General features: G+C 42.8%; 3 protein-coding genes across 4 annotated transcripts; 1 reads left to right on the top strand and 2 right to left on the bottom strand.

Moving 5' to 3' along the window:
- Positions 1–28,944: 28,944 nt before the first annotated feature.
- On the bottom strand, positions 28,945–31,450 carry LOC143500372 (delayed-rectifier potassium channel regulatory subunit KCNS2-like). The gene is made up of 2 exons (XM_076994486.1): positions 31,172–31,450; positions 28,945–30,852 (listed from the first exon to the last, which is right to left on the bottom strand). The coding sequence occupies exon 2, from the start codon at positions 30,811–30,813 to the stop codon at positions 29,380–29,382; it is 1,434 nt and encodes a 477-aa protein (XP_076850601.1). The 5' UTR covers positions 30,814–30,852; positions 31,172–31,450; the 3' UTR covers positions 28,945–29,379.
- Positions 31,451–34,465: 3,015 nt separating this feature from the next.
- Positions 34,466–43,387, top strand: LOC143500378 (NIPA-like protein 2). 2 transcript variants are annotated; one of them, XM_076994497.1, is made up of 12 exons: positions 34,466–34,600; positions 35,799–35,891; positions 38,132–38,200; positions 38,292–38,460; positions 38,813–38,872; positions 39,024–39,145; positions 39,535–39,631; positions 40,499–40,637; positions 40,752–40,840; positions 42,467–42,530; positions 42,663–42,757; positions 42,844–43,387. In XM_076994497.1, the coding sequence occupies exons 2-12, from the start codon at positions 35,886–35,888 to the stop codon at positions 42,948–42,950; spliced, it is 1,017 nt and encodes a 338-aa protein (XP_076850612.1). In that variant the 5' UTR covers positions 34,466–34,600; positions 35,799–35,885; the 3' UTR covers positions 42,951–43,387. The 2 variants fall into 2 exon arrangements, with proteins under 2 accessions (XP_076850612.1, XP_076850613.1); XM_076994498.1 differs by having other exon boundaries at positions 34,498–34,563.
- Positions 43,388–47,158: 3,771 nt separating this feature from the next.
- Positions 47,159–57,646, bottom strand: LOC143500371 (ribonucleases P/MRP protein subunit POP1-like). Its single transcript, XM_076994485.1, has 16 exons — positions 57,529–57,646; positions 56,900–57,005; positions 56,570–56,656; positions 56,142–56,317; positions 55,543–55,803; positions 55,307–55,394; positions 54,953–55,131; positions 54,371–54,828; positions 54,178–54,271; positions 53,785–53,893; positions 53,425–53,544; positions 52,822–52,943; positions 52,059–52,247; positions 51,107–51,261; positions 50,535–50,753; positions 47,159–49,043 (listed from the first exon to the last, which is right to left on the bottom strand). Exons 2-16 carry the CDS (start codon positions 57,003–57,005, stop codon positions 48,317–48,319), a joined length of 3,090 nt encoding a protein of 1,029 aa, XP_076850600.1. The 5' UTR covers positions 57,529–57,646; the 3' UTR covers positions 47,159–48,316.
- Positions 57,647–72,089: the final 14,443 nt, after the last annotated feature.

Here is a 72,089-nt window from a genome sequence, read left to right as displayed (position 1 = left end):
CAACCACAAACCAAACGGCAGTAAAAGCTGCTTTGTTGTGGCTAAAGAAATCGCCGCGCTTAAGTCTTTTTCAGAAGGGGCATTTTTGAAGCACAATCACAATAATTTGATATTTCAAGTTTTGAACAAAGTAAATGTGATATATTTGATCAATTTTTCTTTATTCACTTGGATAGTTTGATCGTTGATTGATGGAGTAATGTGGGTTTACAAATTTAAAGGATTTATGTTATAATACCAGTGTCACGTATGGCCTCGCCCCCTCCCTTAGCTGTCACTCCTGGTTCCCTCATGTCTGTGCTCCGTGCCCGTTCGTCCCGCCCTGCTCGTTTGTCTCCGTGATTCCCCGTTTGTTGCCACGCCCCTGTATCATCATCCACACCTGTTCCTTGTTTCGGTCCCCTGTTTATAATCCCCTGAGTCTCCCTTGTCCTTTGTCTGGTATTTTGACTGTTTCTATGTTTATCGTTACCTGGCCGTTATTTGTTTCTGTCGTTTGGTTTCCTGCCTGCTACTTGTGTTCCCCTGTTTTGTAATGCCTGTGTATGCATGTTTTACGGACTGCCCTCCCGTTATGGACCCGGACTGGCTAAGTGACGATGATTATGGTATGCCCTTGAATAAATCTCGCTCTTCTCAGTGACGATGAATATGGTATACCCTTGAATAAATCTCGCTCTTCTCAGTGACGATGAATATGGTATACCCTTGAATAAATCTCGCTCTTCTCAGTGACGATGAATATGGTATACCCTTGAATAAATCTCGCTCTTCTCAGTGACGATGAATATGGTATACCCTTGAATAAATCTCGCTCTTCTCAGTGACGATGACTATGGTATACCCTTGAATAAATCTCGCTCTTCTCAGTGACGATGAATATGGTATACCCTTGAATAAATCTCGCTCTTCTCAGCGATTGTGTCCGTCCTCTTGCTCCGCTGCGCGAGCAACGTTACAAAAAGCATCAAGCAAACATTTTTTTTACATTTACGCAAATATATCTGTAATATTTGTAACTTGAATAAGTAATAAATTCAGAAGTATTTAACATTAACACTAGAAGTCCCAGAGAAGGGTCTTTCAACACTTCTACCATCGGAACCCAGAGAAGGGTCGAGAGAACTGAAGGATTTTAGATAACACCCTATTATCAGCTGCGAGCAGGCACTTTTGTTCTGTAAATAAGGCCATTACTGGCGCACCACAGGAGGGGGCATGCTTCAGCTCACAACTAATTGTTGTTTTTCATTGAGTTTAGCCATTTAGTTAGTTCTATTCAGTTTATTGTATTTTATAATATAAAGGTTATATATATTGTATATAGTTTAGTTTTATCTGAGCAACAAAGCACAAACAATAAATTATTTTTTTATATTTTAAATAGAAAATTAGAAATTTTATAGCCAGGTACATGTGAGTAATGACCAGAAGCATTTGTGTCTAAGTCAGGAGGACTGAAATTTCAGCATGAGAAACATACAAAAGAACAACTGTTATGTTTCCATGCTTTTTTATGTTCCATGCTTTTTATTATTGCCATAAAATTATACAAAAAATACAAGGAATAAAACAATTCCACACATATTTACAATAGGCTGCAGTGCAGGGCTGTGTGTGTGTGTGTGTGTGTGTGTGTGTGTGTGTGTGTGTGTGTGTGTGTGTGTGTGTGTGTGAGTGGTATGTCCTTCTTGTGTGACTAGCACTTCAGCAGTCTGTCAGAACATGCCTGGCACTGCCAGGGTATCTCCCTGGTACATTTGCCACACGTGTATCTGTAGCAGTCGACACATCTCACATTTGCACAATTGTTCATGAGTGTTCTCATCAGAGCATTCACATACAACTATCTACCCAGTCTGCCAGTCCCTCATTTGGGGAGAAAGCTACAGTACTGTGGCTATTCCCACTTTAGTGACCCCATTTTGTTTCTCTTTCACTCAGACAATAAAATATTCCAATACAGTGAGGACATGCACCTAAGACAAAAATTTCAGACCCCTCCATGATTAAAAAATTGTCTGGGGCATAGCCACAATAGTGTAGCTTTCTCCCCAAATGAGGGAGTGGCAGACTGAGTGGATAATTGTATGTGAGTGCTCTGTTGAGAACATTTCAACTTTATTGTATATATTTCTAAACTTACATCATGTCCTCTGTAGCTGCTGCTCACAGCCAGGCCCTCTGACTGCCTCTCTCACCTTATGCATGTCCCCTGCACAACAATGCAGCTGGGGGATGGGCAGACACACTCAGGACCAGCTTACACACTTTTGCATGACCTTTTTTGAGGTGGATCAACACAATTAATTTGGTAATTTTTTTCAAAAATTGTTATTTTGAACCCACTTATCTTTTTTAGAAGAAAAACATTACTAACATTACTACATTTCTACCTGAGCCTGCCAAAAGCCAGTGCTGAGGTATTTTGGATCATGAGGCCATCCTTTGTTATGCAGCCACTTCTAGGTAGACGGGGGGATGGGTGATAGTGTGAGCTATGTTGATCCATTGACTCAGACGGAGAAGAAAATACCCTTTCAGAGAAATCTGAACTTTAGCTATTTTGACCAATAATCATGTCACCTTTTGCAGTGAGAAAAAAATCCAAAATTAGTACAAAGGAGGCAGACTTGAGATGTTTTGGAATTATAGTTCAAATAATGTCTGTGTCAGTTTTATAATAAAGAGAAAGATGACTGTAGCCACCTACATGTGGATGAAAATTCATGTCACCACACATTTCACTTACTCTGTTGACTGAGAAGCAAGGATAGCAAAGGTTTCCAGTACACAGCAGGCTTTGGACATGATCCTGGAGGGGCCGTGGGCGGGTGGGGTTCCCTGGTCTTTCTCTGCCTGCCTCTGGCCTCTGGGGCCTTGCTAATAAGTACATTCTGTACATTTATCCTATGTTGCATTTACATAAACACACACACTCACACACACATACATCAGTCATTTGTGCTGTATGTCTTACTTTCTGCTCTTCATTTAGTAGCAGCAGTTGGTGAATCATTTGAGCTGTTTTTTCTGCTCTTCTGTCTTTTCCCTTTTTACTTTCTCTCCCCCTCTTTTCTCTCCTGTCCTGTATGGTTCACCTAACTCCAATTGTTTTTATCACTATTGTACTGTATTATACAGAATTGTTTTCTTTTGATCCTTACATGAAAACAAAGTTGTCCTCCAAAGGTGAAAGGTTGGAGGTGGGCCAAAAAAAAAGTTTGAAAAGCCCATATGAAGCAATTTTCAAGACTAGGGTCACAAATGTCACACACAACACATTGTTAGTTTTCAGAGAGTAGTGAAAATCTGTAGTAGTGATATCTCTTTTGGTAAGATTTCCTAAATTTCCTATTTTTGTTTGCTGGTTATGGCTGTATTTGGAAGAGACACACTGCAAAATCTTGATCTTGATAAGTTAAAATTGCTCAATAATATTATTCTATTTCAAGTAGCTGAGGGTTTTTTGTATACATTTATGTAAAAACATTTTTACCTATTAGCAGTTTTTCAAAAGACAAAACTACTTAAAATAAGGTTAAAAATATCAGAGCCATTTTGATTAATCAATATGCCACCTATATGCCATTATAATTCAAATATTATGTTTGTGTCAATTTCACATTATTTCAACCTTTCACAAATCAAATCTCAAACATATGGTTCTGTAGATGAGGAGACTTCTTGCAAGAGATCTTGCACAGTCTCATATGGCAGCCAAGGAGGTGCAAGCTTTCAGCAGGAACCACCCATACCTGACACACGCCTCATTTACATAACACTGGAGGCAAGTTCAGCTCTTCTCCCCCCTGCTGATTCCTCAGGCAATGGGCACTTTTGCAAATGAATGGATGTTAATTGGAGCCACCAGAGGTGTCAGTTTGGACTAAGGTTCTTTGGACCCTCTTTTGGGACTTCAGGGGGGTGGTTGAAATTTCAGGGACTTCTAGTGTTAAGGAGTAGGTACATTTATAAGTTACATATGGCCCTCCGTGGGTAACGATTATGCTGATGTGGCCCGCGGTGAAAATGAGTTTGCACGCCGAGGCATAATCACTGGCACGCAACACGCTGGACCAGCATCAGCAAAAAAAATTATTAATAAAAAATCTCAGACAGAGAGCACGATCCTCCAATCGAAATCGCTCCTCAACACTCTGCACTCGGCTCCCGCCACAGACCTATGTTTAAATTTATAAACGGCCGCACGGCGCTGTGTGTGACTTAATCCCTGAGCCGCGTCAAGGCTGGATAATTTATTATGCATTATACTTTCGCGAGTGACCGTAGCGCGCGACTCCGCACACCTCGTGCGAACTCGCGTGAATGGTGGAGGCATTTATACTTTATACCGCATCACATTCTTTGCAGTGTTGTCCGAAACGATATGTGGCAGTATAAAGAAACACCCCTCAAAAACTGGGGAAGGAACATTTACCTGACGAAAATTAATGTTTCATGCATTGTGTTTCCGGTTTGAAAAGTGCTGGAATTTAGGCTAAAGTGAGGGCAGCCTCACTTTCTTAATCTATTCTTAATCAGAATGTAGACAGCATGACTGTCAGTATGCAACATGCAACACCCCCCCCCCCCCCCCTCAAATTTTATTTGTTGATGGTGGCACACTAATTGACTAGAAATGTTAAAGTTGGCACTCCATGTCTCAAAGGTTGCCGACCCTTCCTTATAGGATATCAGAAGAATTTTAAATTCAATGCGATATTTAATTGGATACCAGTGGAATGCCGCGAGAGTGGGACTAATATGATAGAATTTCCTAGCCTTAGTTAAAAAGTTGTAGCTTCTTTATGGACTGTTTAGAGCAGGGGTCGGCAACCTATGGCACAATCACTGGCACGCGACACGCTGGACCAGCATCAGCAAAAAAACCTGCACGAGCGGCGGAGGCGTTTATACTTGGCGATCGATCGTGATATAATACTTAATTTGTGTCCATTTACACCTCCCCTCCCCTAACAATTTATACTCACCATCCCCCGCTCGCTCCAATTTTATTTGTTGATAATGGTACACTAATTGACTAGACACGTTAAAGTTGGCACTCCATGTCCCAAAGGTTGCCGACCCCTGATTTAGAGCATCCAATTAGAAGACTATTACAGTAGTCCAATCTTGACGAGACAAAAGCATGGACCAGTTTCTCTGCATCAGCTAATGAAAGTAAGTATATCAGCTTGGCGATATTACGTAAATGGAAAAAGGCAGCCTTAGTGACATTGTATATATGTGTGTCAAATGAAAGATCAGAATCAATAGTGACACCTAAACTTTTTGCAGTAGATTTAGGTGTTACTGAAAAACCATCTAGGGTAAAGGGAATATCAGCCCAATTGCTTCTAGCAGCTTTAGACTCAAGACTCAACACCTCCGTCTTATCGGAATTAAGTTGAAAAAAATTAGACGCCATCCAGTATTTAATGTCCTGGACGCAGTTCTCAATCTTGAGAGTTGTAGTGATATTATCCGGATTAGAAGATATATACAACTGAGTATCATCTGCGTGCCAATGGAAGCTAATACCATGCCTACGAATGATGCCCAGTGGTAGCATATATAATGAGAATGCCCAGTGGTAGCATATATAATGAGAATGCCCAGTGGTAGCATATATAATGAGAATAATATGGGGCCCAGTACAGATCCTTGTGGGACACCATACTTTACCTTAGAATGCTCTGAGCATTCGTTATTTACTAGTACAAATTGGTAACAATCTGTCAGGTAGGACCTGAACCAGGAGAGTGCTTGACCTCTTATGCCAATGAGTGTCTCCAGCCTATTAAGTAGAATATTATGATCAATGGTGTCAAAAGCAGCACTGAGGTCTAGCAGTATGAGAAAAGAAATGTGTCCTTTATCAGAGGATATTAAGAGATCGTTCAGTACTTTAGTCAGTGCCGTTTTACTGCTGTGATGGGGTCTAAATCCAGACTGAAATAACTCTAATACATGTTCTGTCTGTAAGAACGAAGAGAGTTGTGAAGAAACTACTTTCTCTAAAATTTTGGATATGAATGACAGATTAGAAATTGGCCTATAGTTGGACAGTTCCTGGGGGTTAAGACCAGGTTTTTTAATTAGCGGCTTTGACTGCAAGTTTGAATGAACTGGGAATGTAGCCCAGGCTCAGAGAATACTTACAGTTGTGATCAAATTTATTCAACCCCCAATGCTGCGAAGGGTTTTATGGAATTCAGTGCACATTTGTAATTGTGTTCATAATGAAATCTTACAAGGACTTGTTAAAGAACTAAATGCAACTAAGATAGCATCAATTTTTTTTGTCATAAAGTATTAAATGGCCTTTTTGTGATTTCTTCATTGACACAATTATTCAACCCCTTTACGACTACCACTCCTAAGAACAGAGGTTCATTCCAGTGTTTTCCATCAGGTATTGAAAACATCTGTGGATGTCAACGAGCAGCAATCAAGCATGATAAGCACCAATTAGGCAGATTTAAAAGGACTGTGATACTCAGCTCCTTCTAGACATCTACTGGTGTGTTTCCAAGCATGGTGAAGGCAAGAGAATGGTCCCAGAAGACAAGAGAAGAGGTTATTGCTCTTCACAAGAATGGCAATGGATATAAAAAGATTGCGAAGTTGTTAAATATTCCAAGAGACACTATCGGAAGTATCATTCGCAAGTTCAAGTTAAAGGGCACAGTGGAAACGTTACCTGGTCGTGGCAGAAAGAAGATCCTGACCGCGACTGCTGTGCGCTACCTGAAGCGTAATGTGGAGAAAAATCCCCGCGTGACTGCTAAGGAACTGAAAAAAGACCTGTCAGATGTGGGCACTGAAGTTTCAGCTCAGACAATAAGGCGCGCACTGCATAACGAAGACCTCCATGCCAGAACGCCCAGACGCACCCCCTTGCTGACTCCAAAGAACAAGAAAAGTCGACTGCAGTATGCCAAAAGTCATGTGGACAAGCCACAAAGGTTTTGGAACAGTGTACTGTGGTCAGATGAAACTAAATTAGAACTGTTTGGGCCAATGGACCAGTGCTATGTTTGGAGGAGGAAGAACCAGGCTTATGAACAAAAGAACACCTTGTCTACTGTGAAGCACGGCAGGGGGTCAATTATGCTTTGGGGCTGTTTTGCTTCTAATGGTACAGGAAAGCTTCAACGTGTGCAGGGTACCATGAATTCCCTTCAGTACCAGGAGATCTTGGAGGAAAATGTGATGGAGTCAGTCACAAACCTGCGGCTTGGGAGACGTTGGACCTTCCAACAGGACAATGATCCGAAGCACACATCCAAGTCCACTAGAGCATGGTTGAACATGAAAGGCTGGAACATTCTAGAGTGGCCATCGCAATCACCAGACTTAAATCCAATTGAGAACCTCTGGTGGGACCTAAAGAAGGCAGTTGCAGTGCGCAAGCCTAAGAATGTGACTGAACTGGAGGCTTTTGCCCATGAAGAATGGGCTAAGATACCCATAGGTCGCTGCAAGACACTTGTGTCAAGCTATGCTTCACGCTTGAAAGCTGTCATAACTGGAAAAGGATGTTGTACTAAGTACTAAAAAATAATGTCACTAGGGGGTTGAATAAAACTGATAATGATGTGAGCACAGTAAAGACATTTGTGGTTATTCCATCATAAATATTATGTTATGTTTGTCTAATTTACAAGTGCCTCTTTGATATAATTGTAAATAAGATGACTGAAATGATCAAAATCAATGTCAAACTGGCCAAAACACTTTATTTCAGTGGGGGTTGAATAAATTTGATCACAACTGTAATTATAGTAAGCAAAGGTTCTACATTGCTATGTCAGTAAGCACACTTACCCAGTGCTCTTCCTTTTTCTTAAAGTAAGTGTTAACTACCGCCATCTTTATCCTTTTAGCAAAATCTACCACCATTTGTCCTTCCGTATTCCTTTCTTTAACACCATATCTACCCAACACCTCCTCAACACCACTGTTCCCTCCACCAACATGTCCATTTAAATCTGCTCCAATAACCACTCTCTTCATTAGGAACCTGCAAAACAATTTCATCTCTCCCCATCAATCTCTAACTTTACACAGATCACCCTGTCACTTACCTGCTTTACCTCCACTACACTCTTACTAAACTCATCCTTCAGGATTACCCCTACTCCATTCCTCTTCCTGTCTACACCATGATAGAAGAGTTTGAAGCCACCACCAATGCTCCTGGCCTTGCTCCCCTTCCACTTGGTCTCCTGTACACACAGTATATCTATCTTCCTCCTCTCCATTGCATCAGCTAGCTCTCTCACTTTACCTGTCATAGAGCCCACATTCAACGTACCAACTCTAACCTCCACCTTCCTGCTCTGCCTCCTCTCCTTCATCTTCAGAACCCTCTTCCCCCCCTCCTCCTCTTCCTTGTCCCAACAGTAGTCCAATTTCCACTAATGCCCTGTTGGACAACAGTACCAGTGGCGGTCGTTGTTAACCCGGGCCTCGACCGATCCGGTATGGAATTTCTATTTTTGATCTGCATCATTTGATTTGGTGCAGTTTTTACACCGGATGCCCTTCCTGACGCAACCCTCCCTATTTATCCGGGCTTGGGACTGGCACTAAAATACACTGGTGTGTGAACCCTAGTGGCACTCTGCCCTCTTACTGACTCTAATACCATCTTCACCACCCACTGCTATGATCTCACCACTGCCCTCTCACTGACCACAATCCTAATCCCCAATATTGGCTATTTTCTAAATCCTGACTCCTAGTTGAAATGGGTCAGTCGAAGCTGCAGCTACAGTTACAAGCTACAGCTGCCATGGGAGCTTCATAATATGTATTTTCTGGCATTGAAAAATGAAATGCTGCATTCCTTATTGACTCAGTAAAGAAGATAATTTCTTTTAAAATATCCTTTAAAGAAAATCTGTCACAAACATCAAGAGACTTTGAAAATAGAAGAGGGAATTCTGGCAGGTCAGGTCTTAATTAATACAGAGAAAATAAAACTGTCAGCTGTTGGAGCGCATTTCTGGTCCCCCATGTTGGGCTATCTAACCTTAACACATCTGGGAATAACCAAGCATGATCAACTGAAGAGTAGAAGAGTAAGGAAGAAGGTAATTAATCCATTTTCCTTCAGACTCCTCCTGAGCTAGGTATGGTGAGGAGGTGGTGCTATTCATTTGAACTACTGTATCATTGAGGACTTTCATGAACATCACTTGAGTAGAACAATCACTAGAGTAGAAATTTACATTGTTCAGTGTAATTAATGAATCCTCCTGGTAACACCTGGTGTTTTGACTCGTATATAACTGTTAAGCACATCCTGAGCTATGATAGCACATACAGTGTGCACAAGGCAAGCCAGAATATTCTGCAAGACTGAATAATTGCCAAGAAAATGTCTTCTTCTTCTCAAGGCTAAAAGCAGAGGCATTGGTAAAATATGTCCTCACACTGAAGGCAGAGGGAAATGGAAAAAAAAGACATTTGAAAACCCTCATTTTCTGTTCAAACTAATGCTTCTGCTGAGAGAAAGGGAAAATGCATTGTTCACATCCAAAAGTACAGCGATGAACAAAATAGCTGATTTAATTGATAATCCCAATGAGTGAATTGCATGTACATCATAGACTCATAAAGTGGTTTTGAGTCAAGTGTAAGCTGTCAACTCTGATAGAACTCACCGTTTTGAATCTAAAGCAAAAAAGTTTACTCAGTTACTGCCTTTCCACAATACATAAAACAGCCAAAGTAATCTTAGATGTTACAGCAAGAATGTCATTCTGAAAGTATATAGCTACTTCTACACATCAGCTAAGAGAATCACTGAAAGAGTATATGAGTTCTCTAACAAACTTTATGAACACATCATAAAAATGAAGCTAGAGGATTTCTCTCCAACTAGTGCAGACATGGAAAATTCCCAGAATTCATCAACAAAAAGGTGTACAGAAAGGTCTTGGATTGGCTGAACAGTAATTGGCTTTATTGTCGCTTACCATTATGGTAAGCTCACATTGGAAAGGTCTGAAAAGATCATTCTCACACGCAGGCTGGCGGCGTATGTGTGATGTGCTTATAAGAGTCCAATGTAAGCAGTGAGAAAGCTCCTTTAGGAGGACCAACAGGACAGAACACACATGGCCTGCTATGTGGATGCCTGTGTTTCTTTTTCTCTATATGCTCTGCAGAGCTTATGGGGTGGAGGTCCTGATCTCACTCAACCTAAACCTGTCCTGTGACAGTGCTCCTCCCCAGGCACTTTGAAGGACAAACCAATGCTGCCAAGAGTGATACAGATAGAGTCAGGCTGACTTAACTACTGACTGACAGACACACACTCACACACACACACACACACACACACACACACACACACACACACACAAATGAATGCCATCTTCTTAATATTAAAAAATTGTCAATCGTATCACAGAGGTAATTAAGTCTGTTTGTGTGATTTAAATAAAGTAGCAAAATGACAGAGAAAATTAGATTTTAAAATGTCTTTCTCAGTTGAGGGACAAACCCAGCCAAGCGGTGATATTGGAAGAAGTGTTTCCTAGGGAACGAAGCACACTGTCATATCGCATCTACCACAGGGTTTTGTAAAATCTGCTTTGCCAGTCTTCTAAATGGAGACACAGTTAATAAATGATGCATGTCGTGGAGGCTGTGGTCTATTCATTCTCATGGAACTGTGTACAGAGACATATAGTTTGCATTCCCACTATTACATCCTTTCAAACTTACAGAGCACTGAATGATAATATAAAAATAAGGTTTGCCTCATTGATCTGATGCTTATGTTTATGGTGAATTTTCTCAGACAAACATGGCCACAGTTGTGAGGTAATGTTCTTCTTTTCACCCTTTTCTTATTCATCTTTTTTTCCCCAGGTGCAGAAATTGACATGGAAGGTTGCAAATAGTTTTAGAGTTTACTGCAACACGAAGGCTGCTACGCAGACAACACTGTAACGTCAGGTGCGTGGGAAAGGACGAGAAACGAAGTCCAACGCAATTCCAACGTCACTTTAATTTGTGGTTTACAAATAGCGCAGATAGCGCACATAGAACATTTAAACACTCACATGTGTGACTCTGACAAAGACGAGCACGGGACACTGCGCGAGCCCACATTAAATAGACAGACCACATAAACCCCGAGTGATGACGAGACGAGCCACAGGTGAGACTGATGAACACACTCAGACACAACCACATCCACGAAGATCCACAGACACAGACAAGACAACATAAACACACGCCCAAAGGGGAGGGGTCAGGGGCTGTAGCGTGACAAATACCAAAAATTAGTGGGGCTTAGTGAGATTTGGTTGGTCTTAGTGTGGATAATTTACTTAAACCAGATTGTCCCCTTTAACTTGGTAATTAATATTTCAGGATTTCTTTATTTAAAAGATTGTCTTTTGTAATAATCTTTCAAAGATATTAACTTTTTTAGCTATCTCTATAATGCCTTCTGAATTTGTGCGTGTGTGTGTGTGTGTGTGTGTGTGTTGTAATGTTTCCAGAGAAACAGGACATTTTGTACAAAGGTCTTTCATCAGCTACAAGCAAAATGCTTCTGAATTAGGAATTAGTACGAGGTTGAACCTGTTTATAGGCCTACACGAAATATGCACTCTCTGACGTCTCACGAGCAAAAACACCATGATTTCCTTAGGAAAACCACAGTTTTGAAAAGGTTCACACATTTCAATACTTATATACTATATACTACTATAGTATATACTACTACTATACTATCTTTTAATGTGTAATAATACTGTTAAACTGTAGCATAGGTGGTGTTGTGTTGTACAAGCTGTCCATACCTGTGGCCCTAGACGCTGCCTGAAGAGATACACAAGTAGAATCCACGAGGATAAACATGTTCTCCCATGAACCATCCACAGTGTATTCTAGGTGGTAATAGCATAAGGACAGACCCACCAAAGCTGGAGAAGTATATGAGAGAAGGAGGCATCACACAACAACAATGTCCAGTAGCTGTTGAACCTGAGATCAAACCACAATAAACTCTCTGAACAGTATCCAGCAACCATGATGCTAGCAGACATCTCAAAACCAATCAATCAATAAAAATGTTTTTATATAGCACTTTTTACAACAGTTGATTTCACGATGCAGCTTAACAAGTGTTCGAGTCCAAGCCCCCAGTGAACAAGCCAAGGGCGACCAGTGCCCAGTGGTAACATATATAATGAGAATAATATGGGGCCCAGTACAGATCCTTGTGGGACACCATACTTTATATTTTGCTCTGAGCATTCGTATTTACTAGTACAAATTGTTAACGATCTGTCAGGTAGGACCTGAACCAGGAGAGTGCTTGACCTCTTATGCCAATGAGTGTCTCTAGCCTATTAAGTAGAATATTATGATCAATGGTGTCAAAAGCAGCACTGAGGTCTAGCAGTATGAGAAAATACTGCCATGACAGCAGTCATTAAAGAGACACATAAACAAATAAGTGATGGGAATGATGAATAGTTCTCATCTTTATGTGGATTTATATAGACTTACGTGTTCTCTATGTAATTCTTATTCTTAAAAGTCCTAGTCGTCTTGATAGTCAGTAATAGTAGTCCAGGGCAATGGAGATACAGCCATAGCAGAGGAAAATTCAGGGTGGTGAGAGGGGCCAGGGCAGTGGGTTGATGCTTCATCCATAGCTGGTTAGGCAGGAGATAGCAGGACCAGGGTGGATAGCAGGAAAGGCTCATTTGTCCTTGTTTCAGTATTTCTCGGGTAGGAGGGCAGCCTTTTGGAAAAAGAAAAGAGGGAAAATTAGCTCTGTATTGGAATAATAGTTGGGACGGAGGAAATTTTAACATTTCTGGAGTGTAGCAGCACCTCCAGCATAAAAAAATTACAGCCTAGCTAAAAGGGCAGAACCAGAAGGTAACATAGACTTGGGAGCATTCTGAGACATTGGCATCCAGCCACTACACCAGGGTTATTCAATTATTCAACTACGCCCCCCTCTCCTAGATGTCATGTAGGACTACGCCCCCCTCTCCTAGCTGTCACGTAGGACTACGCCCCCCTCTCCTAGCTGTCACGTAGGACTCCGCCCCCCTCTCCTAGCTGTCACGTAGGACTACGCCCCCCTCTCCTAGCTGTCACGTAGGACTACGCCCCCCTCTCCTAGCTGTCACGTAGGACTACGCCCCCCTCTCCTAGCTGTCACGTAGGACTACGCCCCCCTCTCCTAGCTGTCACGTAGGACTACGCCCCCCTCTCCTAGCTGTCACGTAGGACTACGCCCCCCTCTCCTAGCTGTCACGTAGGACTACGCCCCCCTCTCCTAGCTGTCACGTAGGACTACGCCCCCCTCTCCTAGCTGTCACGTAGGACTACGCCTCCCTCTCCTAGCTGTCACGTAGGACTACGCCCCCCTCTCCTAGCTGTCACGTAGGACTACGCCCCCCTCTCCTAGCTGTCACGTAGGACTACGCCCCCCTCTCCTAGCTGTCACGTAGGACTACGCCCCCCCCTCCTAGCTGTCACGTAGGACTACGCCCCCCTCTCCTAGCTGTCACGTAGGACTACGCCCCCCTCTCCTAGCTGTCACGTAGGACTACGCCCCCCTCTCCTAGCTGTCACTCTGGTTTTTCTGCTCCTCGTATCTGTGTTGTTCCTTGCTCATTGATCCCGTCTTGTTGTCTGTTTCTATGGTTTCCTCCCCGTCTGCCCGTGTCGTCAGTGTCTCCAGCTGTGTCTAGTTTAATCTTTATTTATATCCCTGTGTTTCCCTAGCCCGTTGTCGGTTGTTTTGTTCTAATTGTGATCTGTGTTTTGTCATCGTTGTTCTCTCTCTGTTCTTGTTACCCTGCCTGCTTTTGTTATCGTTCTGTGTCGGTCCTGCCCCTGTATTTGTCTAACATGTATGGCTGTCCTGATGACTCCTGCCTGCCCTTTTGACCACGATTATGGAATTCCCGTTATTAAATCTCGCTCTCATCAGCATTTGTGTCAGCCTCCTCACTCCGCAGTGCCAGCTACGTTACACCTGTGATCTTACTGGACGTGGGGGTTCATAATAGATGATAAGCTCTTGGAGGTAGTAAGGAGCAAGCCCGTCCAGTGCTTAAGTGCTTAAAACTTAAGTAGTTCCAGCCCATGACATGGTCAAGGCCAACTGCCTAAAGAAGCTAACTGCACTCCACGATCGTCTTATGAACCAACTGCTAATGAATGTTTAAAAAGGCAGGGCAGTCCTGATCATGAAAGACCCCAGAAAGGGCCAGTTCTATAACCCGCCACTACACAGCCTGTCTCTAAACAGACACCAACATGTGCACCACGTGTGTGTGTGTGTGTGTGTGTGTGTGTGTGTGTGTGTGTGTGTGTGTGTTTGTTTTGTAGTCATACTTAGATCAACACATTTGGATATTATTTAAAGGACTGACTTAATAATTCTTTATAAATGTTAATTCAAGAAATATCTGGAAAGCATAAATATCCATTCACAAGAACTTTATCTCATTTTATACATTGCTAAAAAAAAGCGCTACCTCTTCTGGTCAATCTACGAATAGTACATATTAGCTCCCGTACAATTGCAGCTTCTTCATTAATGAATGTAATAAAATGCTCTTGTGATTTGTGACACACCCTGTGCTCACACACATCCAGCTGCATTGGGTGTGTTATCCTCAGCCATGCTTAGCTGCATTCTCTTGTCTCTTTGCCATGGCAACAGAGCAGCACAGTGCAGTGGGTGAATGGAGATGAGCTGATGATGGGGGGGGGGGTTTGGAAGGGGGGTAGGGTTGGGGTGAGCCACACATCTTCTGTATTATCTGTCTCTCTGAGCAGGACTCTCACACAAACATGCACAAACACACTCCTCATAGTCAAGAGAGAAAGGCAAATCGAAGGAAGCAGCTTAACTGGACCGAGCCCATGGTGCCCTGGCATGAGAGAACCCATTAGAAGAGCCTCAGCACCACACCAGATCTTCAGAGGAACACTTAGAAAAAAACATCAGCTGGTAACTATAGCAATGAAGTCACAATTATGTCCTTATTACTTAGCTGGTATAATTTGCCATGCTAAAAGTCTTCCACATTGGACTAAGTATTAAATTGAAAATTGTATTACAGCTCAGCAAATATGTTGTGTATGTGTGTGTGTTTGTGCATGTGGATGTGACATACAGAAATGGGGCAAAATTGTGTTTTGCAAGAGGCCTTTGTTTATGAGCTAAACAAACTGGGGAATGTGAAAATGTGGACGTGTTCATCAAAGTAATCCCAGATTAACACCTCAAACAGATTTACATAACTCATCTTCAGGTCATATAAGGACATGTGTGTATGTGTGAACAATCTCATTTCCTTTGCTGCTGGGAATCAAATCTTTAGACTTAGATTTGGTGCGGTATGGTAATTCGGTCACAGCTGTGCACACACCCTCACTAAACCCCTGTATTTCTCTCCCTAGCCCTGTGCTTACAGTCTGGCTCTCGCTAGTTCTGTCCTTCAGCGCCTGTCTGTCTCCCTACCTCTGTCACCCTTGTATTGGCTCATTACAGTGGACTGGACTATTGATTTCTGTGCTTCAGACATCCTGTCTGTAGAGTGATATCATACACCAACAGATGAAGATGAGACTGTAAACACATATGTAAACATGCACACACTCATCCTGTATTTTCAGTTAGCTTCTGCTATAAAACTGAAATATTGTTCATCCTTCATGTCTGACGAGTTGCGATGAGGACTCTATTTTATGTGACATAAATTGTCCTGCTGCCTACAGGGGGGTCTTTCAAGGATACGGTAAGAGCTTATAACTGCCATCTCATTTCAGTGAAACAGATTGTACGTGATAAACATCTCACTATCTCAGGAAGGTCAAGCAGAACGATCTTCAATCTAATTCAAACTGTTTCCTCTGAATTCTTTCTGCATGTAATCAAATTGGTTCTTTATTTCCTCAGTCTTAGAATAAAAACAGACTCGGTCTGTGACCTGCTGTACACTGCCCTCGAGGTGCCTACTGCAAACTGAATTAGCTGTTCTTTGGATTGCAATACTGTCTCTGAGAATTAAAAACATCTCTTCTGTTTTGACTGGGTGTGACTGCAGGAGTGAGCTTTTGCACTTTTGTGTTTTTCACTTAAAACCACAACAATTCTGACAATAAACGTATCTATTTGTTCCAGGTTGTATGACTAGAGTGTTGTGTCACCCTTAGTGTAACATGCAAGTGGGAGTTTGCTTTATCCTGGGACAGCTTTAGAGTCACAAAGCATGCAGACTGATGTAAACAATGCAAATCCAGCAAAAACCAGACACATGGTCCAGTTTGATCAGCATTGCTAGATTCCATTACAGTCTGACCAGCCACAAGCAGTAGGTGACACTCACAGAGAATGGCCTTACTGCCCAATAAACACATACAGGAATCAAATATGAATTTACCCTTGAGTTAAGTGTTACTACTGCAACTATTATATTCCCCCACCCCCCAAGATCTAATGTCCATAACACAGTCAATAACACAGTTCATCCCTGGTTAATGTATTATATGTGTTTGTAGATGGAGAATATCTAAATCCAGGTTTTGGAAGAAGAAAATGTGTTAAGAAACACCATGTGATAACAATGTCTACAGTGATACCCCATTTCACTATATTATTCATGAGGGCATGTTCTGAGAATAAATTGGAAATTATGTAAACTAAGGAAGTGTCTATCGGCACTGAAAACATTTAGAAGTTTAGATTAACTCAATTTAAGCTACTGTTGCTTTTTATTAAAAAAATGTAAGAGTTTTTCTATTTTTGAGAGTATTTCTATTTTGAAACACAGGCGTCAGTATTGTTCATTATTTGTATATAGCTATGGCTGTGGATTGCAGACAGTGGAAGGTATAGATATAATATTTTGAGCATGAGATAAGATCAATCAAAATAACATATGCTAAATACTGTATGTACTGTTAAATCTATAACACATTCAAGCATGTCCCTTAAATTCAGTTTGCAATTGCTTTTAGTAAATTTAATTTTGAAATGATCACAAATATAAGATCCCATACAAGAACGTCTGAAACAGCTAGTGATGGATTTTGAAGCTGCATTCTGAAACAGCTAGTTAAGCTATGAATTATTAAATAATATGTATCAGCTGAATAAATATTTGCAGTTGTTTTAGATAAATACAAACAGCAGACATATAAAGAAATCAATATAAATGATTCACAATAGCAGTTTCATACATTCAAACTGTACACACTTGTTTGTGCTGTCCATTCCTTGCTATAGTGATCTCTGATGTTTCTTACAGTGGTACCATTAACACTGATTTAAACCCATTACTAAAACCATTAAACATGGTTAGATCCCAACGAGGATGAGGAAAGATAGTAGTTTTTAATATAACTGTTAGTTTCCATAGCAACATGATCCCTCCCTAATGGAGGTGATGACGGGCCAGATCTGGAACATAATCGTTCAGTTCTTTAATTCGTGAAGACTGGAGCCAGGCGTTAAGCTTCAGAGCAGAGATGGCGTTCGGTTTTGGAATGTGAGGAGTTCTGGTGGGGAAAAATATGTACTCTAGGCATTGTGGGAATTTAACAGTTGACCAGGAAAAACGTCAAGGAGGAGCCATGCATTTAAACAGTGTAAGAAGAGGAGGTGGAGAAATGGGAGTCTCTCCATTCTTCTCCGGTTAGAATAACATCCTGCTATTAACCAGATCAGAAAACAGGGACTTAAAACCATCCTAGTTTTAATCCTCCCATTTTGAAATATGCTGCACAAAAAGTGTTTAAACACTTGATATGCAAACTCCTAATATACCCTCTCTGTAACACAATGCACATCATACCATACACATAAATGATCAATCTATGCAACACTTATTGTCTCCTTCTTAAAATATAACAGCAAATTAAAATGAAATTGCTTAGTGATCTCAGCTGCTACAAGCTGTTACAGATTAATAAAATAATTAAAAGATTCAGAAAACAAACTGTAGGCCAGCCTAATCAAATGTGTATTTAATCTGGATTTTAAAACACACAGTTTAATTTATCCTTAATATTCTAAGAAACATTACATTTGCTAATTAAGTCCAAGAGGCCATATGTAAACACAACAATAAAAGGCCTAATGCAGAACGCAGCAGTTCAAACCAAGCATCAGAATGGGGAAGAAAGGTGATTTAAGTGAGTTTGAACGTGGTGTGGTTGTTGGTGCCAGACGGGCTGGTCTGAGTATTTCAGAAACTGCTGATCTACTGGGATTACTACTGCCACTCCTGTCAGCTAAGAACAGGAAACTGGGGCTACAATTCACACAGGCTCACCAGAATTGGACAATAGAAGATTGGAAAAACATCACCTGGTCTGATGAGTCTCTGCATTTCTGCTTCTGCTGCAACATTTCTGCTGCAACATTTGGATAGTAAAGCCAGAATTTGGCATCAACAACATGAAAGCATGGATACATCAGGCCTTTTATCAACGGTTCATGCTGGTGCAATGGTGTTGGGGATATTTTTCTGGCACACTTTGGGCCCATTAGTACCAATTGAGCATCCTGTCAACACCACAGCCTACCTGAGTATTGTTGCTGACCATGTCCATCCCTTTATGACCACAGTGTACCCGTCTTCTGATGGCTACTTCCAGCAGGATAATGCGCCATGTCATAAAGTGCGAATCATCTCAGACTGGAACGGGAGATTCACATCATGGATGTGCAGCTGACAAATCTGCAGCAACTATGTGATGTTGTCATGTCAATATGGACCAGACTCTCTGAGGAATGTTTCCAGTACCTTGTTGAATCTATGACACGAAGGATTAAGGCAGTTCTGAAGGCAACCCAGTGAGTCGTGAGTGTACATTCATTTGCACTTGCACTGGCGGACAGCATCAAAGCATATAGACTGTATAGACTGTTATACTCAATGCAATTAAATTCTTTAATTCACTTGGAATATTATCATCATGGTTCTGTGTCGGGGCAGTTGTTGTCTGGTGGTTAGGGAACTTGTGACCGGAGGGTTGTGGGTTTGAGGTTTGAGGCCATGACTGAAATGTCCTTGAGCAAGGCACCTAACCCCAACTACTACTACTGTGTGCCCCACAGCCCCCTAGTAATTAGTGTGTGTGTGTGTGTGTGTTATCACTGCACAGATGAGTAAATGTGGAGGACAAATTCGGATTGGGGTGAAAAACACAATTGACAAATATGGCACATTAAAAACATTTGAAACTGCTGTATATATATAGTATATAATGGATGTGATAGTGTCATGGCATGCTCCTTACAACCAAACTCCATGTGATGCAGCAATGTCATGTGCTTGTTACTGTTATAGCAGTAATATAGAATTTGCGTTTGATGTCTCAACATTTTGGCTTCTTATTTCCTCTGTTTTCTTAATGAAGAAAATGTACTACAACTAAAAATAGTCATGGTCTGATTGTAGGGAACTGGTCTTGTGACCGGAGGGTTGTGGGTTTGATTCCCAGACCTGAGGCCATGACTGAGGTGCCCTTGAGCAAGGCACCTAACCCCAACTGCTCCCCAGGCGCTGGGCTAGGGCTGCCCACCGCTCTGGGCATGTGTGCACCACAGCCCCCTAGTAGTGTGTGTATGTGTGTGTGTGTGTGTGTTTGAACTGCACAGATGGGTAAATGCAGAGGACAAATTTCGATTGCGGTGAAAAATCACAATTGACAATATGGCACATTTACAAAAATAAAGAGAATCATAACCATTCTCACTTCTATATTCATCTATATTCATCTATATTCATCAGTATATTCATCAAATGTAAACCTATTATTATTATTATTGTTGTTGCTTTCTTATTCCATTCTGTCTCTAACCAGACACTGATAAGAAATTCTTTTAATGCTCTTGCAAGGACCTTATTGTTACGCCGTTTTCACTCATAATATTGAGAGAATCGCTTGAGGGTGCGCAAAATGTCCGCCATACAACAAGATTAGTCTTGTTATGGTTAGTCTCAGACGCTACACCCTAGTGAAGTATTTGCCTGGTTTCTCCCATCCCCCTACAGGTAGTTCAGGAGAGGAAGGTAATTTATTGCTCCAGCTGTAAACGGTGCAGGCCAGTGTTTACCAAAGGGAGGTGAGGTGCTTCCTTGCGCTCATCTAAATCCAAAGCACTTAAACAATTATTAGATACAGCTTCATTCAGGGGGCTGTAAGTATCCTGCTAATATCACAAGTCAGAATTAGGTATGACATGATTAAACTTCAGCGAGACCTAAGACATTAGGAGCTATTCTGCTAAACTGAGAGGTCACTTTGATTTTTCATTATTAACAATAGAGTTACCAAAGATTAGAAAAAGAAATATTTTTTAAAGAACCAATTCAACTGTTTCTAGGAGACTGGCTAAATTTGTCCTCCACTGTTATTTTATATCAAAAAGATACTAAAGATTCTGTGGGTAATTATGGAGTACACCATCTTCAAGACCCAATGTAATCTTAATGGTACAAACATTTTATGTGGGTTTCCAAACTCGGGAATCACTCCTGTCCTAAGCAACAGGAGCTGAAGATCTCGAGCCTTCTACTAGATTTAGATATTATATTTTTGTCCTAATCGCTGGTTACATAAATGTTCCCTGCCAGCCAAGATTCTCCATTTCTGAAGCCGAGTTTCGATGCCATCGTCTTTATCGCTATGTAGTATCTGACTCTAAATCCATTATTTAAAACATATCTTTATTAGGCACCACTGTGCGCCGACTACCCAGACAGTGGGATATGACCACTGACACACACACACACACTCTCATACTGCACCTACCCTGCTCCCAATCACCTGAACACTAATCATTAGCACCTGTGCCTTTGCTCATTCTGTTTATGCCCACAGGTTCTCTCCACCACTGCTGCATGTTGCTCACCCATACAGCGCTACAGATGATACAACCTCACCTGTTCTTCTAGTCAGATGATAGAACCTCACCTGTTCTTCTAGTCAGATGATACAACCTCACCTGTTCTTCTAGTCAGATGATACAACCTCACCTGTTCTTCTAGTCAGATGATAGAACCTCACCTGTTCTTCTAGTCAGATGATAGAACCTCACCTGTTCTTCTAGTCAGATGATAGAACCTCACCTGTTCTTCTAGTCAGATGATACAACCTCACCTGTTCTTCTAGTCAGATGATAGAACCTCACCTGTTCTTCTAGTCAGATGATACAACCTCACCTGTTCTTCTAGTCAGATGATACAACCTCACCTGTTCTTCTAGTCAGATGATACAACTTCACCTGTTCTTCTAGTCTGCACACTTCCAGTAGCTTCTGCTGCGTGTCTGCTCTGTGTCTCTGTGTTTAGCCGGCTCGACATGCTGCTCTTTGTTTATCTTTATCCTTGACTGCTTCAGAGCATAAAAACCCAATCTCAACCCCTCTCTGCCTCTGTCAGATTAGGGAAACCTTGTAGGTGTGGAGATGCAGGCTATAGCCATGTAGTCAGCCCTCTCCATCAGTGATACTACTGATGAGTATGTTGTGCCAGGCAGACTGCGCTCAACCTAGCAGTTATATTGCAAAATACACTCACCAGCCACTTTATCAGCTACACCTGTCCAACTGCTCATTAATGCAAATGTCGAATCAGCCAATCACATGGCAGCAACTCAATGCATTTAGGCATGTAGACATGGCCAAGACGATCTGCTGCAGTTCAAACCAAGCATCAGATAAAAAAGGTCATTTAAGTGATTTTAAATGTGGCATGGTTGTTGGTGCCAGATGGGCTGGTCTGAGTATTTCAGAAACTGCTGATCTACTGGGATGTTTAGGCACAACCATCTCTAGGGTTTACAGAGAATGATCTGAAAGACATTGGCATCCATCCACTACACCATCAACAAACTTGAGTGACCACGAGCAGTGACAGGACGACAGCACCAGCGCCCCAGTCTACCATAAAACCCTTCGTCTATAAACCCCTGGATCTGTACCTTTATCTAAGGGGGGATATTAATTATCAAACGCTAAACCAAATAGGTTGGTTTTCAACCTAGACTTAAAGATTGTGACTGTGTCAGAGTCCCGGACACATTCTGGAAGGTTATTCCATAGTTGTGGGGCCTTATGAGAAAAGCTTTTCTCCCTGCTGTTACTTTATAAATTATTGGAACTCAATTAATTAATTGAGGTTCATAATAGGAGATAAGTTCCTGGATGTAATCAGGAGCAAGCCCGTGCAGTGCTTTATTTTAAATCAATACGGAATTTAACTGGGAGCCAATGCAGGGCTGACAGGACTAGCCTGATTTGATCAAATTTTCTAGTTCTAACTCTGACTGAGGTATTTTGAACTATTTGAAATTTATTTAGATTCTTATTTGAGCATCCTGACAGTAATGAGTTACAGTAGTCTAATCTGGAGCTAACAAAGGCGTGTACCAATTTTTCTGCATCATCCTGTGATAATGCATTTCTTAACTTGGCAATGTTACAGAGATGTAGAAAAGCTATCCTAGTAGTATTATCTATGTATTTATCAAATTAAGTGTCAGAGTCGAGTATGACACAGACATTTTAGTAAAGACGTCCTGGATGACCTGTAACAGATACTGTGGGGATTCAGTACTGAATGTGAATGATGTCACTACTGAACCAGCTGATTTAGTTCAGTTTCCCCTGAGTTTATAAAGTTAATCCAGTGCCTGACTAGAATACTTTGCTCTACTTTTCTACGCATTTTGAAAGACAAGCATGTATAAAAATTACTAGCTCCACTATTAAACATCAGACAGTGAGCATGTAAATATTTGTGTACTGTATGCTAAAGGCATGTCTTGATACACACATTTCAGTGAGAGTATTGTCACGTTACAGCCCCTCCCTTTGGGCGTATGTAGGTGTAGTCCTGTTACAGCCCCTCCCTTTGGGCGTATGTAGGTGTAGTCCTGTTACAGCCCCTCCCTTTGGGCGTATGTAGGTGTAGTCCTGTTACAGCCCCTCCCTTTGGGTGTATGTAGGTGTAGTCCTGTTACAGCCCCTCCCTTTGGGCGTATGTAGGTGTAGGCCTGTTACAGCCCCTCCCTTTGGGCGTATGTAGGTGTAGGCCTGTTACAGCCCCTCCCTTTGGGCGTATGTAGGTGTAGGCCTGTTACAGCCCCTCCCTTTGGGCGTATGTAGGTGTAGGCCTGTTACAGCCCCTCCCTTTGGGCGTATGTAGGTGTAGGCCTGTTACAGCCCCTCCCTTTGGGCGTATGTAGGTGTAGTCCTGTTACAGCCCCTCCCTTTGGGCGTATGTAGGTGTAGGCCTGTTACAGCCCCTCCCTTTGGGCGTATGTAGGTGTAGGCCTGTTACAGCCCCTCCCTTTGGGCGTATGTAGGTGTAGTCCTGTTACAGCCCCTCCCTTTGGGCGTATGTAGGTGTAGGCCTGTTACAGCCCCTCCCTTTGGGCGTATGTAGGTGTAGTCCTGTTACAGCCCCTCCCTTTGGACGTATGTAGGTGTAGGCCTGTTACAGCCCCTCCCTTTGGGCGTATGTAGGTGTAGGCCTGTTACAGCCCCTCCCTTTGGGCGTATGTAGGTGTAGTCCTGTTACAGCCCCTCCCTTTGGGCGTATGTAGGTGTAGTCCTGTTACAGCCCCTCCCTTTGGGCGTATGTAGGTGTAGTCCTGTCCCGTATGTAGGTGTAGTCCTGTCCCGTATGTAGGTGTAGGCCTGTTACAGCCCCTCCCTTTGGGCGTATGTAGGTGTAGGCCTGTTACAGCCCCTCCCTTTGGGCGTATGTAGGTGTAGGCCTGTTACAGCCCCTCCCTTTGGGCGTATGTAGGTGTAGGCCTGTTACAGCCCCTCCCTTTGGGCGTATGTAGGTGTAGGCCTGTTACAGCCCCTCCCTTTGGGCGTATGTAGGTGTAGGCCTGTTACAGCCCCTCCCTTTGGGCGTATGTAGGTGTAGTCCTGTTACAGCCCCTCCCTTTGGGCGTATGTAGGTGTAGGCCTGTTACAGCCCCTCCCTTTGGGCGTATGTAGGTGTAGTCCTGTTACAGCCCCTCCCTTTGGGCGTATGTAGGTGTAGTCCTGTTACAGCCCCTCCCTTTGGGCGTATGTAGGTGTAGGCCTGTTACAGCCCCTCCCTTTGGGCGTATGTAGGTGTAGGCCTGTTACAGCCCCTCCCTTTGGGCGTATGTAGGTGTAGGCCTGTTACAGCCCCTCCCTTTGGGCGTATGTAGGTGTAGGCCTGTTACAGCCCCTCCCTTTGGGCGTATGTAGGTGTAGGCCTGTTACAGCCCCTCCCTTTGGGCGTATGTAGGTGTAGTCCTGTTACAGCCCCTCCCTTTGGGCGTATGTAGGTGTAGTCCTGTTACAGCCCCTCCCTTTGGACGTATGTAGGTGTAGGCCTGTTACAGCCCCTCCCTTTGGGCGTATGTAGGTGTAGGCCTGTTACAGCCCCTCCCTTTGGGCGTATGTAGGTGTAGTCCTGTTACAGCCCCTCCCTTTGGGCGTATGTAGGTGTAGTCCTGTTACAGCCCCTCCCTTTGGGCGTATGTAGGTGTAGTCCTGTCCCGTATGTAGGTGTAGTCCTGTCCCGTATGTAGGTGTAGGCCTGTTACAGCCCCTCCCTTTGGGCGTATGTAGGTGTAGGCCTGTTACAGCCCCTCCCTTTGGGCGTATGTAGGTGTAGTCCTGTCCCGTATGTAGGTGTAGTCCTGTCCCGTATGTAGGTGTAGGCCTGTTACAGCCCCTCCCTTTGGGCGTATGTAGGTGTAGGCCTGTTACAGCTCCTCCCTTTGGGCGTATGTAGGTGTAGGCCTGTTACAGCCCCTCCCTTTGGGCGTATGTAGGTGTAGGCCTGTTACAGCCCCTCCCTTTGGGCGTATGTAGGTGTAGGCCTGTTACAGCCCCTCCCTTTGGGCGTATGTAGGTGTAGGCCTGTTACAGCCCCTCCCTTTGGGCGTATGTAGGTGTAGTCCTGTTACAGCCCCTCCCTTTGGGCGTATGTAGGTGTAGGCCTGTTACAGCCCCTCCCTTTGGGCGTATGTAGGTGTAGTCCTGTTACAGCCCCTCCCTTTGGGCGTATGTAGGTGTAGTCCTGTTACAGCCCCTCCCTTTGGGCGTATGTAGGTGTAGGCCTGTTACAGCCCCTCCCTTTGGGCGTATGTAGGTGTAGGCCTGTTACAGCCCCTCCCTTTGGGCGTATGTAGGTGTAGGCCTGTTACAGCCCCTCCCTTTGGGCGTATGTAGGTGTAGGCCTGTTACAGCCCCTCCCTTTGGGCGTATGTAGGTGTAGGCCTGTTACAGCCCCTCCCTTTGGGCGTATGTAGGTGTAGTCCTGTTACAGCCCCTCCCTTTGGGCGTATGTAGGTGTAGTCCTGTTACAGCCCCTCCCTTTGGACGTATGTAGGTGTAGGCCTGTTACAGCCCCTCCCTTTGGGCGTATGTAGGTGTAGGCCTGTTACAGCCCCTCCCTTTGGGCGTATGTAGGTGTAGTCCTGTTACAGCCCCTCCCTTTGGGCGTATGTAGGTGTAGTCCTGTTACAGCCCCTCCCTTTGGGCGTATGTAGGTGTAGTCCTGTCCCGTATGTAGGTGTAGTCCTGTCCCGTATGTAGGTGTAGGCCTGTTACAGCCCCTCCCTTTGGGCGTATGTAGGTGTAGGCCTGTTACAGCCCCTCCCTTTGGGCGTATGTAGGTGTAGTCCTGTCCCGTATGTAGGTGTAGTCCTGTCCCGTATGTAGGTGTAGGCCTGTTACAGCCCCTCCCTTTGGGCGTATGTAGGTGTAGGCCTGTTACAGCTCCTCCCTTTGGGCGTATGTAGGTGTAGGCCTGTTACAGCCCCTCCCTTTGGGCGTATGTAGGTGTAGTCCTGTTACAGCCCCTCCCTTTGGGCGTATGTAGGTGTAGTCCTGTTACAGCCCCTCCCTTTGGGCGTATATAGGTGTAGTCCTGTTACAGCCCCTCCCTTTGGGCGTATGTAGGTGTAGGCCTGTTACAGCCCCTCCCTTTGGGCGTATGTAGGTGTAGTCCTGTTACAGCCCCTCCCTTTGGGCGTATGTAGGTGTAGTCCTGTTACAGCCCCTCCCTTTGGGCGTATGTAGGTGTAGGCCTGTTACAGCCCCTCCCTTTGGGCATATGTAGGTGTAGGCCTGTTACAGCCCCTCCCTTTGGGCGTATGTAGGTGTAGTCCTGTCCCGTATGTAGGTGTAGTCCTGTCCCGTATGTAGGTGTAGTCCTGTCCCGTGCTTTGTCTTTATGAGTCTGCTTCATGTTTGCTTTGTTGCATGTTGAAAGTTTGCTTAGCGCTACTTTCTGTAGTTGCCTTTTGTTGTAACAAACTGCGTGTTTGTGACTCGTTTCTGCCTCCTGCCATTCCTCGTTCGTGACAAGTAAATACTTTTTAGACATAACTAAAACTTCGAGTAGACATTATTTGTTTAACCAGATTAGCAGAATAGAACTGAATTAGTTTCAGAGGTGTCAATTCCAGGTTCAGAGAGTAAAAGTCCTCACCAGGATTTTGCTCAGGCTTCCTGGATTGTGTTGATTCCACTAATTTTACCTGGATTGCACTATCCATCCATCCATCCATTATCTGAACCGCTTAATCCCACTAGTCGGGGTCACGGGGGGCTGGAGCCAATCCCAGCATCTCCGGGCGAAGGCAGGATACACCATGGCCAACACACACGCACACTCACACCTACGGGCAATTTAGAGTGATCAATCAACCTAACACGCATGTCTTTGGACTGTGGGAGGAAACCGGAGTACCCGGAGGAAACCCACGCAGGCACAGGGAGAACATGCAAACTCCACACAGAGCAGCCCAGACTGGGAATCGAACCCAGACCGCCTTGCTGTGAGGCGACAGTGCTAAACTGGATTGCACTAATTAGAAAATTTAGCAAGCTTGAGCAAAATCCTTTCTGAACCTGGAATTGACACCTCTGATTAGTTTGTTTCAGATCTTGAAAGATGTTCCAGAGTTCAATTTAAGTGAAAATCACTTACATTTTAATACAACACTGAAGCAATGCATACAAATGATGACAGAAAATTAATATTGACGACAGCGTTGTTAGTTTGTGCCTTATACCTGAATCTCCAAGACACTTCAGTATCACCCAATATCCTAAAACCTGGTTCTACCTGACAGTATCATGCTCTGAAATATGTATCATTTGTCCTGATTCGTGGCAGGGCAAAAGCGATTGCTGGATGTGAGAGCTGATATGGGAAAAGTAGCAGCATCATTAGCTACTGATTTGGTAGAAAATGTTGAATTCATGACTGCAAACTTCAGTAAATCTGGTCTGTTAAATTACTCTAAGGATCTTGGGGTGAGGATAATCATGGAAGTCCTGCCTTGCACACACCTCTGTTAGATTCCCTTTTGGATTAATTAGAGCTTACTAATTAAGCTTACTAATTAAGCTTACTAATTAAGTCAGGATGTAACTGCTCCCATACACACCGCAACACTCAAAGCTCAAGATACAAGTACATTTGATGTACAGTCATACAATGTGTGTGCAGAAGAAGGTGACCAATTGTGGCCCCAAATCTTTGTTTACATGCCAGTGAACAAACCCAGGTCATGTATGTATGTTTGTCTTGGCTGAAGAGTCAACACATAAACACATTAGCATTCACATACAATCCAGTTTATCCCCAAATGAATCTTAACTCTGGATAACTATAACCACAAAGCAAAGGCTACAACATTACATTATATTTAATACACAACCTAATACCTTACAATACCTAATAATACTGCAGCATAGCAGGAAAATCAATAAGGAAAATTATATTTCAACTATACATGACGGATGGCTATTCACTCTGGCTCCTTTACGGCGATAAACCACCCTAGGCCTATCAGTTCTGGCTGATAGCATGGCTTGATCTCTTTCATCTTGATTGTGCATTTTTAAAGCACACCAAGCGCGCTTGCAAATACAACATGGTGCCCAGTCAATTTGCTTGTCAGGTGGCTAGATAAACCAGCTCTTTGTATGTGTCCACCTACACGCTGATATGTCATGGCTGACAGCAGTTTTCATTGGAGAACCATGTCAAAATTCTATGTCTGCTTGTCAGTCATAAAACATTTAGTGTGTCAGCTTTGCTGTGAATATTTAGGAAGAGATGGATCCATATCGATCATGTGTAGGTTTGTGTGCATCAAGCATTGTTAGTCTTTTACATTATTATACGTTATTTAGCTTGAACCACTCTGTATATTTGGTGAATGATGGCTTCAGCATAAATATATGCACAAATGCTGCTGTTTTTATGCTGAAGGCATCTTCTTAATTTCATCCAACAAACACACTTCTGCTTTCTTATTACCAGAAGATTAAGATTAAGATTAAGATTAAGATAAAGATTAAGATTAAGTCTAGCCATGGGCATGTTGGTTAACACAACCCACCACCAAGCTGACATTGCCATGAGTGTGTTAGGGGAAGTAACAGTACCCATAGGTAATGCTGAGTAATAGTAAGAACCTGTCATACTCTGCCCACTCTAATCCAGCACCTGCTCTGTTTCCTCTTTAGGCCTTCAGACCATAGCTGTGGATCAGGTAGTGGATCAGACAGTGGATCAGACAGTCACCCCAGGCTCTGTACCCTCCAGAGAATTTTAAGAATGTATCAAATTCAAGACAAATTATTTATAAAAATGTTATCATTCCTTTACTTGATTTAGGAACTACGTGTGATATAACAACCATATTTCCATTGTACAACATCTAAACACGGAAGTTGTAAGACACCACCAGCAGGAGAAATATGTTCCTGCATACAAAGAAGATATGAAAATTTTATATTTTAATATATATATATATATATATATATATATATATATATATATATATATATATATATATATATATATATATATATATATATATTAAAAATATTAGTAATGACAACACTATGTACTTTGCTTAGTACAGACATTAGAGTCTGAATGTTATAACTGATATGTAAACCACTGAGGTAGAGAATGGGAGGATGTCAGTACTTCAGTGACTAAGCAAATACTGGGCCTAGTGTGATAAAACATATGTCATTAAAGCTGTGGGGATTGTGGTGGTCAGTTGGTGTTAAATGGGGTGAGTCTAACCAGTGTAGGCAGAGAGAATCCAGTTCAGCATTTTGTAATAGTAAGTGCAGTATCAACAGACAGGAAATAACTGTCCATCTCAGTCATGGTTACAGATACACAAAGCAATTAAACTAGACTCAGAAAATCCAGAAAATATCAAATGAGTCTGTTTTGCTGGAAGGACAGAACTATTTGGCAAACCAGGATGCTCTGTACTTAAGTTGACAGTTTATATAGAGGAGATGGCGGTCAGTTCATTGAGTTAGTGCAGTGACTCGTTCAGGCTGTGTTCACTGGGGGAACTGTGAGTCATGTTGGACAGACTGGCCATGAGAGACTTCACTTTATGGGCGTAGTAGTTCCTAAGGTTCACTGAGGGAACTTCTTTAATGCCCTCATCAAAATCACAGCTCCTCATAGCAATCTCTAGCTGCTTCTGCCTCTTGTAGAACAGCGAGAACTTGTTGAAAATGAGGGTGATGGGCAGGACCACCACCAAGATCCCTGCAAGGATACAGGCTGAAGCGGTGAGCTTTCCTGCGATCGTCCCAGGAACCACGTCTCCGTAACCCACCGTGGTCATACTGACCGTGGCCCACCACCAGCAGGCTGGGATGGTGGTCAGTCCGTCATTGTCCTCCTTTTCGATGGTGTAGGCCATCACAGAGAAGAACGATACTCCCACAGCCAGGTACAGCAGCAGCAACCCCACCTCCTTGTAGCTGTTTTTCAGGGTGGCGCCGAGCGATCGCAGGCCCGTGGAGTGGCGCGCCAACTTCAAGATCCGGAAGATGCGCATAAGGCGGAGCACCTGTGCCACGCGGCCCAGGTTCGCCAGCGCAGGGCTGCTCTCGGCCACCAGGTCAATCAGGAGCGTGAGGTAGAAGGGAAGAATGGACACCAAATCAATCAGGTTCAGCGGGTGCTCGAAGAAGTGCAGAAGGTCTGGCGCCACCACGAACCTAGCGACCAGCTCGAACGTGAACCAGCCTATCCCGAAATGCTCCACGACCTCGAAGCGGGGGTCCTCCTGAGGCTGGCCTTGGCCATCCAGCAGAGCGAACTCACTCATGCTGTTCATGCACATGGTGGCTATGGAGCCCAGCACCACCAGGATGGAGAAGACGCTGATGATACGGCTGGGTATGGAGTAACCGGGGTTATCCAGCATGAGCCAGATCTTCCTCCTAACGCTCCCCAGGAGCTGCTTGTCAAATTTGGCAGCGTCGCTGTAGAACTCTAAGATCTCATCGAAGGATGAAGTTGTGCTTCCTGCATCACTTTTGTCGTCCCACTCCTCTCGGACCGGCTCCATTTTCCTGCAGTGATAAGTGCTGCTGCAACACGAGTCGATAAAAAACTCATTGATGCCCCAATATTCAATTTCCTGGCTGAATGAAAAAATACAAAGTTCTCCCATAACGTGCAAGCGGCCGGTGTTATAGAAATTCAAAACGTAAGGAAAAAGCGCGGGGTTCCGGTCAAAGTAGAACTCTTTTTCGGCATCGTCGTAATCGTCGCACAGCTCAAGGATGGACTCTTTTGACTGACATCGCAGCAAACGAGCAAGTCGCGTCTCAGGAAAGCGAGACAGTATGTTAGAGAGAAGTCGCCTCTTGAAACCTCCGACATTAATGCGTATAGCGCTATTCTCGGAATGATCTCCGTTTAAATCCTCCAGACTCTGTCCAGTCATGTCTTGACGCTTCTCTCGTGAGTGCGACTGCTTGCAGATCTTAAGAGGAAAAAAGACAATTCAAGGATGCGGTTGTTGGACAATCCTTTTCCCAAATCGTGTACTGTGTACACTGACAAATTATGGAAAAATAACTAAGCGCTATTCTCATTGTAAGAAGTGAACTCCACTCGCCCTATAGCAAAGTTGTGGCAGTCATCAACAATATAAACATTTCAGCTGTTTCGTTGTAAATGAGACCGATCGATTACAGAGTAAAACAGCAACGCAAAATGGGATTAGCCTATATTTAAACCTTCCGTTCAGTTTTACGACAAGACATACTTCCATGTGTTTGAATGACCAAGTTTACACTCACTGTAAAACGGCTGTGGTTCGACGGTAGAAATGAGTACGGTGATCCCACGAACGGGTGGAGCGTCTGCCACAGTGTTCACTCAAGCCGCAAAAACCCTTCTGAGCCTCTCATTGTTTGAGTCTGAAAGCTTCCCTTCCCACAGCATACTCTCCCTTGTTGACGAGAAGGTTCACGTCTTTGAGAAAACGATGTCCTACGATTTCCCAGCTCTTTGTTGCAGACGGAGGAGTCACCCAGGATCTTCAGGCGCCTCGTTGCAGGTGCAGGTGCAGCAACACGTCCTACTACGCAAATGTTGCGAGTGGTTCTGAAATGGACAGCGCCGTGAGCTCGCGCGTGGACGCAGCGCGCGCGCCAGTGTCTGGTCTTTTGGTAGGAGCGACAACGACATCACAACGACAAGAATATATAAAACAACTGATAGCTCATCTTCTTAACATCTACAGGAGGAATGAAGAAACTGACACACAGACTAGTTTATAGACCAGCTTAGCCGTAGTTTATAGACCATAGTTTTAATGTGTGTTAGAAAAAAGATTGCTTATTGCAGGAACGCGATTCTGTTATTTTGCAAAACATGTAAGTCACGCGAGGTTTATTAAAATGAAGTGTCTTCTTGCACAGGTTCACACATTCACACCCCAACCACCTTCTAGAGTCGCAGCAGCTTGGCCTCCACCCACCCGTATCCTATAACCGGTAACAACACGAGGAGTAGCAATAGTGCACCTATTTCTGGCTTCCACATTTTTTCATGCGCTATATTTCTCTTGTAAAGACATAGCCTATTGTTGACGTTATTATATGAAGTGTCTCTCTCTCTCTCTCTCTCTCTCTCTCTCTCTCTCTCTCTCTCTCTCTCTCTCTCTCTCTCTCTCTCCCTCCCCCCCCCTCTCCCCCCCTCTCTCTAAAAGGTGGTCCTTCGGCGTAAACAGGTAAAAGGACATGAATGTTCTCGTGGACTTCTTCCAGTAATGCCACATATTCACTGAACAATGTACAGCAATAAATACATGATTAAAACGCTGCCTTTTATTTACCTTCTGCTTGTAGTTCAGGAGCGACTCTGACATTCGTGATTCGTGAATTTACATAGTTGGGAAGTTATGTTAGAAAAGCAATATCTCCAAAAAATGTGCATCGCAAATGTGCTTGGTTAAGTTTAATGCTATTAAGAACTAAAATTATAATAATCGTGACACAAGCCTAACTCGTCTTTCCAATCTGGCTAGGGTAAACGCACTGACGCACCCACACACACACGCTGATCACGCCATCCCTCCTCCTCTCTCTCCTCCTCACTCACCCACACACTCCTTCACTCAGCCTGGAGTAAACACAACATGCGGTTTTAAATCCAGGAGCTACTCGTCTTGTCCACTTACCAGATTTGACTCACACCAACTCCAGCTGTCCCAATTAACAGATAGCAAAGTGGCGACATCTGATAACCAACGGCGTTGTTAGTATGGACACACACAGTAAACTAAACTAAACATGACCGTCAATATTCACGTTTCTACACATCGTCCACAAGATGGCAGGAGAAATAGACCGCGTACTGTGTGTCTAGGTAACTTCCATTCTCGCTGTAAATGACTGTGATAGGAAAAAATAAACGGGTAATCTTTTTAAAAAAAACCTAAGGTATGATGTTCGATCGTAGTATTATTGGAATAACGTTTGGAATGAAACCATATTTCACCTAGATCATATATCTTTAAAGTTTAGGGTCCTGAGTTTACAGTGAACCTGATCTGCAAATGGGTTTCTATACACATAAATGCTAATCAAATTAATTTCTAAACATTAGTAGGCCTAGTTTTTTTTATCTAAACATCTAACCATAAAATGGAAAGCTGCTCTTTCAATGAACACCCCTGACCCCAGTTTTATTTACACCTGAAAGTGTATTTATATCCAGTGGTTTTATATAGTAACAGTGTCCAGTCCTTCTAGGTAGTTGTCCATAATCCTTTGAGTAAACTCATGTATCATGGCTTGTATCTGGACCAGTCGATTGACAGAGGTCGTCCACCTTTTCACGCCTGACGGTGGAGACACCAGATGGAGGATGAGCTGGCCTTGTAGTTACGATTTGGGGAAAGTTACAATAAAGGAATTGTTTTAAGATGAAGATATGTAAGAGTTATGCCGACTGGTTTATAGGTTTATATGTTGACTTTCAAAGGAATATATTAAACTATATTGAAATTATGACTTTAGTTATGTAGGTTTGTTCAAACAAAATTGGAGAGACATTTCCCTCTGGACCTCCGCAAAGATTTATACAAGGATAAGCAATTTTATTAAATCTGAAAGTTTGATATGAATACTGTGTGTCGGAGCATCTTCAGTTCAGCATCTGTATTCTGTATTCAAGTATCTTGTATATCTTTCTTCTTTTTTCGACATTACGTTCATTGTGGCCAATATTTGTTGTCATGCTGACAGTAAATAAAATATTCTAATGGAGTTTGGATATTAAATCTATTTATCATAAAAACCAATGCTTTGCAATTTCCTGACTTGTATTATATTAGCTAATAATAAAATATGAAACGATGATGTAGAAGTTTGAGTTCTTGGTTACTATTTAGAAAAGGGCTCTTGAAAACAATTTTTTCTGTAAGTAGGAATATTTCTGACATATAATTATAGAGTCAGGCAAATGTGATTTCCAGACAGAGTTGGGTGTTTACAGAGTGCTGTTTATTGGTAGCTTTGTTTTAGTTATTACTTGAGTTAACAAATATTTCCTGAAGTATTTTCTCTCTTCTTGTGAGTATTTTGCATTTCTCGAGTATTTTTAAATTTGACAGCACACTGTGATGCAAATGATCCCATGTCCCATGGCATCTCACTGTGGTTTTACATTATAAATTCACCTACACAAATACACATAAAGCACTTTGGTTACTAGTATCTACTAGTAAATGTTTTCAAACCCTACTTTGGACATATTAATAAGATGTCACAATTAACCTCAACACGAATGCACACACAAATGTATGCTCACACACACACACACACACTTTCACACACACACACACTTTCACACACATGTTTGCTTACACAGTATGTTCGTGGTGCTGTGGGATAGGCAGGGAAGCAGTAACTAAGATAATAGCTCCAGTGTCCTGGTAGTTGCTGGTTTCAGTCCTGGTGGACCACTGTGCGCCTTCCTCCTCCTCCTCCTCCTCCACAGCTTGGGCAGACCCCGCCTTCTCTTCCCTTGCCTGGAGTCGGTCAACAGCACAGAACACTATTGTCCTTTCCTGCACAAAGAGTCAGCCTGTACACACACACTCTCACTCTGTCCAAAGAGTCAGCCTGTACACACACACTCTCACTCTGTCCAAGACCTCAGGCTCCTTCCCACCAGCCGCACTGTATGTATTCAGGCGCATAGAATCTGCTTTGTTAGAGGTAGTCCTTTTATTTTATTACATTAACAATAACTCTGAGCATGGGATTAAAATAGGAATCTTCATTTTGGCCTGTAGCATTTTATATTCCATTATTGTCTGCAATGGGACGGCTTGATTTCGTAGATTGCTTCTTGCTTGGGGGTATTGTGTGTAGTGTATTCTTGGGGGTATTGTGTGTAGTGTATTCTTGGGGGTATTGTGTGTAGTGTATTCTTGGGGGTATTCTGTGTAGTGTATTCTTGGGGGTATTGTGTGTAGTGTATTCTTGGGGGTATTGTGTGTAGTGTATTCTTGGGGGTATTGTGTGTAATGTATTCTTGGGGGTATTGTGTGTAGTGTATTCTTGGGGGTATTGTGTGTAGTGTATTCTTGGGGGTATTGTGTGTAGTGTATTCTTGGGGGTATTGTGTGTAGTGTATTCTTGGGGGTATTGTGTGTAGTGTATTCTTGGGGGTATTGTGTGTAGTGTATTCCTGGGGGTATTGTGTGTAGTGTATTCTTGGGGGTATTGTGTGTAGTGTATTCTTGGGGGTATTGTGTGTAGTGTATTCTTGGGGGTATTGTGTGTAGTGTGATTTTCTTATTATTATATATGTTGTTTATCAGTGTTTCACTAATATTACTGATATTCTAACGTTAACCAGATGTGTTAAAATCTCTTAAAACATTATAGATTTTAGAGGTCTTTGGCACTGCAATAATACACATGGTATTATATTATGGTAATGCAATTCAATAGTAAATAAATTCATTCATCAAGATTATTTGATATTTAATTATCAGTGTTGACAGGAAGTCTAGCAAATTGAGTCAAGAACATGAATGTGAACATCTTTATTTATGGGGGACTTGTAAAGTGACTGTCACTGGTCTCATGCTCGAAATGTGAGTCTTATTGTTTGTGTTCACCAAAAGCTCTTAGTGCTGCTAAGCCACTAGCGGATTTATGATGAGTGGTTGAGGAGAAAGTTAGAGAATGTGAGACAGAGACCGTGAGAGATGTGGAAAGGGCATGAAAGAAAGATCAATGGACTGATTTCACATTGTTAGCGATGCAATGGCACGTCACATGTGATCGCATCACCAAAAGGAATGTACTAACAATAGACTCCTATGTTAGCAGGCAGGGGTAACTGCTAACACAGAAGAGACTTGTGAGATTTCTGAATTTATGTTTATTATTGCTACTTTCACAGTTCACTGTGTGAGGTAGTGTGTGCGGCAGTGTGAGATATTCACTCCACTCCCTGATGCCTCGTGGGTGCTACACTTGAAGATCCATCATGGAGGTACACAAGTCACCGTTCAAACTACCACTCAAACTATGACTAAAATTTTGACTCAAACTACAACTTCCAGTGCCGGAAAACATTTAACTGGAGCTCCTACATCTATCCAAAATATTTTACCCAGACAATAGCCTAGTGTCTGAACTGTGATAGACAAAACTAATATCTGACATCTCATCTCAAACTACATATTTTAATTTCAGGCCAAACCAACACCCATAATATATTACAGCTGATAAGTGTGTGAAGATTTCAACCTGTTCTGTAAGCAGTAAAATGTAAGCTAATGTTGAGATTGACATAAAAAAATGTTTTTGTAATGGTTGAGACAGTGGTCACAAAATGCAATGACCTTGTAGGGTGAGTGCCTGTACCATGTCTTAGATCAGCACTGACGTTCAAGCAGCCGTATAAGCTAGCTCAGCCTCATCCGTATAAGCTAGCTCAGCCTCATCCGTATAAGCTAGCTCAGCCTCAGCCGTATAAGCTAGCTCAGCCTCAGCCGTATAAGCTAGCTCAGCCTCATCCGTATAAGCTAGCTCAGCCTCAGCCATATAAGCTAGCTTAGCCTCAGCCATATAAGCTAGCTCAGCCTCAGCCGTATAAGCTAGCTCAGCCTCAGCCGTATAAGCTAGCTCAGCCTCAGCCATGTCATGTTTGCGAGCTAAAGGCTGAAGTGGGGAACAGAACTGTTTGGGCAGAGCGCAGATGTTTGCCCTCATACGGCACTCCACAAACCTTTGACTCACTGCTGCAGGAAGGTTCAGTCGGCACAGATCACAATGCAGCACAGTGCACACACACACACACACACACACACACACACACACACACACACACACATTCAGATGTACCCTGGTTGTTTGGTTTGCCCTGTTTCACACCACCATTTGTGTCATCACTCCTTGTGTTTTTGTGTGCAGTTCAGTAAGGCGGTTGGAAAGTAGAAGAGGGAATTATGGGACTTGTAGTACCCTCACTGCCATCCTCTAATGCTGAATGCATGGCAGTATTTATGCTTTCAGCAAATGATGCTTATTGCCCACTAAGTTTGACTGAAGATGAGTGTTGGCAGTAGATGTTAATGTTTTGAGTAGCAATCTCCACGATCGTTTTCATGGTTATGTTCATGTTTATGTTATGAGTAAGAATCGTGCTGGCTGGTAAGCAGTATTTACTGCTGGCACTCCCTGCTATGAAGTGGAAAGCGTGAGATGGGCACTGGCCCCACCGGGTGGTGGTGGTGTGTGTGTGTGTGTGTGTGTGTGTGTGTGTGTGTGTGTGTGTGTGTGTGTGTGTGTGTGTGTGTGTGTGTGTGTCCATCAAAACATTTGCTCTGCTCAAATGATTCGTTATGTACATTTGTTAAAAAAAAAAATACAAATTTATATCTACGCTAAGCAGCAGTGGTCTTCTATAACAAACAAATGGAAGTGTTGATGTATTAATGTTAATATTTCAAGAGTAATTATTTGGAAGGTTGTGATTTTTGAGTGGTCTTCTAGTGAGAGAGTGTGAAATAACTTTCAGCTCATTGTATGTCATCATGCAGTATGTAATCCATGTAGCCAGTTCATAACAGCTCCACAGTGGGTCCAGGGTAGGTGACGAGTATGTGCACTGGAACAGAATGAGCTTATCTGCCTGCATGTCTGGGACATTTCTTCAGATGTTTTGTCACAGATGAGCAGGTATAATCCAGTATTGGCATCATCTCTGCACTAACATATATATATACATACATAATGTATGTATGTTACTGCAGAGATGTGGACAGACTATAGCAGATTGGACAGACTATAGCATCAACACCTTAGATTACTAGAAAAATTCTATGGCCCAAGCCTGTGTCACATCATACAGGAAGCTAATTTTGTAAGGACCCTTCAGCGTTCTGTACAGTTTGGATATATGTGAACATGAGTTTGAGTTTATCCCAGTTGTACTTATTGTACCCTCATAGCTCATTTTTAAGTCCAGTGCTTCATTAATGTCAAAGCAATATCACCTATTTTCACATTTGTAAGTCACTCTTAAGCCAGCAGCGCTAGCAAAGATTAGTTCCTCTGGCAAACAGTACACTCAAAGGTACACCAGGACATGCTTGAGATTTATAATCTCAGTGGGAACTATCCTGGTTAAATAAAGGTCATATGAATAATAAGTAGGTACCATGGAACAGTGTTGATGGTGAGATAATATTACTGATGTTTGTGTTGGGTGTGTATATGTGTTTTCAGATATATATCCTGGGGATCATCATCGCAATATGTGGCAACTTCCTCATCAGTATCTCACTGAACATACAGGTTGGTGTGACTCTACACAAATCATGAGTCTGGATAATCTGCTGTATGCTAGCTGCTAGCTTCCATCTGCTAAGCACTGCTCTCCGTACAGAAGTACACCCACATACGTCAGTCCCAGCGGGGCTCCAGGCCATACTACACCAGCCGCCTCTGGTGGTGTGGCATCCTGCTCATGGGGCTTGGGGAGCTGGGAAACTTTGCGGCCTACGGATTTGCTCCAGCCTCCCTCATTGCTCCGCTCGGTTGTGTGTCCGTCATCGGTAAGACTTCCTCTGCAAGTAATACACTGTACAGCGCTCGATAGATGTCTTCAAATGACATTGGAGACTAAGTATGCTGGATGATGCTGGGAAGATTATTAAAATGACATTTGTGACTCAGTGTGCTGGACAGTGCTGTAGAGATTATTGAAGAGGCATTGGTGACTCTCAATGTGCTGTATAATGCTGGATAGATTATAAAAGGTGTTGGTGACTTTTAGAGTGTACCCACTCTCACAAAGTCAAACAGAATTTAGATGTATGGGATATCTTGCCAGGGCTGAAATATTATAATGATAAAGAGGATCTCTCACCTTCACACATGGTCTTACACATCTGTCCTCATGTGTAGCCAGTGCTATCATATCTGTGGTGTTCCTTAAGGAGACGTTACGAGCCTCAGACGTTTTGGGTGAGTTCTACAGGTTTCTTCTCACCAAGTCTCATACTATTAGAGTTAAGAGAGATTTAACATGTAAGCCTGTTTAAATGACTGTAATTTAATGTTAGGGCTTTATGGTAAACATGGGTCATGGGGTGTGGTCTCTCTTCTCTTCCCACAGGGGGCGCTCTTGCTCTCACAGGCACATACTTGCTGGTGACATTTGCCCCACACTCTGCCCCCCATGTGACAGCCAACATGGTAGAGCGATGTCTTATTAGCTGGCAGTTCCTCGTCTATTTCGTACGTCTTTTCACCCGTTCACATTGCCTGTCACATTGCCCTAGATGCATTGAGAGCAGTATTTTTGGTCTTCATTTCAGAGACTTGTAAGAGTGTTATGAATACATACATATTCCAAACTGACTGGCTGTGAAATGTTTTTGAGATCCTTCTGGGTAAATAGCAAGAAGATACATTTCCATGTACAATTTGTGTTCAAAATGGATTTGTGTTTTGTGAAATTACAAAGAAATTCAAGAAACCAAAATCTTCTGTAACATTCTCTCTCTTCCACCTACAAGGTCACAGCTGGGATTCTCTTTCCCTACTTGCACACAGCACAGCTCTGTATATCATATTAATCTTTCATTGCTCCAGTTATTCTGTTTATCCCTCTTTCTCTCCCATAGTTTTTTGAGGTTGTTTTGTTTAGTATCCTGCTCTACCTCTACAAGTGCAGGAACCTGAAACACATCATGGTTGTGATGCTCCTTGTGGCTTTGCTGGGTAAGAGAGCAGAGCGACCACCATGTGCTGCATTTAAATCACCATCACATACCCAGACACAGCATCAAAGGGCATAACAGAACTGTGTGTGTGTGTGTGTGTGTGTGTGTGTGTGTGTGTGTGTGTGTGTGTGTGTATGCGTGCGTGCGGGCGTGTGTGTGTGTGTGTGTGTGTGTGTATGCGTGCGTGCGGGCGTGTGTGTGTGTGTATGTGTGTGTGTGTGTGTGTGTGTGTGTGTGTGTGTGTGTGTGTGTGTGTATGCGTGCGTGCGGACGTGTGTGTGTGTGTATGCGTGCGTGCGGGCGTGTGTGTGTGTGTGTGTGTGTGTGTATGCGTGCGTGCGGGCGTGTGTGTGTGTGTGTGTGTGTGTGTGTGTGTGTGTGTATGCGTGCGTGCGGGCGTGTGTGTGTGTGTATGTGTGTGTGTGTGTGTGTGTGTGTGTGTGTGTGTGTGTGTGTGTGTGTGTGTGTGTGTATGCGTGCGTGCGGGCGTGTGTGTGTGTGTGTGTGTGTGTGTGTGTGTGTGTGTGTGTGTGTGTGTGTGTATGCGTGCGTGCGGGCGTGTGTGTGTGTGTGTGTGTGTGTGCGTGCGTGCGGGCGTGTGTGTGTGTGTGTGTGTGTGTGTGTGTGTATCCGTGCGTGCGGGCGTGTGTGTGTGTGTGTGTGTGTGTGTGTGTGTGTGTGTGTGTGTGTGTATGCGTGCGTGCGGGCGTGTGTGTGTGTGTGTGTGTGTGTGCGTGCGTGCGGGCGTGTGTGTGTGTGTGTGTGTGTGTGTGTGTATCCGTGCGTGCGGGCGTGTGTGTGTGTGTGTGTGTGTATCCGTGCGTGCGTGCGTGCGGACGTGTGTGTGTGTGTGTGTGAACTGCAGCCTCTCTGACGGTGATCTCGGTGAAGGCCGTGTCTGGGATGCTCACAGAGACGGTGCGTGGGAGTCATCTGCAGCTCACCTACCCTATCTTCTATATCATGTTCGTTGTCATGGTAGCCTCCTGTGCCTTCCAGATTAAGTGAGTCTCCAAGATTTCTGAAATGCAATGCTCAAATTAAACTCTTAATAATTCAAAATCCAAACCCTCTTGCAAATGTGTTTATAATGTATCTCCCTCATTCTGTTTCTGCAGATTTCTTAATGAGGCCATGAAGATGTTTGATGCCACAGAGATTGTGCCAATCAATTATGTCTTCTTCACAGCCAGTGCTGTAGTAGCAGGTATTGCATTCAACACTGTTGAGTTGAGTTTGTCACTTATCGCACCCCCAGCTCTGAAATGTGCAGCATCTGATCATTGATGCTGATTGGCTTAAATCCATAAGGTGACATGCAGGTCTGTCTGACTTCACCAATTACAATCACAGGGACATGTGATGTAGTGTGACGCAATGTGTTGCAAGCAGTGTCATTGAGATCTGCTTTATCATCAAGGTTTTTATTACCACCTTAATATGAGTGCTCGGATTGGCTTGTGAACCACGCACTGCAGTAGTAGCTGCTATACTGCATGTGTGTTTGTGAATGTAGCAGACTGTTTTGTGATGTTTTATCTGAGGCTGTATTGAAAATGTAACCTTGAGCCAATGAGGATACAGAATCATATCCAAGACTTTCGAGCTTGTTGCTGTAGAAGACAAATAATCGTATGGCTTATAACTCTGGACAGCAGGAATGTGGACACAGTACAGTGGAAACTGGTGGTGTCACAGATGCAGAATATGTCAATTAGGAAGGAGATTTTGAAGATGACACACCAACATGACTCTTCACTTCTTACCACTATACCAGCCACTCAAAAATGAACCATCATTGTTAGCACTGTGTGCTCAACCAATCAATTTAATAAAAGCAAATGGTATTATCCACATTATGAGTGTAGTTGCACACACACACACACACACACACACACACACACACACACACACACACACACACATACACACACACACACACACACACACACACACACACATATATACACACACACACACACACAGTCACATGTCATCTCTCTTGAACTTGCTCACACACACATACAAATACACACACACTCACATACACACACATACACACACACATATACACAAAAGCCAAAATAGCATCACGTCACACATGCACCAAAATCCCATTATGACTCATCACTCCCTCTCATTCTCTTTTTGCTCATTAAACACATGTTGTTTGTCTGCTGTTTGAATCCTTTATAAAACAACCTTCATGCCTAATGGTGGTCCTTGGAACTGTTTGATTCTCTAAAGTAAATAAATAATCTAAGTACACTTATCATTATGGTTAATGGTTTCCAATGTGAAAACATACTGTGCATGGTACTCTATTGTCTAGTATAATGGACAGCATGTCCAGTGTATCTACTAAATCTAAAAGCTCATCTCACTTAATGTGAGAGAATTAGTGAAAGGAATGTAAAGGAATCAGATTTTGCATACTCTATAAAGAAAATAATGTCCTCCTTCCTCAAGCTGATGACACTAAGTGACCAGAGATGGCATGGACCATATGTATACGTTTTAGGGGGTAGAGACTTTAACATAAAAGACTTTTCATATGATGTGTTAGGTTGGGTGGTATGAGCAGTGTGGGACCCCCTTAAAGTTCAGATTAAACCTTCACTGCTGAATTTGACAATAGAGTTACAGAAGGATGATATGGGGCTTCACTTTGTGGGCCTGTATGTTGGTGTTGTGTAATCCTTCAAAAGGATTAAATCAGTATTCTATTTATGTTATGAAAAATAAATCTATGAATATATAAATCTATAATTCAGTAGTGTTATACTGCAATACGTTGTAGTGGTGATTAAAAAATATGCTCATTTATTTCCAGGGATTTTATTCTATGAGGAGTTCTATGGTTTATCACTGATATACATTATCATGTTTGTTCTTGGGTAAGTTATGCATTAAATATAACTAGTCATATCTCACTCTACATGCTCCACTCAAGAGTCAGCGTGTTCATAGATTTGTCTTATGTACAGTATTTGAAGTATATTACTCTTTATTGATTGTTTTGTTCTCAGGTGCTTGTTAGCGTTTACTGGAGTGTTTTTGATTGCTCGAAGTCGACCCAAAATCAAAATGGACAGAGTCTTCATATCTATGGGGCAAATTCCAGGTGTGTTAAAAAAATCTCTAATGCCATTTCTCAGCAGAGGACCTGTTCTATGACTCGTATGCAGGACAGTGTGTTCTCTTTTACAGGTAAGAGCTGCTCCGATAAGGTGCAGCCAGAAACAAAGGATAGTAAATATGGAACTCTGGCCTCCAAATTTGTGTGCAACAGTGGAGTGCAGCAAGATGACTCTTAGAGCGCCATCTAGTGTACCGCAGCAGCGTGGCCAGTGACTAGACTGTACTACGAGCGACAAGAAAATTGTAAGATGTGTATATGTGTGCAAGACAAGAGAAATGTCCAATGGTAACTGTGTGAGTACTGAATGTGGCCTGTATCAAGCTTCTCAGAGAAGTCCTGATTGTTGGCTCATAATGATCACATTTATTAAGGTCTGAAAGACAAAACAAGCAACAGAAATCAGCTCTATCACTCTGGTCTGTATGAGCCCTGGGTAGATATGAGCTGACATAGTGCTCTTAAGACATCGAGCCTTAAACAGAGGTTAGCACTTTCATTCAGAATAACTGTATTTATTAATAGCTAAACTTTCCCTAATTTGTTTTTAGGAAATTAGTAATGTTTACATTTTGTTTATTTTATTCTGAGATGTAATAAACTACTGTACTATAAGATGAAGATGTTTTGGTCTGCTTTCTGCTAAAGGTCTCAGTTGGATTTGGAGCATAGTTTGGAGACCCTAAGGTGACACTTTGGAATGTAGTGCAGCCCTCATTATGGAGCAGTGCTACAGTGGGAGGGACTTGGAAGAGCCAATACAGAGACTTGTCCACTACAGAATATGGTGATATCAATGATTTTCCAATGTTTTCCAAAAATTTCCTTAAATTCCTTTGGTATTCCTTTTGAATATTCTAAACAAAAAGTTAAATAATACCTTCTGAATCGGTTTGACCTGCATTAGGGCCACCTACATGGGCGTGACCACCTACATGGGCATGACCTTTGGCACGTCACCCTGCATGACAGCATCCTGATTAAGAATTAAATTAATAGATTAATGGTACATGCCCAGTATTTAAGATGATATGTTACTACTTACATTTTGGGAAAGCTTTTAAAAATCAAATTAAAATGCATTGCGCTAGTACATTTTACATGTTGTCATATAGTAGCTTTACAAATGTTTGAGTCCTAATCCCTAATGAGCAAGCCAGTGGTGACAGTGCCAATAAAAATGGCTCTGGGCAGAATTAAGGAATAAACCTTGGAGGACTAAGGACTCAAGAGGGGTCCCATCCTCCTTTAGAGGCACGTCTTATGTGTAGTGCATGTACCCAGTATAGTGTAGGTGTCAGTGGGTCAAGGGTGGGTGAGATGTTTCTGCAGCTTTTTCATTGGAGTACATAGAGTGGGTTGATGAATACAGCTTTATTCCAAACCAGGAATTAAGATTAAAAGGAGATCAAATGCACATTGGTGTGTATGCAGACCACAGTTAATGCATCTTCCCTTGAGGACAGATGCACAACACCTTTCACCATTTTTCCCCAACCACAGAGCAAAGAGGTATAGCTCCCTGTCAATGTGTTATATGTGGACATCAGCATTACGCAGAGTCTAATTACCATGCACTGGCTGAGAAAAGATGCTCAGAATGCAAAAAAGTAAAATATGGTTTCCCACAAGGATCTGTATTGGCCCCCATATTATTCTCATTATATATGCTACCATTAGGCCCAAGCATTCATAGGCATGGTATTAGCTTCCATTGCTACTAGGGGTGTATTCAGCTAAGGATTTTCATAGTCGAATCTGATTCGTCAGCTTTTCCCTTTAGTCGACTAATATTCTAATGTGTTTGTTTTTATTTTATTTATTTTTTTGAGCACCTTAAACGGGATCCCGTTCTCATTCAGGACTTTTTTCCTCTTCAAAGTAAAAACCTAAAACACTCAGATAAATGAATAAACACGGTAGGTTGGCTTTATTCAGCTTTTATTTATTTTTTATGAAACGTTAGAGAACATTAACCGTCAGTGCGCATTGCGTATATCGAACTGTCAGACAGGCACTGTGCAAAATGTGCACATTTAAAAATATTTTAAATAAAATATGCCTGCCTGAAAATATTTTTAAAATGCCACACAACAGCAAAAAAATACAAGGAATGGTTCAAGTAACAAACAACAACAAAAAATGTTTATAGACCTACTTGTCGAGACACAGACGTTTTTCGCCTTACGCGTTTTAAATGGTATGCCATGTTGGTTGTTGTCGTGCGAAATGAAAGACGTTGATGACATAACTTGCACTTTACTTTGATTCATCTTTATCTTTTTCAAAATACTTTTGAAGTTTTTTTAGTAGCCATTATAATCTCAGATGTTGACTATCCTGTAGCGTGTTCAGCTCCGCTCATTTGGATTGTGCAACTGCAGGGTGTGATTTATTAATGTGTAGTAAGGAAGATGCCTATTGTAGATGCGCACACATCACTTAAAAATATTTATTAACAGAAATTAGGATGATTTTATTTGACAAAAGGTTATATATAATGAAAACAAAGACATTTCATGTAACAACTAATTCTTAGCAGCATCCTTGGGCACCCCCATGCAGTTAGAATGGTACATTCGACTATGACGTTCATAGTCCACTAGGGGGTATAGTCGACTATAGTCGAATCAGCGACTATTGCAGGTCACCCCTAATTGCTATGCATATGATAGTTGTATATATCTTCTCATTCAGATTATGTCAATACTTATCCAAAAATTGAGATCTACATACAGGAAATAAAAAACTGGGTGGCATCTACTTTTCTTCTTCTAAATTCCGATAAAACTTAGGTATTCTTAGACCCAAAGCTGCCAGTAGTAATTTGTCTAAAGTTTCTCTTACCTTAGATGGTTTTTATCAACACCTAAATCTATCACAAAAAGCTTAGGTATCACTATCAGGGCCAGAACATTCAATGGCTGCAGTCCTGCTGTCAGGATTGTACTACATCCTGGTTAAATATTTAATTGATTTTAAAATTCTTCTGTTGACCTAAAAAGCGCTAAATGGTCTTTGCTCCATAATATCTGAGTGAACTCATTGCATACTATAACCCCTTTCACCTGCTGCGCTCTCAAAATGCAGCATTTCCCTTAGTTCCAAAAATTAACAAGACTACAGCCGGAGGCAGAGCCTTCACCTTTAAAGCCCCTCAGTTATGGTACAGTCTTCCAGCTCCAATCTGAGATTCTGACACAGTTCCAATCTTTAAGTCTAGTCTTAAGACTCAGCTATTTAATCAAGCCTTCAGTTAATATATTACATATGAATGTGTGGAGCTCAGATACCCCCAGTCATTGAGCATTCTGTTAATCTGAGATGTTGATGCTCTCATCCAGCCATGCGTTCACTCTAGTTTAGTGCTGGTGATTTGGTTGGGAAGCAATGGCTCATGAGAACTCTTCTCTGTGGTCACCTCCAGCACTCCCACCTCTAGTTATGCTGCTATAGATAAGCCTGCAACATTCATACTGGACTGCTCAGGCTGCATATAGAACTATAAAAATGGACTGATACTAGCTGGAGGATGGCTTCCCTTTTGAGTCTTGGTTCTCCCAAGGTTTCTTGGCCCTAGTTTGCTCATTAGGAATCTTGTCCTATGTGTAAGTAAAGCTGCTTTATGACAACAGGTGTGGTAAAAAACGATATATAAATATAATTCACAGTTGAGAAACACAGACTAGGATCTAGATTATTTTGTCAGTGGAAGCTCATTATAAATTAGCTTATTATTATCAAGTCATTCACATAGTTACAGTGCACTTAAAATGATATGGAAATTTTGGGTCTTACATTAGCACCTACTCAGTATTTTAAGGAGGTGTCAGCGACATGCTGACCCAGCTCACAGGCTGAGAACACTTCCCTTAGAGAGTGAGTCCCTCTCTTGACCTGGTTCACTGGTTCTTGGTTCCTCCATGTTCTTCCCTACTTGAGGTTCAGAACCTGTGTCATCTCTGCCATGCTTGCTATCAGCAGAGAAATGGTTTATTCCAAGGGAGATGCTGAGAGGACTTTTCCGTCTTTCTTTCTCTGTGTGCTATCTAAATACTGAATGAGCAAGGACTTTCATAGAACCTGACTAAATGGATAATTTTTTTATATGATGACTTGGTTTATAAAATATAGATAGATGTCAGCTGAATGCTACTGTGGAAACAGTTGAAATACAAATTTGCCCGAATTAAAATGTCAGACCACACTCAGAATGTGCCAGTTTGTTGTGACCTCAAAATGACAGTTCAGTGCCAAAAAAAATTGTTGGTTATTTTGGGCCTAATTACTGACTGAATGAAAAGAAGAGTTCACAGCTGTGGTTTGAGTGCTTGTTTTTTATTTATTTTTTCAATCAAAGTCAAAACCATCAAGAGTCAATTTACTGTAGCCTATATATGGACACTGGATCTATTGAAAATAACTAAAAATATAATTCAAATAAATTATGAAGTGAGAAACTGGTTAGCCCAGACCTGCTGTTTTAGCACGTATTTGTGTGGGAAACATAGGCCCCAGCTTCACGAGAAGCTCCATGTATGGGTTCCCAGGGTGGTCAGGACAGCAACGCTATTATAGCGATTTCTTCAGGACAAACACCCTGGACTATGAACCAACAAATTTAAAGAACTTTCCATGCAACAGAACAATATGGAGTATTAATCCTCAATTAGGGTACAAAAACAAAACAACCCCCTGCCCCACAAACAAATACCTCCCACAAAAGATAATTAGGTGAAGCGCTAGGGAAGTCAAGTCATCTTTATTTGGGGAAAAAAGCACAAGTTTCAGGATTTGTCAAATTCCTTTATTGATATTGCCAATATCAGCAATAAACCTTTAGTCAATAACAAAACACTAACCTAAAAAAAGTTAAGCACATCAGAAAAAACACAAATACCTTTAACTGGAGATCTGACATGTGCTTTGCAGCTCAGAGCTACTCACTTAAAAAGATAACGGATCTGATGCAGAATTATATAGAATTAACCATTCAATAGTCATTTATCCTCATTACCCACTTACAACTTTAAATAAGAGAAAGTATTACTGCCAGATGGAATGCAAACCTCTCTGATGAGGAAATTTTAAACACCATATATCATACTCAGCAATCACACTCGGTAGCTATTCTGTAATATCATGTACATGTTGAGCTCTTCACTACATCCACTCTGTGTCTCAAATCAGATTTTTTTGCAATGATGTATATTACAGACCTTAATGTGAATATGTACAGAGCTTATCAAGGAAATGTTTAAGTCCAGCTAGAAGCACATGTTTACAGCAGTACTGCAGAACAGATTTCAGTCTTGATGCAGTGTTTATTAGAATGGTGTTTGACCTAGTATAGATGTGTGGGTGATGGGACAGATTTATAGTATTGTACAGCAGGTACGGTGTGTATAGTCTCACCACAGTGCAGGTGCGGTGTGTGTAGTCTCACCACAGTGCAGGTACGGTGTGTATAGTCTCACCACAGTGCAGGTACGGTGTAGTCCCACCACAGTGCAGGTGCGGGGTACGTAGTGAGCCTACAGCACTTCAGGTTTCCACGAGCAGCCGGGCGTAGCGGTACTGTAAGGAGGAGGCGTTACGCAGGAGAACTGTGCCCCGCTGGTCTGCCGGCTGGCTGAGGAGAGTGTGCAGGAGCCCCGGCAGGCTCACCAACCCCAGAGCTTCTCCGACCCCCGTGGCCAGGGAGAAATCACCCTGCGTCACCCAGCCCAGAGTCACCCTGGAGCAGTGGGACGACACGCTGGGAAGCGGCTCGGGCCACAGTCCCCGCACCAGCCCCACAGATGAGGCACCGCAGCCAATCACGGAGCCGGTTTCAACGGTGGGGGTGGGGTCTTGAGGCTGGACAGCTCGAGGGGCAGGGCCAGCTGCTTGTTCCTTGCTGGGGGCGGGGCTACAGTCTTCCTTTGTGGCGCCAGGGCACTTCGGGGCAGGTCTGTCCCTCCTGGTCCTCTTCAGCAGGTGCTGGAGGTGGTCTCTGTGCCGGGGCTCCACGGGGCCGCTGGACCGAGGGTCTCCGCGGAGACGCTGCAGGTCTTCGGCGGTAGGGACACACAGCATGGTGTGCATGGCGGGACGGCCCTTACCCAGCACGCACACCCGCACCCACACCAGGCACCGCCCCCATTCCCTCTGCAGTGCCACGGCAACCACGGGGCTCAGCGCGGGGGCGGGGCTACCGCGGCGCACTCTCTGGGCACGTGCGGACGATGGCAGACACCAGACCGAGAGCTGCCTCAGTACCTTTCGGCTCCTGTAGAGGAAACACTGCTCTTAGCTTCAAGGTCATCAAGGTTGATGTTTTACCTGTTGTACACTTCTTAACATGTTCTGTTATCAGGGTATCTGCACATTTTTTAATCTCAAATTTAATGACTTTTAAGACCTTTTTAATACCTCTCACAAGAAAAAATAATACCAGGGTTGCCAACTTTTCAAGATCTCTTGGAGTGAGATTTGAACCTGGAGAAGGTGGCGAGTGTAAATTGTTGACGGGGGGGGTGGCGACCGTAAGTTGCTGACGGGGGGGGTGCACAACCTCGCGAAGCAACAGCACGCGGGGACCTCGCGCAGGGGCGGAGCCACCGCGATTACGTCATTGTCGGCACGCGAAACCTCGCGACGGTCGCGACGCGTCATGTATAAACAAAGCTTGAGGGGTTACGGCACATGCAGCGCCGTGCGCAGTGCCCTAGTGCCTGTACATTTAAATTGAATGGTCCAATGAAGGTAATTTAAAAATCAGGACATTTCCTCACAGGATGTGAAATACGTCCCGGGAAATACAGACGTTTGGTCGCACTACACAGTAGACAAATCATTTTTGGCACTTACAGTTAAACTGCAGTTAGCAGCGAATGACTCGATATGCATATTACTATTACGAGTGCCATCATATCGGTTGTGTTTTTTAGATTTCATATGAGAATCCAGCGCTTTAAAGCCCCATTGTACCAAGTTTGAATGTTTTTTGGCAAGTTCACATCGCGCCTCATACGAATCACTGGAAGGTTTCAGCCAGCCACAATATTTTTCATCCTCCAGCCACTTCACTGAATGGACATTTACCCATGTCTGCATCCTTGTATTGTTGTTCCCGCCGCAGCCCTCAAATAAGAAAAGCAGCTTGTTAGGCAGCTAAAGCATCGTCTGCTGTTTACACCTGTTAGGTGATGTACTACTGCCATTGGGCGGAGTATACGGCCGTTGTGGAAATGATACTTATTGTGGGATATACATCGGTAAAATAAAACAGAAAAACTGAGCAACACACTTATTTAATGCCTCCCCTCCTAAAATTCCAGACATTTTAAGACATTTTTAGACCTTGAATATGTAAAACTAAATTTAAGACATTTTAAGACTTTTTAAGGACCCGCGGGTACCCTGGTTATGAGTGTATTTTTAGGCCTCTGTTAATTTCTGGTGTTCATTTTAATTTAGGAAATGACATTACGAATCACAACTGTAAATTACATTGCCAATCATCAGTCAGAAAAGCACATTTTGACCCAATTGACCAGTCTGTCCATATATCAATATAAAAATACATTGGTATCATCAATTATCAATTTTGTTTTAACCCTTCAAATTGATATTGATTATAAAGCTTCTCTCATCAGGCAGCCCTCATACTGAATGAGTCACCAATGCAGTCCTGATCTCTCTCTCTCTCTCACACACACACACACACACACACACACACACACACACACACACACACACACACACACACACACACTACCTCAGCACGGTGAAGGCAGCGGGGGGAGCCCCGACCTCCAACCCCCCGCTGGGGCCCCCAGGCTCCGCCTCTCCCTCCATCTTAACGGGGTGGTTGTCGTGGTTGTCTCGATCTTGCTTCACGATCTCGTCCCATTCCTCCGCCAGCTGTTGCCATGGGCACCGGAAAGGAGCCAGGCTGCCGTGTTTGATGTAGTTTGTGCGTTTGGAGGGCGGACGCCTGCACGTGATCGCAGAGAAACGCAATAGCATCAACTAGCAGCTCATTACGGTATGCTGTCCGTAACACTAAGCATAGTAGGAAAACCAGCTTAGAACAGATACGAACAAGGCCACTGGGGAACGCAATGAATAAACACGCTACTTAAATTCTGAATTCATAATATTGTGGAATTTTCAGGAGAACTAGAGACGATCAAGGAGGCGTACAGCTATGAGAAACATATCACTGATCTGCAGACGATATAAAAAATCATAGCATAAAGACCCCAAGAGCTTAGCAGGTTCAATAAAACCTTGTTAATAACATGGCAAGACATCAGACAACAGCACGAGCAGGAAGCTCCTCTGAACCTCTTAAACGTCTCCAGCAGCTCGGCTGCCTGCTGTTCCTGGAAGTGGGCGCCTGCAGGGCAGTCTGGGTAATCATGGGGGAAATGGGGCACGCCTTTAAACTGGGAGTGTTTCAAACTCATCTGGAGTCCTCCCACACGGACACCACGGTACACCTGACGCACACACACAAACACACACGCACAAACACAGTCCAATCAATTAATCTTCACAAGCGTATTCTTGAACCAGCATTCTAGATGAAAATACAGAAATAAACACTTCAGTTGTAAAGGGCCTTGACTTGCAGTTCATTGTACAGCAGTTCTGCCTTGAACCAGTTTTCTTCAGTCCTGAAAGACTGAACCACACCAAGCAGAGCAGAGGCTACTGTGTGGTAAACCTTCGCAATTACAAAACAAAAGGCTACTTAGAAGATAGAGGTGATGCTGATTCAAAAGACAACAGGAAGAGGATGTGGTGTTTAATGTGCAACTTAAATGAAATATCGCCCTCTTCAGTTCAGTATCTCCCTACACCACATTCTTCCTAACTTCTATTGGTTTAATCATTCTTTAAGTGAGATTTATAGACTTTCTGCTGGACGATGAACCCCTTCTGTACACAGTGTGGGAACCTTTATTTAAAACATCCTCACAAACTTCCACCTCTTTCACTATGGCCTATAATAGGTGAGCAGTACATTTTCCTTTACTAATGAATTCCACATTAACAATGTCAAAAACTAAGTGACATGAATTTTCCATTGCAACAGATGAATACTCCCATCATAGGCCTTACACATGAACTCACTCAGTCCCGTCACAAAATCATCAAAAAACACCTTTACAAGCGTCTCCACTTGCATACAAATACCTACAACACCCAGCTAGTTACAAGAAAAAGTTATTGATATCTTAACCCAAACTGTAAGGTAAAACCACCAATCACGGAGGCAGAAGGTTGTCCCTACCAGAGGTACCCAGAAGGCCATGCCCCAGGCCTTGGGCAGCAGGAGGTCCCAGCCACAGCCCCAGCCGGGCCGGTCTTCACCCTGCTGTCTCCCCACCTGATGAACCAGCAGGATGGGCACTCGGCCTTGTGCAGGGGTCGGCAGCCTGGAGCCTGGAACCAGCAGCTCCTTCTTCATTCTGTTCAGATCCTGAGACACAGAGTCGGCCGCCACAACCCAGAGTCGGACATCAAAGCCCACCCAGAGCCAGTACAACAGAAAATCATTATGTCCTCTCAGAATTTTGGTTGTGTTCGCACAACAGATAAAAGTGGGTTAAATCCAATTTTCTGACCAATCCCACTGCACTACTACGATGCCCACAGTATCGTTTTAAGGTGACCAATGTTAGTGTGCTGTGGAGGTCAGCTACACATTCAGAACAATGATCCTGAGTGTAAAGAGAGTCCAGACTTAACGCTGGCTCTCAGAACATGGAGCTGCTGTGACAAGTGCTTTCTGATTTTGCTTGACAATTAAAGCAAAAGTCTCTTTGGATATGAGCACATGAATGCCATAAATGTAAACATTTGTATTGAAATATCACCACAAATGTTTCACAAATGTCCGTCATCTCACCATTGACCTCTAGTCTTCCCTCATTGCTGACTTCCATTCTGCAGTGTTGATTTATGACATGTTGAGTTGGACTGACAAAGACTATTTCTGATCTGGCTGTTCATACCGAGTCACATATGCACGTGTGTGTGTGTGTGTGTGTTACCTGCTCAGAGATCTTATTGTGCGTCACATTATCTCGCACAGACTGATCCCACAGAGCACTTTGAGCACAGACAGCAGGAACTCCTTTCATGCTCAGATTCATCATCTGTTCTTTGTCCACATCTAAAAACACATAAGTGCGCGCGCACACGCACACACACACACACACACACACACACACACACACACACACACGCACACACACACACACACACACACACGACCAGCCAGTATTCCTGTTGAGGCAATGTCCAAGCCATTCCACTGGTGCAATAATGACACAGGTAGAAGTGTGAGGTGCCTGTTAGACACGGTTGGTGTGCTCTACACACGAGAGAGCGAGAGTGAGGGGGGGGGGGATATGGGCCCTGCCAGGATTCGAACCTGGTTCATCTGCATGGATGAGCAGAGGCTCCCCAGGAGCTCAGGGCCAGAACCACCACGTGCTCCCCGCCCAGCACCACACGGGTGGGGCTACCAGGTCTACAGCCTACAGCTCCAACCAAAGCCCACGCGTGTAAGCAGCAGCCAGTCCAGACGCCGCTCTGCTCCTGTCAGTGTGGAGAGATCTGCGGTGTGTGTGTGTGTGTGTGTGTGTGCTAACCTTGGGAACCTTCCAGGTCAGGTGCGACTTTCCCCCTTTTCTTAGGCAGAGTCAGTCTGGGGTCATCGACCGTCATCCCCAACACACACCCTGCTGGGAGCTCGTCTGTGGAGTAAACACCTACACGCACGAGTGTGTGCGCACACATACAAACATAAAACAGAACTGCATGCTTTCATATTCTGCTGGAAAAATCATACAACTGTAAGAGCTCTATGGCTTGTGTACACGCACGATAACTAATACAGTTGTGTGCTGCGTTCTCCTGAATCCAACAGGCTACCTTCTAAACCTGACCTACTGAGGGCTCTAGCTACAAGTGTGTGGCAGAAGACGACAAGATCATTAAGAACCATGTACCTCTCAGTAAGTGGAAGATATCTGCTTGTCTGTGATGTAAAGTCATGAAGTCCTCATTCTTACACTTCTCTGGCCACCAGAAAGGAGAAGCAGCCATTTTGTTATCAATCTAAGATCAAAAATTGAAGTCATGAACAGGGAAACACAAACTGCATCTGTTAGGTAACATCAGGTCAGGCACTACTTTGAATTATTATAGCAGAGACACTCGACACGTAACATAGCACAAATGAATTCAGAAATGTTACAATAATACGATCTCCATCTCAGTAGCACATCACTTTTGTATGATGACACAAACCAGCACTGTTACATGAATGTTGATGGTGTCACACTGTAACATTAACAGGACTAATGACAGTTACGCAGGCCCAGCGCTGACGCAAATCTGACCTCAACGGCAGTGGCTGGCAGGAGTGTGTCAGTCAGTACGGAATGGGAGAGTGGACCAATCAGACGGTAGCGTACTATTTCCATTGTGAGGTCACTGTAAAGGAAGCCCATTAATTAACCCTTTGTTCTCTAAACAGATGCCAAGGACTGCAAGGAATATCCGTTTGAAAACACCAAATCTTAAACTGCTTACCTGATCACAATCTCAGAGCTGGAAGACTTCCATCTAACAGGAGTTGAGGGAGATCGAGTGCCATCACCCAGGACTTTCTTAGCGGGAGTACCGTCATTACAGTCAACTTCCCTCTTCCTCTTCTTGCCAGGGTGCTGTGGCTCAGAGGCGGGGCGTGTGGAGGTGGACGTAGAGGCGTGGCTACAGAGGTCTGCATCCGTCTGTGGCTCAGAGGCGTGGCTACCGAGGTCTGCTTCTGTCTGTGGCTCAGAGGCGTGGCTACCGAGGTCTGCTTCCGTCTGTGGCTCAGAGGCGTGGCTACCGAGGTCTGCATCCGTCTGTGGCTCAGAGGCGTGGCTACCGAGGTCTGCTTCTGTCTGTGGCTCAGAGGCGGGGCGTGTGGAGGTAGACCCAGAGGCGTGGCAATTGGGGACTGCCACAAAGCACTCACACACGGCCTGCAGCTCTAACAGAAGGTCCTGACACACAAACACACACCTTAAATTGACCGGCAATAAAGCTATGTATCTCCAAAATAACGGAACTAAATATTACTGTTAAAGGGGGCTACAATTTCTGGTGTTTCAGGGCAAAGGAACGCACCTGTTTTAATGTGGGATGAACCCAGATCCACAGCTGTCTGTGAGAGCACGGCACACTACAGGGTCTCCAGAGGAATTGAGCAGGGCCCAAGGGGTGGTGAGGGTACTGGTCAGGTCTGTACAGCATCACACGACCTTCTCTCTGCCCCGATACATGTAGCGCTCCTGCGAATGTTGGACCTGCACACAAACACACGCACACAGTTCAAATGACAGAACCATGCAACTGCAAATACTCCCTACATTATTCAACCAATTCTACTCTTTACCACTTTTCCGATGCCAAAACAGACATTTTGGTGTAGATACATAATCACGTAGAGGCAACTGTAAAACAACCGTAGCTACTACACACCCGTGTCTTTGCTCGTCAGCCTGGACAGGGCTCTCAGGAGCTTCTCCTCTGGGCCGCAGAGCTCCACACAGCAGTGGTAGGACAAGTCCTGAGACCAGAGGCCACAAGAAGAAAAACTATGAAACAAGGAGTCCATTCTCCTCCACACACACACACACACACACACGCACACACACACACACACACACACACACACACACACACACACACACACACACACACACACACACACACACCTGCAGCAGGCAGCCAGAACTCATAGCTCTGTAGCTGGCCCTGTAGCACTTGTAGGTGGGCGTGTCCCCCAGGCAGTAGCCCCACGTCTTCAGCATGTGGAAACGCTTGGCGTGCCAGATGTGGGTCTCCAGCCACTTGTTCTTCCTCTGCCTGCGGTTAAACTCCAGCAGCAAGTTGCCATGGCGACGGCGGGCACGGCGACTTTTGGTCTTCGACTGCTCCTTCTTCTCCTTCTGCCCAGCTTGTTGACTCTTCTTCAGCTGGGAAACAAGGAACAACACATCAAGCCTCCTCTCTCTCTCACACACACACAGGCTACTACAACCTGTGAGGTACATCAAAACATCTCCTTCTCTCTCACAACCACACTCACACCTCAGACTTCTCTGCCACACCCGTAACCTGTGTTCTGTGTTCCGACTCACCACACCTGTGTTTGTTTGCCAGCAATACCAGAATGCTGGGACTGGGCCAAGCTCCGTTTGCCAGACAACGTTAGGTGGGTGTGGCAAGAGATTTAGTGATTTGTCATTTAAAGTCTCCTGAGCTACCGAGTGTGCTCTGTGGATGTTTCTGGCTGTGGGGCAGAGGGCCGTACCGCTCTGTGTGCTGCCTCTCTCAGCTGACAGGGCAGTCTCCTGGGGTCGTGACTCATGGCACGACGTCGCATGTGTTTAGGGAGAGCACCAAACACGTGGCAACTCGCCGTCATCTTGGTTACGGCCCTCATCATGGCACTCACCTCCACGGCACGGGCTTTGGCAAAGACGGACGCTAAAAGCAGCAATGGCAGAAAACAGAGTCAATGCTGGATGGGGGAGAAAGACAGAATGAGGGGAGGAGGACAGAATGAGGGGAGGAGGACAGAGAGAAGAAATGAAAATGAAGAAGTATGGGGGAGGGGAAGTGCATAAAGCATTGCTAGAAATGGATCTTCAGCAAATCAGGTTATGTAGTAAAACTTAAGCTCGTTATGCAGACCCATCATTCCTACACACGTTCCACACACTCCTAAAGGACCCTCACCAGTGATGTACTTTGGCAAGGCCTGGTCGGGAGGAACTCCATCCTGACGCCCTCTCGGCCAGCCGCCGGACTGTGTGTGGCTGCCACCTGCAAATGAAACCTGTTAGAGCACAGACTGCACAGCACAGACTGCACAGCACAGGTTGCACAGCACAGGTTGCACAGCACAGGTTGCACAGCACAGGCTACACAGCACAGGCTACACAGCACAGGCTACACAGCACAGGCTGCACAGCACAGGTTACACAGCTACCCAGGACTGCATGTTTGATGCGTATAAACGATCTACACAGTAAATCTAAATATTTATTGTATTTTTGGCCATCCAACCTGCTATTCCTCCGCCGTTTCCACAATCTCGTGAAGAGGAATACATCACATTACTTGGTTGGTTCCTCATTTTCTTGTGGCGCATTCTATCTTTGGCTCCAGACATCTGCACAGTTGACATACATTAATACAGTCATCGTTTGGAAACAAAGTGTTGCTGAAATTCAGATCTACATGTCCGTGGTCCACACGTCCGTGGTCTACATGTTGTACATGTCGGTGGTCTACGTGTCCGTGGTCTACATGACGGTGGTCTACGTGTCCGTGGTCCACATGACGGTGGTCTACGTGTCCGTGGTCCACATGACGGTGGTCTACATGACCGTGGTCTACATGACGGTGGTCTACATGACGGTGGTCTACATGTCCGTGGTCTACATGACGGTGGTCTACATGTCCGTGGTCTACATGACGGTGGTCTACATGACGGTGGTCTACATGACGGTGGTCTACATGTCCGTGGTCTACATGACGGTGGTCTACATGTCCGTGGTCTACATGACGGTGGTCTACATACATGTCCGTGGTCTATATGACACACACACCGCGTGGCGTTATAATTATTCCTTTTTAATGTGTTTACTGAATACAAATCTAATTTAAATCAAATGGATTTGTACAATACTTACTTTGATAGAAGGTATAATCACATAAACTACACTAGTAGGTTGTTAATTAATCATACCGAACTCAGCACGACGAATAGCTGTAAGTAGCTAGCTAGCAACTTCCTCTCACTCCGCTGCCCAACACGTCCTAGCACTTCCGGGTTCACGGTGCTCATGGGTAATGTAGTTCCGTCACTGTGGCTCACGTAGCTAACACAAATAAATGTGCTCCAATTCATTTTTGACCGCTTCAGTAATCACGGACCATCGGTACTCATTTGTTTTAATCCTTAATATCTTACTTTATAGTCTATTTAAAACAGTGTCTATTCTAATTTATGTTCACGATATTTACGTTTTCGGACAGGAGATGGCAGTAGACCGCCATTTAACTAAAATGCGCTGTGAAACGTTTTTGCAGATAGAAATGATGTTTCAGGTGATTCAATTTATAGATTTTAAAGAAAGTAAGTAAAAGTCATTTGAGTACAGTGAAATAATAAGTATTAGTCAATTGTATAATTCTAATAACAATTAGTATAATTAATTTGATGACCAAAATGCTGTACAAAGAATAAAACTACAAGAAAAACGATGACATAATGAATTGTATAGAACAGGAGTGGCCAACCTGCGGCTCTTTGCCTGGTTTCATGGGTCTCCCCAGCCGGTCCACTCTCACCTGTTACATTAATGCACATATTATAATGTTTTTAAGGGAATGGAAGGCTCTGATCAAGGGCATGCCAAAACAGGTAACCATCTTCATATCTAATAATTAGTGCTGTCAATTCCAGGTGCCGCGATTAAAAGTCCTCACCAGGATTTTGCTCAGGCTTCCTGGATTGTGTTGATTCCACTAATTTTACCTGGATTGCTAATTAGAAAATCTAGCAAGCTTGAGCAAAATCCTGGTGAGGACTTTTAATCGCGGCACCTGAAATTGACAGCACTACTAATAATGCATTAATTAATTAATGCAATAATGCACTACTAATAAATGTAATAATATATTACATCTATAGCTCTATTTACCAACTGTTTTTCAATAATGTTTTCACCCACTAAAGGGTTATCTATCCATGTGTCTTGTTTGCTAAACATCAGGATGAGACAGGTGATGCATGCATACTGAACCACACCCCAAGTACTTATGGCAAGAATAGAAACAGACTACAGGTACGCATGCCAGTAGGGAGGGGTTAGAGGCTGTACCATGACAACAGGTTTATTTACAGTGGCTTATACTTATATATATACTTACAGTTGTGATCAAATTTATTCAACCCCCACTGAAATAAAGTGTTTTGGCCAGTTTGACATTGATTTTGATCATTTCAGTCATCTTATTTACAATTATATCAAAGAGGCACTTATAAATTAGACAAACATAACATAATATTTATGATGGAATAACCACAAATGTCTTTACTGTGCTCACATCATTATCAGTTTTATTCAACCCCCTAGTGACATTATTTTTTAGTACTTAGTACAACATCCTTTTCCAGTTATGACAGCTTTCAAGCGTGAAGCATAGCTTGACACAAGTGTCTTGCAGCGACCTATGGGTATCTTGGCCCATTCTTCATGGGCAAAAGCCTCCAGTTCAGTCACATTCTTAGGCTTGCGCACTGCAACTGCCTTCTTTAGGTCCCACCAGAGGTTCTCAATTGGATTTAAGTCTGGTGATTGCGATGGCCACTCTAGAATGTTCCAGCCTTTCATGTTCAACCATGCTCTAGTGGACTTGGATGTGTGCTTCGGATCATTGTCCTGTTGGAAGGTCCAACGTCTCCCAAGCCGCAGGTTTGTGACTGACTCCATCACATTTTCCTCCAAGATCTCCTGGTACTGAAGGGAATTCATGGTACCCTGCACACGTTGAAGCTTTCCTGTACCATTAGAAGCAAAACAGCCCCAAAGCATAATTGACCCCCCGCCATGCTTCACAGTAGGCAAGGTGTTCTTTTGTTCATAAGCCTGGTTCTTCCTTCTCCAAACATAGCGCTGGTCCATTGTCCCAAACAGTTCTAAAACAGTTCTAAACACTGTCCCAAAACCTTTGTGGCTTGTCCACATGACTTTTGGCATACTGCAGTCGACTTTTCTTGTTCTTTGGAGTCAGCAAGGGGGTGCGTCTGGGTGTTCTGGCATGGAGGTCTTCGTTATGCAGTGCGCGCCTTATTGTCTGAGCTGAAACTTCAGTGCCCACATCTGACAGGTCTTTTTTCAGTTCCTTAGCAGTCATGCGGGGATTTTTCTCCACATTACGCTTCAGGTAGCGCACAGCAGTCGCGGTCAGGATCTTCTTTCTGCCACGACCAGGTAACGTTTCCACTGTGCCCTTTAACTTGAACTTGCGAATGATACTTCCGATAGTGTCTCTTGGAATATTTAACAACTTCGCAATCTTTTTATATCCATTGCCATTCTTGTGAAGAGCAATAACCTCTTCTCTTGTCTTCTGGAACCATTCTCTTGCCTTCACCATTCTTGGAAACACACCAGTAGATGTCTAGAAGGAGCTGAGTATCACAGTCCTTTTAAATCTGCCTAATTGGTGCTTATCATGCTTGATTGCTGCTCGTTGACATCCACAGATGTTTTCAATACCTGATGGAAAACACTGGAATGAACCTCTGTTCTTAGGAGTGGTAGTCGTAAAGGGGTTGAATAATTGTGTCAATGAAGAAATCACAAAAAGGCCATTTAATACTTTATGACAAAAAAAATTGATGCTATCTTAGTTGCATTTAGTTCTTTAACAAGTCCTTGTAAGATTTCATTATGAACACAATTACAAATGTGCACTGAATTCCATAAAACCCTTCGCAGCATTGGGGGTTGAATAAATTTGATCACAACTGTATACTTATAATACTTAAATAAGTATTATATTGGCGAATTAGTAACGATTGAGCACATCTGGGACATCATGTCTCGCTTCATCCACCAACGTCACGTTGCACCACAGACTGTGCAGGAGTTGGCGGATGCTTTAGTCCAGGTCTGGGAGCAGATCCCTCAGGAGACCATCCGCCACCTCATCAGGAGCATGCCCAGGCGTTGTAGGGAGGTCATACAGGCACGTGGAGGCCACACACAATACTGAGCCTCATTTTGACTTGTTTTAAGGACATTATATCAAAGTTGGATCAGCCTGTAGTGTGTTTTTCCACTTTAATTTTGTGTGTGGCTCCAAATCCAGGCCTCCATTGGTTAATAAATTTGAATTCCATTGATGATTTTTTGTGTGATTTTGTTGTCAGCACATTCAACAAATAGTTGAAATGATAAAGGTGTTGACCAGCAGGGGGGTTTGTGTGCACATAATGCTTCGAGAAATGAACCTTTTTTTAACCAGCTCATTAGAAAGCTTCAAGGGTTCATGAGGCTTCATCTGGCCATCACTACTTTATAAAGTGGGAAAGTCTACTAAGAGTCGAGTATATTCCTCTTAGACAGTGGCATATACCACAGGACACCGGAAAGTGCCAGAGGCATGTGTAACGTCATTTCCTTTCATGCCAGAGGCATTAAAACGTCACATGCCAGTCCACAGAATGCTGCTACCCCTTCTTCATAATTGCGTGTACCATGCGCAACGTACTCTTTCCCAGCTTGTGTTAGAATCTGAAGATGAAGGATTGGTTGGCCTTTTGTCACAATATCCACTTTTTCGTGGAATGACCGTCTTGAAAATGGTGGTGTTAGCTAGCCCCCGAGATAAAAGCTCACGAGGCACTCAAACACGCAGAACTGATGTAGGAGGACCAGCGAGAATACCCTGAGCACATTGGAGCACGCCCCCACCATTCTAATTCAAAATATGATTGGTTGATTAAACTGCCAATCCATAATAAAAGATCTCTTAATGTAAAAGGCAAGGGTATGCGACAGATAAACAAGGTCCTGGGGGAGGTCCTTCCTCTGTTGTACCTAGAAACAACGGTGTGAAATATTCTGATTGGTTGATTTTTTATTTCAGCACTGAGCTTTTTTTTTTCAGCACAAGCACAAAAAGTGGATTTGAAAGCCGATTTAGAGGAAAATACTAATTATTGGTGAAGCGTTATTAACATATATTACTAGGGTGACCAGACGTCCTCTTTTTCTCGGACATGTCCTACTTTTGAGACCCAAAAAAATGTCCGGGGGGAATTGCAAAATCGTCCGGGATTTTGTTCGACTGCCTCAAACATAATACATGTACAGTCATTGTGATTAGAATTGCCTCTCCTTTCCAGGCATAATTCAAACTGTACTATACGACGCACATTGTTAACGGTAAACTTTGGTAACTCCAAGAGGCACCTCGTGAACTTCAGAGAGTCGGCCATACCATCGGCACTTCCGCATACCAACCGGAAATATCATACAATCCTTACACCAAACGAAGAAGTGACGCTTGCACCGAGGCCACTGGCACTACGGGCATGCGCAAAACACTGGCGTGAAATAGCATGCGCATGCGCAGTAGCCAACGGTAGTGATGGGAAGATGATACCTCAAGGAGTGTATGGACACACTACACAAACTGTGTTGACACTATTGACACTGTGTTGGTCACTCAATACCAGAGGTGGGACCAAGTCAGTGTTTTGCAAGTCTCAAGTAAGTCCAAGTCTTTATCCTCAAGTCCCGAGTCAAGTCTCAAGCAAAGACAGTCAAGTCAAGTCAAGTCTCGAGTCAAGACAGGCAACAGTCAAGTCAAGTCCCAAGTCTGAAACTTGGAATTTCAAGTCCTTTCGAGTCTTTTTTTTTTTTTAACCAATGTTGCAGGTATATTTTAAATGTAAATAATAGACATGTGTTCTTTTTTAAATCTGTATTCTCCTCAAATCTTGATAAAACATGTGCAACTGAAAACACGAAGTATAAAACAAATTTAAATTACACCTCTTTATTGCACAGTTCAATTTGTTAAAATTAGCTGCAAAAATATTCATACTTTAAACTACAATTTTCCAGAAATAAATATTCTGTGAAAAAGTCATAAGTAGAACTCCATGTTCAAATAAAAAGTGCTGATATTTTCACAGTACAATACAAAGAACCATAACAGCATTTTTCCCTCTCTTCTCTTATCTGGTTTCTTGGAGAACATGTGTGTCCATATGTGAGTGACACAAGACAAACAAATATAAGAACTGAACAATGAACAGGAATCAGGAATGCAACTTTAGACATTTCAGTAAACTATTCTGCATTGCATTTGCAAAAGACCAAACTGGCCAAAAGTCTGTATGTCATTTGTGCACGATGAGGCCGTAGAATGATGTCCCCATAGCTGAAAACTCGCTCCACTTTTGTCAATATTTTTTTTTCTCGACGTAGATGTCTTCAAATACACAATCCATGCTGAGATAGAACTGGATATGATGGTGACAGAGAGAGGCTCTCTTCCCTGAGTTCAGATACAGAACCCCGGGTTGCCAACTCTCACGCATTGAGCGTGAGACACATGCATTTGACTGTCTTCACACGCTCTCACGCCACACATCCGATTTCAATCAATCAATCAAATTTTATTTATATAGCGCTTTTTACAACAGTTGTTGTCACAAAGCAGCTTTACAAGTGCCGAGTCCTAGCCCCCAGTGAGCAAGCCAAGGGCGACAGTGGCAAGGAAAAACTCCCTAGTTTTTTGCATGAGGAAGAAACCTTGAGAGGAACCAAGACTCAGGAGGGGAACCCATCCTCCTCTGGCCGACACCGGTCACCATGACAACAACAACAATTTAAACAGAAAGAAATAAAGAAAAGGAAAAGATGTAGTAATGTCCATCATGGTGTAGGCTCATCCGGTCAGGCAGTAGGTGGCTGGCACTGTATGGATCGCTTGTCTCTCCTCATCTCATTTTTCCTCGAGCAGGCGGGCAGCCATGTGGAGAAAATAAAACAGGGAAAATTAGCTCTGTATGAGGACATATACAGGACAGATAAAATTAAACACATTTCAGGAGTGTGGCAACAACTCCGGCATTAAGTTAAACTATTACAGCCTAGCTAAAAAGGCAGAACCAGAAGGTAACATAGGCTTGGGGGCATTCTGAGACAATGGCATCCATCCACTGCCCTGTCAACAAACTTGAGTGACCACGAGCAGTGACAGGACGACAGCACCAGCGCCCCAGTCTACCATAAAACCCTTCGTCTATAAACCCCTGGATCTGTACATTTATCTAAGGGGGGATATTAATTATCAAACGCTAAACCAAATAGGTGGGTTTTCAACCTAGACTTAAAGATTTTGACTGTGTCAGAGTCCCGTATGCAATTTGGAAGGTTGTTCCAAAGCTGGGGGGCGTTATAAGGAAAGGCTCTTCCCCCGTATTGATTTTAAAATTCTATTATTAACATATAAAGCACTGCACGGGCTTGCTCCTGAATACCTCCAGGAACTTATTTCCTACTATGAACCCCCACGTCCACTAAGATCACAGAGTGCTGGTCTTTTATTAGTTCCACAAATGAATGAGGTAACAGTAGGGGGAAGAGCCTTTTCTTATAAGGCCCCCCAGATTTCTCACGCCGAAAAAAAAAATCTAGTTTATTTACCTCTGATCCTTATCTATGATTCAATGAGTTACAAGTTCGCTCTGGCAACAACCACTGGCGATCGATCGCGATATAATACTTAATTTGTGTCCATTTTACACCCCGCCCGGTAACAATTCACGTTGTGACTCGAGTCCCCACCTCTGGTCTATACCTTTTAGATATGAAAAGGATTCTGCTGTCCATTTGGAAGAACTTGATGTGGACTCAAGCAGTAGGTGAAAAGAAAACTCTACATGACCAAACAGAATCTTACAGAATATTGCACACTAGTGTCACACCAATTACTGTTTAATGCAGACAATTTATTATGTACACATGTTGTATTCAATGTGTCTTTGATTACCTTCATCTTCTAATGCTTGTTCTGTCCTCTGCTGTTCCGTTCGAGTTGTGCTTAAAAGGTATAGGTAGAAAAATGAAAAAGACCAAGTCAGCCAAAACTCATAAAGAGTGAAAAATATAAAATGTCATTGCATAAATCATGATTCAGTAATGAAAATATTGGTGTCCTGCATGACACTCTCTTCAATGTCTATACCTTTTAGATATGAAAAAGATTCTGCTGTCCATTTGAAAGAACCTGATGTGGACTTAAACAGTAGGTGAAAAGAAAACTCTACATGACCAAACAGAATCTTACAGAATATTGCACACTAGTGTCACACCAATTACTGTTTAATGCTGACAATTTATTATGTACACATGTTGTATTCAATGTGTCTTTGATTACCTTCATCTTCTACTGCTTGTTCTGTCTTCTGCTGTTCTGTTCGAGTTGTGCTCAAAAGGTATGGGTGGAAAAATGAAAAAGACCAAGTCAGCCAAAACTCATAAAGAGTGAAAAATATAAAAAAGTCATTGCATCAATCATGATTCAGTAATAAAAATGTTGGTGTCCTGTATCAACCTCTCTTCAATGTCTTTACCTTTTAGATATGAAAGGATTCTGCTGTCCATTTGGAAAAACCTGATGTGGACTCAAGCAGTAGGTGAAAAGAAAACTCTACATGACCAAACAGAATCTTACAGAATATTGCACAGTAGTGTCACACCAATTACTGTTTAATGCTGACAATTTATTATGTACACATGTTGTATTCAATGTGTCTTTGATTACCTTCATCTTCTAATGCTTGTTCTGTCCTCTGCTGTTCCGTTCGAGTTGTGCTCAAAAGGTATGGGTGGAAAAATGAAAAAGACCAAGTCAGACAAAACTCATAAAGAGTGAAAAATATAAAATGTCATTGCATCAATCATGATTCAGTAATAAAAATGTTGGTGTCCTGTATCGAATTCTCTTCAATGTCTTTACCTTTTACATATGAAAAGGATTCTGCTGTCCATTTGGAAGAACCTGATGTGGACTCAAGCAGTAGGTGAAAAGAAAACTCTACATGACCAAACAGAATCTTACAGAATACAGGTGCTGGTCTTTTATTAGTTCCACAAATTAATAAGGTAACAGTAGGGGGAAGAGCCTTTTCTTATAAGGCCCCCCAGATTTCTCACGCCGAAAAAAAAAATCTAGTTTATTTACCTCTGATCCTTATCTATGATTCAATGAGTTACTAGTTCGCTCTGGCACCAACCACTGGCGATCGATCGATCGCGATATAATACTTAATTTGTGTCCATTTTACACCCCGCCCGGTAACAATTCACGTTCGCTGACCCCCCCATTTGATTGGTTGTGCTGCAGCTCATGCACACACACATACACACACACACAACGTACAGAGTGTGGAAAAGCAGAGGACCGGTCTGCGTCAGAAGGACGGAAATGAAATTAATGGGGTGCACTTTATAAATATTAATATGCGTTTTAAAATTTAGATTTGGGGTAAAAAAATCAAGTCTTTGCAAGTAAACAGGTTCAAGTCCAATTCAAGTCCCAAGTTATTGGTGTAAAAGTCCAAGTCAAGTCTAAGTCTCTGAATATTTTTTCAAGTCAGGTCAAAAGTCTTAATATTAATGACTCGAGTCTGACTCGAGTCCAAGTCATGTGACTCGAGTCCCCACCTCTGATGGCAACTAAAAATATGCCCTGTTGGCTATCAGCAGTGTTGGGTAAGTTACTTTTAAAAAGTAATCCGTTACAGTTACAAGTTACCTTGTTTAAAATGTAATTGTAGTGTAACTTTTCTGATTACTTTTGAAAAGTAATGTAACTAATTACTTTTGGATTACATTTTGATTACTTTAGGGTTTAAATGAGTATTGACGCATGATCAACATTTAATTTTTGAGAACTGACAGTGTGAACCTTAAAAGAGTACTAAGCTGAGAGAGAATTGCTGACAGGCAATCACAGGAGGTCCACAAGAAGAGATGCCTGCACCAGGCATGTAAGATCAGACTACTGTCATCGGGCCATGCTCTTTTCTGCTCCTCCCCCAGGCTCTACCATTTTCACAGTTTGCGGACTAACACAAGCAGGTTCAGAAACCACTTCTTTCCCACAGCGGTCACCTTATTGAACTCTTCCCAAAGACCATTCTTTCCTTCCCCTCTATCCATACCTTACCATCCATACAAAATCTGTACAGTGTTCCTCTTCAATTCACATCTGTATAGCCCTATCTACAGTGGTATAGGATAATCTGTATGATTCCATCTGTATTTATCACATTTATTTATGCCATGCTATTTTTCTTTGCCCTGTGCATTGTACTGCCATAACTACATTACACACACATGCATTTCCCTAGGTAATTTATCTACTCTGCACATATCTATTAACCATCTTTACTTACACTAGCTGTAACTAACTGCATTGTATCTCTAAATACTGCATTCTATACAATCTGCACGTGTTGCACTTGATTAGATACCAAACTGCATTTCATTACTTCATACAAATTTAATTCAAATGTATTGCTTGTCGAACGGTAGGTCTAAGATAGGTCCAATGATAGCCTACCAATTGGGTAGGCTAGGTCGTGTCATAGACATCGACAAACGTTTTTCCAACACCAAACAGTAATAAATATTCATTTGATACCGTCTGTCATTGTCTCTAATAGTCATGTATGATTCCAGCGAATACCTGTTTAGGACTTTAAACAGCTAATTTGGTTAGCCTGTAAATCAAGCTAGCATGCTAAAGAACAAACACATTCAAGTGAATGGTAGTAGCTAGCCTAGCAGGTAGCTAACTGTGGAAACCACAGTGTGACGGTCAGCATACCTTGCTGTTAGCTCGCTTACAACCTCAATAGTGGTTGCCTTCTGATCGGAAATAAACCTCCAAACTCCGAAATTTACACAAAGGCTTGGCATAATCACAAATAGTTGCCGATGGTGGCACATGGTTCACATTTATTGACAACACGAAAACAAAACAAACGCTTCTTAAATGTCCAGTGCTTGAAGGCGTCTGTCATTGCTGCTTGAGCTGAAACTGAACCGCGCGTTTGCAAGCGGGAAACAAGCGGCAAACGGCGATGTAGGGCGCAAAGCAATAAAAATATCATTAAATATTTCGCAAAGGTTTTTGTTTATATTTTTAAAATGTAACTAAAATTATAAGATATACATGAACGAAATCATTTAACTGAATTCATGAAGTCATTTAACTGTTCATGATGCCGAAATGAACTTGATATTCATTCGATAATTTACATACATGTTATGATAATATGTATATATATTCAGATTGAGGAGAAAAAATAACGTTGATACATGGCAACTAAAAATAGGCCCTGTTGGCTATCAGGCACCGGTCAGATCAGCACTGGGCTTTTTTTTTTTTTTTTTTGTTTTTTTTTGTTTTTGTCTTTTTTTCGTTTTTTTGGTATACCTTTTTTTGTTACACTTAACCTAGCGTGGGGTTCGAACCCGGGTCTTGCTGACCCAAGTGCTTCAATGACCAGTGCCCTACCCATTAGGCCAACATAGGGCCGCTTACGGATCAAAATTCATAATATACAAAGTTAAAATACACGACATATGCGCATGCGCATTGCGATTACGACGTCACCGCATCAACGGACAAACTTCTCAAAAAAGCTTATATTTCAAGCACAAAGTGGACTTTTGCTTTCTTTCCAGTGTATTTCATCTATAGTTATATTTTGAAACGGTTTATGGGATTAAATTATTAACTTCATCAAGCGTTTTAACCATTGATCTGTAATATAGATCAATGGTTTTAACAACCCACTTTGAATTAACCTTCATTTTATAATTACCCCAGGCGTTTATTTGGATTGAAACATTATTCCCATGAACAGCACACTTTTGGATTCTGGAGGGCACAGTTCGTACATAAAACATCCAGGCATCACCTGCTCAGTTTTTAATTGTAATTAAATTGTGATTTCTGGGACATTGGGACATTAGGATATCCGGCACATTTCAAATTCTGTGCATTGACATAATGTCATGAGATGGACTGAACAGCTTTTGTATAGTGGAAAGGTGATTTTGATATACACGAAGGAAGTCATTTAAATAAAGTCATGAAGTCATTTAACTGTCCAAGGTGCTGAAATGAACTTGATATTCATTGGATATTTTACGTATATATTATAAATAATGCATAGTTCGATTTTTCAGATTGAACAAAAAAAAAAAAAAAACCAGTAGTGGCAACTAAAAATGTGCCCTGTTGGCTATCAGGCACCGGTGAGGTGGGCACTGGGTATTGATCTATTGGCCCTTGTGATCCTCCTGTAACTGAGCCCGTCATTCTCATCACTGTCATTAAGAAACCTAGCGCAGCGCGTTTCCTCTCGGCTCCCTGATCCAGGGCCTCCACGCTCAATATCATTATTGAAGTTATGGGGTCACACACCCGGTGGCGGATTTGAACTCTCGTCGTTCTGCGTGACTGACCAGTGCGCTACCCATTACGCCAAGAACGGGCAAGGTCAAAGGTCAAAAATTCATAATATACAAAGATAAAATATTCGAAACGTGCGCATGCGCATTGCGATTATGCCGTGACACCGCACCAACGGATAAACCTCTCAAAGAAGCCTATGTTTCAAGCACAAAGTGGACTTTTGCTTTCTTTCCATTTTATTTCACCTATAGTTATAGTTTGAAACGATTTATCGTATTAAATTACTAATTTCATCAGGCGTTTTAAGAACCCACCTTGAATTAACCTTCATTTTATGATTACTTTCATTCCATAAACCCCAGGCGCTTATTTGGATTGAAACATTAGTCCCATGACCAACACACTTTTGTATTCACACTTTTTGTAGTTTTTAAAACAGACTATTCATATATAAGGCCACTGGAAACATGTCAGCACCGGCTAAGTCTCTTTATTAAGAGCTGAGCAGATCTCTCCAAAAGCCGCCGGGCGCAGTGGCGCGTACCTGTAATCCACGTTACTTGGAGGCTGAGCTTGGAGGAGCTTGTGAGTTCGGGGCTTCTGGGCTGCACCGCGCTGTGTTGATCGGTTGTCCGCACTAAGCTCGCTGTCGATATGGTGTCCCTGAGGGAGCTTCGGGCCACCAGGTCGGAAACAGAGCAGGTCAAAGCCCCCTTACCGATCAGTAGTGGGAGCGCATCTGAGAACAGACGCTGTAGCGCAGCCCGAGCGATAAAGTGTGACCGAACCTTTTACAGCGCACCTGTCTGACTTTTGTGCTGGAACCTGCTTGACTGATTTTATGTCTAAAACTCATCTCAACGTGTTTGATTAGCTCGTTAATTTAGCATCAGAATTAAAGTGATAATTTCGTGCCAAATCCGAGGCTAACAAAAACTGTTTGGATTTTAACTGGCAGATTACGAGCAAAATGAGTTAACCACAACAGCAATGAACTCATTTTATTGCCTTGTAAAGCATATAAAATTAATAATTGTTGTGATTTCTGGAACATTCCAAATTCGGCACGTTGATAATGCGATAGGATTCAGTGCAATGTTGATATTGATATACATGAACGAAATCATTTAACTGAATTCATGAAGTCATTTAACTGTCCATGATGCCGAAATGAACTTGATATTCATTCGATAATTTACATACATGTTATGATAATATGTATATATAACAGTGGCGTGCACACATAGACATCAGGTGGTGCTAAAGCACCACCAACTCTGCCCTTTATCAACGAAAGTGCCCTTTTGAAACTTCGTTTTTTTTTTTTTTTTTGTTTTTTTTTTATTATTATCATTTTACTGAGGTCGGTTTGAAATGATCTTTTGAAAACCTGAGCGATTAAAAACAATGCCCTGAAATGAGCCACCACCTCACACACCCGACCTCTCTCTTCCTTTAACACCAGATGCGCTGCAGCAGTTCAGTTCAGCGAGTGGAAGGAAGCGTCTTCAGCACAGCACACACGCTCACAGATAGACTTCTTCTCCCGTCCCCACCAGCCAGGTCACATACACATCAAGTCAAATCGTACCGTTTGCCCTCTAAGCCCAACGTGAAATCATTTTCTTGTGTTGTAAAATGTCTCATACAGCACTAAACTACTAAGCATTTTTAGCCGACTGGTCACCTGATAAACTAGTCGCACTAGCCCAAATCAATGATAGATAACGTGAGGACGACCACATACAAATAATTAAGGTAGAGTTTGCAAATCTATGTGTTAAGCTGAACGTCTTCTGTTGTATAGGTTTTGTTAGGCAACATAAATTACATTCATTTGTGAAAGAAGAAATGGGAAGTTCCCCATTACCTGTGAAAAATGCCCATCTGCATTCATGTAATGACAACATTCAGTAGCCTATAACTCCTTCTCCTACTTTACGGTCTTTTACTGTCTTCATTGTAGGCCTATATTGATTTACTAATAGCAAAATATATGCAACAAGGCCTGCAGTCAGTGGAGGGTAAACAGAAGTTACCTGAAGGACATGACTGTATATTGGATATGAATTATCAGAGGTGGGACCAAGTCAGTGTTTTGCAAGTCTCAAGTAAGTCCAAGTCTTTATCCTCAAGTCCCGAGTCAAGTCTCAAGCAAAGACAGTCAAGTCAAGTCAAGTCTCGAGTCAAGACAGGCAACAGTCAAGTCAAGTCCCAAGTCTGAAACTTGGAATTTCAAGTCCTTTCGAGTCTTTTTTTTTTTTTAACCAATGTTGCAGGTATATTTTAAATGTAAATAATAGACATGTGTTCTTTTTTAAATCTGTATTCTCCTCAAATCTTGATAAAACATGTGCAACTGAAAACACGAAGTATAAAACAAATTTAAATTACACCTCTTTATTGCACAGTTCAATTTGTTAAAATTAGCTGCAAAAATATTCATACTTTAAACTACAATTTTCCAGAAATAAATATTCTGTGAAAAAGTCATAAGTAGAACTCCATGTTCAAATAAAAAGTGCTGATATTTTCACAGTACAATACAAGAACCATAACAGCATTTCCCCCTCTCTTCTCTTATCTGGTTTCTTGGAGAACATGTGTGTCCATGTGTGAGTGACACAAGACAAACAAATATAAGAACTGAACAATGAACAGGAATCAGGAATGCAACTTTAGACATTTCAGTAAACTATTCTGCATTGCATTTGCAAAAGACCAAACTGGCCAAAAGTCTGTATGTCATTTGTGCACGATGAGGCCGTAGAATGATGTCCCCATAGCTGAAAACTCGCTCCACTTTTGTCAATATTTTTTTTTCTCGACGTAGATGTCTTCAAATACACAATCCATGCTGAGATAGAACTGGATATGATGGTGACAGAGAGAGGCTCTCTTCCCTGAGTTCAGATACAGAACCCCGGGTTGCCAACTCTCACGCATTGAGCGTGAGACACATGCATTTGACTGTCTTCACACGCTCTCACGCCACACATCCGATTTCAATCAATCAATCAAATTTTATTTATATAGCGCTTTTTACAACAGTTGTTGTCACAAAGCAGCTTTACAAGTGCCGAGTCCTAGCCCCCAGTGAGCAAGCCAAGGGCGACAGTGGCAAGGAAAAACTCCCTAGTTTTTTGCATGAGGAAGAAACCTTGAGAGGAACCAAGACTCAGGAGGGGAACCCATCCTCCTCTGGCCGACACCGGTCACCATGACAACA

The sequence above is a fragment of the Brachyhypopomus gauderio genome, unplaced genomic scaffold, assembly GCF_052324685.1.
Source record: "Brachyhypopomus gauderio isolate BG-103 unplaced genomic scaffold, BGAUD_0.2 sc143, whole genome shotgun sequence".
Lineage (NCBI taxonomy): Eukaryota > Metazoa > Chordata > Actinopteri > Gymnotiformes > Hypopomidae > Brachyhypopomus > Brachyhypopomus gauderio.
This window is presented reverse-complemented; position numbering and strand designations above follow the sequence as displayed.

What these genes read in the sequence shown, in the direction of transcription:
- LOC143500372 (XM_076994486.1), bottom strand. Translation starts at nt 30,813, where the DNA reads ATGACTGGACAGAGTCTGGAGGATTTAAACGGAGATCATTCCGAGAAT.
- LOC143500378 (XM_076994497.1), top strand. An exon ending in ACGAGCCTCAGACGTTTTGG is followed by an intron (nt 38,873 to 39,023) that starts GTGAGTTCTACA and finishes CTCTTCCCACAG; the next exon opens with GGGGCGCTCTTGCTCTCACA. An exon ending in AGCCAGTGCTGTAGTAGCAG is followed by an intron (nt 40,841 to 42,466) that starts GTATTGCATTCA and finishes ATTTATTTCCAG; the next exon opens with GGATTTTATTCTATGAGGAG.
- LOC143500371 (XM_076994485.1), bottom strand. Translation starts at nt 57,005, where the DNA reads ATGTCTGGAGCCAAAGATAGAATGCGCCACAAGAAAATGAGGAACCAA. An exon ending in TGACCTGGAAGGTTCCCAAG is followed by an intron (nt 52,944 to 53,424) that starts GTTAGCACACAC and finishes ATGTGTTTTTAG; the next exon opens with ATGTGGACAAAGAACAGATG. An exon ending in CTGCTGGAGACGTTTAAGAG is followed by an intron (nt 50,754 to 51,106) that starts GTTCAGAGGAGC and finishes GATCACGTGCAG; the next exon opens with GCGTCCGCCCTCCAAACGCA.